We start from the raw sequence: 72,089 nt of genomic DNA on the forward strand, positions 1-72,089 counted from the left end.
TATGTTCGTTTGTAGTGTTTATGGTCTCTGAGGAGGATTTGGGAATAAGAGAATGCTCCGCTTTTTTCCCTCTGATCACAACTTCACTCTTTAGAGTAACTGCAGAAACAGTACGTGTGTCATACCATGTCCTTTTGCAGATCGGATGTTTTCAGACTATACAATGGCGCAAGTGAAATACGTTTTCGTTTGATGAATGCAGATAGGTCATTCGCCGTCCCCGCGCCCAATGATGCTAATTATTTGACCAATGGGAGGTCGCGTACTGAAAAATCGGAAGTAACGCGGCCAGACGACACTTCAAAGTGTATGGGTTTTGTAAAGTACCCGACTAGGACTAGACGGTGACTAATAGACCACACTTATACATGTATGTGGTTATTCGGACAATTGTAATAATACATCGCGAAATCATTATTACGCCGAGTTGTTTATAGAGGTACAGTAGCTGTTGATGGTGAAGGATGTGCCCAGACGTGTAGTGTGGTATCAGTACACGTCTAGGGGCACACCTACACCATATGGGTTTCTCCACGTGATGGAGGGACTCTGGTGTATGGAGTGAAAATCGTCCGATTCCGCAGGTGTCTATGGGAAGGAGTACGTCACATCATAGACCCGAGGTTCCAAGAAAATATAAGCTTATGTTTTGGGGTTATAAAACGCCTATCTATCTATCCATTTACTAACAAATGTATGTAGCCTAATATGCAAACCAGTTATGTATAAAGGCCCCAGTGGTGCTTTGACTTTGAGTGATAATAAAACGCTCTCTGGAAGACATACGTTTTTTGCTCACGTGTTGAGTTTTTTGCTCACGTGTTGACACACGTGAGCATATGTTGCAGCTCTGTCTGTCTGTCTGTCTGTCTGTCTGTCTGTCTGTGTACTCGATATCTCAAAAACGGCTCATCAGATCAGAATCAAATCTGGTACATAGATTCAGTTTGCAAATGGCAAGAATTGATTAGTTTTTGGTGGGTGTGGCTTGCTTACTTTTTGCTCATTTGCATAATGATTTTAGAAAAAACTGATATATATTGACAACGACTGCACACAATTTGATGAGATTCGCTACAAATGTTGATCACACCAAGATATATCAGCTTTGAAAGATATTAAGGGATGAAAGATAATTACTAATTTGCATGTTTAATGAAATTTCCTAATTAGGAGTATATATCTGGATTTACTCGATCAAAATTGACGAAACTTGGTATGCATATTGAAGATACTATGATTTAACGTTATTGAAAGTCATTAAGCATTTTACTTCATCCAAATCCTAATTTGCATATTTAATGACCTTTTGAAATTAAGGCTTTGACATGACCAAAATTGATGATGTTGCTTTGTACATTAAAGATACTATGATAGAATATTATTAAATGTCATTAAGCATTTTTACATCAGCCAATTCCTAATTTGCATATTTTATGAACTTTCCTAATTAGGGGTATTTATCTGAATCGACGAGACCAAAGTTGATGAAACTGGCTATGTACATTAAAGATACTGTAATAGAACATTATTGAAAGTCATTAAGCATTTGAAGTTTAGCCAATTCCTTATTTGCATATTTAATGAACTTTCATAATCAGGGATATTTATCTGTATTGACAAGACCAAAGTTGACGAAACTTGCTATGTACATTAAAGATACTATGATACGACATTATTGAAAGTCATTAAGCATTTTACTTCATCCAGCTCCTAATTTGCATATTTAATGAATTTTTGAAATTAGGGATATATATTTGAATTTACATGACCAAAATTGATGAAACTTACTATGTACATTAAAGATACTATTATGTAGGCTAACTTTATTGAAAGGCATTAAGCATTTTTGCTTCAGCCAATTCCTAATTTGTGTATTTAATGAACTTTCCTAATTAGGGATATATACTTGGATTTATTTGATCAAAATTGGCATAACATGCTATGTACATTGATGATTATACCAGGTTATATCAATATTGGAAGTCATTTCGCATTTAAGTTTTCATGTCAGCTAATTTATAGTTTGCATATCTAATGAGCTTTCAAAGTTTGGAATATATAGTTTGAAGGACTTGACCAAAGGCAATTACACTTGCTATATAGGTGGTGATACAATGACAGCAGGCAAAGAAATTAATATTTTTTCAGCTAATTACATATTTGAATACTTAACGACCTATAGAGTTAATCTGTGGTGAATTATTATGTTCATTATGTTGATCATAATACTTTCAATGAAGCTGCAAACATGTGGCAAATATAATGAAACACGTGAGCATTTACAGTTCATATCTTTTTAATGTGTAACATTTGGAGAGGAGTTTACGGACAGGAGCTGCCGAGGAGAATTGGCGCCGACTTTAGGAATTTCATCTGAGTGTGTGCGAAAGACAATTATCTGATGATTACGATGAAGAAAGTGGTGTAATGAAGTTCCTAAATCCTGAGATATTTTAGAGAGAGAGTCCATTGAGGACGCCTTGTAAGTGATGAGAAGTTTGAACATAGTGCGATGACGTTACTGAAGCAAGACGTTCGATCATCATCATTCTCGTGATTCGTGGATGATATATCAGGTGCAGCCAACGGAGCTATTCATCGGAAAAGCTATTCCAGGAGCAATTTTTGAGGGCAGGGGAAATTTTAATTTTGCTCGGGCAGGGGACATGTTTTTAGGTGGCAGGGGAGCAAATTTTAGTTTTTTTGTAGGGCAGGGCGGATATCGGTTGATTGTCCTGGGGACAGGGCTTGGCGAAAAACTTTTGAGGGGAATTGTTTCGAGGGCAGGGGAAATTGGCAAGTTTTTTTGCCACAGGGCACGAGAGCTTCAAAAATTCACAGTGGGGAGGGGAAACAGGCAAAAATAAGTGGGGAGTGGGTAAAAATGAAGTTTGAGTTCGGGAGGGTAAGTCGAAAAATTTTCTGTGGGAGGGCAAATTATGAACAGCTAATTAATTACCCTCTGGACTTAAAATTAATCAGTTCACATTACTTGTCATCACAATATATCTCATCATATATAGTAAGGACCCATTTAAAAGTGCATTGTTCGTTGGCTGCACCTAATATATTGGCGATTTTACTTCCCATGAAGTTCATGACGACGTTTCACGGTACACAAGGGTATCAAAAATCCCTCATTTTAAAGCACTTCGTTTCAACTCTCCAAAATGTACCAAGGTCCGAAGTTGATCATGTTACCGGAAACAGTAATGTTGAGCTCCTTGCTGTTATTCTTACGTAGTGAATGGTTATTATTGGTACTTTTGGCTCAAGTTATACAAATATTTTCATTCTACGGTGTTTTGTCTTTCAATACATGCCCTGTCGATCGACCACGCCGCATAAAAATTGGTTCTAACAACACTGAGTATTACTTTATTATGGCAACCATATCTTAAGAGAGACCATTCTTCTACTTTCGCTGAAGACGTATTTCCTCAATCACATTTTAAATTATCTCAACGTAGGAGAGCTGATATCGTCGAGGCATTTCCGCAATGAAGTTTATTATCGGACAACTGCACTTCATCCGTGGACACTATTCGGGTCTGACCAATTATTAGTAAACGTGCACGCGCTATCAGTGACTTCAATCTTACTGTATCCTGGTGACATTAATTAAGCACACTGTGCTTCCAGAACTTAGTGCCCTGGTCTGTACTGTGGGCAAAGGATAAATAAATGATTAACGCCGTCAAGAAAACCATGGCGGCGAAATATCCCAAATAAATTTTCCGTGTCTTTGTTGAAAGGCGATATCTTTTCAGAGGTTACACGCACCCGCGGTAATATCTTCAGTTAGACGCATGTATTATTTTTTGCAAAAATGGAATGGTTCCAGTCGTGCCATCGATACTGAAATAACAAACCCGATAAAACTAGTTTGTTAGATGAGCTGGTAGGTTATGGGGTTTCACCATATTACCTTGCCGGGAGAGAGTGGTCAAAGGGGGAAACGTCCGCGGAGCAAATATTGGTAAAATTTTTGCAGCCATGCTACATTCGGCAGAAATACTGACATTCTTGTTGGCAAAAACAAGCTTAAATTCTGCAAAATGTAGCATTGTGTAAAAATTGGCAATTGCGGTTAAAATATTGTAAAGCTTTGAACAAGCAGATATAGTTTTAGATACAATTGTCGAAATAAAGTCTTCCTGTCCCTCGCAAGATCTTATGGACGATCCTAAAGTTAACATATTATTAAAAAAACACAATTGGAACTAATTTGGGATAATTGGATGGCGAATTAAGGTCGTTTTAACCTGTAAATGTAAGCTCATCTGCTTTTCTTTTTAAGTTACACACTTGTTTCATGATTAATTTGTGATATAGCAACATTCAGCTGTATTGCACCTAACACTTTTGAGAAATTTGAAAAATATGAAGATCCAGTTATCCAAAATTAGTTCCAATCGTGTTAAAAGCATGGTGCCAACGTGTGTATTAATAACGCATCGACCTATATCCAGTTTAACTTTTCCACATATATGTAATGTTTTACATCACTTTTAACGCCGTCTATAAAACCATGGCGGCGAAATATCCTAAATAAAATTTTCTATGTCAGATCAGAAGTACTATGATAGTCTAAAGTACACACCATTCATCTATTTTTGCCACCTTGGTGTGAACGAACGTGAGCGGGGAGAAGGGCGCCCTCTACCGGTCGAGACTTCGATAACCCGGCTTCCCGTGTAACACATACAGTACCTTACTACTAAAAGTTGGTCGCGGGATGCTGCAGCTCGTCATAATGCGTGACAGAGGTCGAATTCCAAAGGAAGCCAGCTGAGTTTTTTTTTTATAAAATCGGAGTTTGAATAAGAGATCAAGAGCTGAACTAAATGTCGGTGTATAAACCATGAAATTTAAAATAGCAACGTCATAATTACTAGACGTATGTTCTTTGCTTTCCCAGCCATTGAAATCTGTGAAGTCATCATGATTCATGGCGACCAGTATATATATCCAACACACTGTTTCATTCGATGGAATGTGTTTAAAACGCCAGCCCGAGATCCGAAAGGGTATCATGGGTTCTTTGTTTCTCAAGTGTCTTCGTGTGACCGTTACTCACTGGGTCACTCAATTCTCAAGTATTTTAATTTTACTTTATCGTGAAACAAGCATGACCTGCAAGAATATTACAGCTAAGCTAATCATTTTGTACACATGATATACTATTTACTTTTACATGTTCTGACTCGATTTCGTGTTTTTTGTTGGGGTTTTTTTGGTCTTTTTTTATCTTTTTTTTTTTGCTTTTTTTGGTTTGTTTGTTTGTTTTTTTGTTTTTTTTTGATCTGTGCATTTCTGTCGACGTTGTGGCTTACAAGTGCGGTTTTCTGCCACTACGTATTGTTGCCTCTACATATTCGAACAGAAGCAGTACGCTTCTCAAAATCAGGCTATGCACTCCTTTATGAAAGCATTCAATTTGATATTTTTTCCTTTACAAGGAAAGTCACCAGAAGCAACTCGAACTGTGTTAGTCTACAAAAATCATAAAAAGTACTTCAGCTCACACAGAATTCCATGAAATAAACTTGTACCAGATGCCTCGTCTTTCGTGGCTCAAAAGATTTTAGAGAGATAGTCAAGACTACGTGCGTAATTTCTATCGAGTTACAGGATTTTACTCTCTTTTTTGGAGTTGGCTGAACATGCACTTTTTTTCCCGAAAATCATACAGTCTTCGATTTCCTGTCATGTAAATAGTTTTGAAGTAGCTGCAAGGCTGCGATTTTTTTATCATTCATATTTTTGTAGCCTATGTCTGATCATCAGCCCACTCTAAAGATCTAATTGTTCATCGGGTCGAGGAGATCTCCGGGAGTGGTCCAAATTGGGGATCAAAGTTCACTTTGGCCGTAAACTCCTACCAATATATTTTCCAACCTAACCCCTCCCCTTCCAAGATGGGGTATTTCCAATCAAAGAGAACCCGTCACGCCGACTAGGAGACTTGGAGATTTCGCACTACAGCGCTTAAAAATCATGTGTACAATCTGACCATCCATGCTATTAAGGTTTACAAAATATGATCATCCCCAAGGGCAGGTTTGTAACTCAAGACCCCCCATACTGCCTCATGATGAATGGTAGCTCCCCAACAGAAATTTCTTGTATACCGTCTTCCGTGAATTCAATACTGTATACCGTTAAGTCTGGATATTATCCACAGAGTTGTAATTTCATGAGAATCTGCATTTTCTGCGCATGTCTACATGTGACTACAATTGCCTAGGCTCTGGTAATTCCAAAGTTTAATCTTTGAGCTGAGCGGTATACCATCAATGACTTTGATACAGTGGAGGTCAACAATTGACTCAGAAAGAAAATCATGTCTGAAATCCAGGTGATCAGATGATGTTGGGATAAAGTGACGACGAAGGAATTGATGAAGGACCCTGAAGAGATTATTGAAACTATGAAAGACATTGATACCAAATCTTTCACTAAGAGTAAAAAAGTCATAACCGGAAAAGAGTAAGAAAACCTGTTCTATACAGAATCAATCATTGACACAATTGACCTACATAAACGTATCACAGAACTACATGAAAAGATTACCTATTGATTAGAGAGGCAAGAATGATGTGTATGTTTTATTTCCTTAAGGACAAAAGCAAAAGAAGGAATTGCATAATGAGAACATCCATAGAGGTGTACAGAATATTATACCCTTTCTGTAAAACTACACCAGTAGATGTTAATAGCATGGATAGTGAAAGCAATAGACATCAAATCAGGTCCAATAATCGTTATCATTCAAGGTAAACTATGAAATTTACCAGGTCCAAGGAACATATAGATGATGACAAAGGCAATGGGGTCATCTTGAACCACAAAATAGTGGTGGTACCAGGTGTCCGGAATGGGTAAGCGTACCCTGCCAGCTAGCCGCACCCGTCAAGATTGACCCAAAGCGACAAATTCATTGTGATTTGCAAATAATGCAAATAATGGCCAAAGAAGATATATAATACCTATAAAGACATTCTCAAGGCGCGCCTTGTAAGAAGGAACGAGGAAATAAAGATGCTTGATCAGTTCACTTTTACCGATGAATGTGATACATGATGATGATGATGATGATGATGATGATGATGATAAAGCCAATGATGAAAGTGAAGGTGAAAAGAACATGAATAATGACGATGATAACTAAATTAAAACAATATAATTACAAAAACAACAATCAAGATGACGGTAGTGATTAAAGAGACAATCCTAGTTGCGATGGTGGTGGGAGGTCATAAAACTAAGAGATGTACCGAAAGTTGGCGATGCAGTCACCAGCCACTTCAAGTCAGTAGGTTTTTTTTGATATGGTGTTCATATTTGTTCCCTGTAAACAAGGCTCGTTGAGCCTGACCTCCCTCCCTTCGGAAGACAGTCCTTCATTTGCTAAGTCCGGGAGACTGCACAACCCCTGCGGTATCAATATTATTTTAATAGTTAAGCACAATGTACAAATCCCGTCAGGGCAAGCTTTTGATAAAGTAAGATGGTCAGAGGTATTTCTGTCAACAAGGCTTTTGATTATAAAAATTCAATGACTTCCACGGAAAAGGAACACACCATTCTATTTGTTTTCGAAAGACTGCCACCAGCGGACAGGAGCATTGCCACTGTCACCTTTTGCGTGTGACCCGAGAGTTTGACCCAATTAAAAACTAGACAGACGTTCTTGATACCAGACAAACGGTGACCTTATTTCAAGGCGCGTGTTTACCTGTCATTGCATTATATTCAAATTACTGCCAAGTGCCAAACGACGTCAAGAATTTCATTTATCGAGAAAGCAATCGAAGACAGCTCCCATCTACACATCGGCCAAATCAGATTTTCACTGCAAGACTATAATTTAACTGCTTCTACTAGAATATAAAGAATACAATGGCAGGTAAGGAAATGACCTTTGCAATTCACATTTATCTTTTACTCACTTGCCTTTATGTGGTCTCAAAGGTGCGACAGGAATCGAATGAACAAAAGTGGGCGTCTCTTCTCAAGTACGTAGGACGGATTTCTTGCTCCAAAACAGCAAAGTTTCTACAAAATGCACAGAATGGGAAGCACACTGGATGACAAGATCCAGATCAATATGTTTGGTATTCATAGCTAGATGTCGACCCAAAATAGCACAGTATAACTATTTTTGACGTCGGCAATATACTGCCTACATGGAAATGATAATATTGTACAACATACAATTATTATGAATTTTTAAAATTGCTATGCAAGGGCATGGGCACCGCACAGCGCAGTTCCTTCCAATGTGGAGGGCCATACACCACATAGGGGGACTGGGCCATTACTATTCGTTTATGACAAAAGCAGCTGATAATGGTAGCATTACGAAACCCGCCATTGACAACCTTTAATACACTTTTGACCTCGCGACCATCAAGGCGACACTGCACCAACAAAAACATGTTACGGCCACAACATGTGGTGGCAATATAGCAGAAGTACTAACCGTTGTCATGTCGCATGGTCACCAACCCAATCAATTACATGCCTTTAAAGGTATACAGTCACCTGTAATCTAAATATGCCCATATATGGTCAAAGGGGCGTTCCTCGGTATTCAAAAGGCCCGTGTGGGGGCGCTGTTTTTTAAAAGCGACCACCCGCTTAAACTCTGTGATTGGTTAGATTTTTCTCTTTCCATGGTAACTGTGGCAAATTGGAACAGGTGACAGTATACCTTTAATATTGAATTCTTGCGCTTCGTTTTCTGTAGGGAAGGGTGTCCTAAGAGTTCGTCAACACCAAAATATTGAAAACTGTGTTTGTTGTGATTGTGAGACCTCATCTGGAATGTACGTCTCTCTCGTATAATTACATAGATTGAACGGAAATTTAATTGCTGTGAGCTTGACAATATCACTATTCTTGAATCATGAATACATTTTGAAAGTTACTCATTAATTAAGTATTTGTTTATTTTATTCAATAATTCATTATTTTGTCATCAAGATGGAGATCTGAAAGAGGAAGTTATAAGGGCAACAAAAGAAATGCTTGGTGCAATTGATCGCCGGGATTTCGATGCCTATTGGTAAGGTCCATGAAACATTTCCTATCTGTTGTGCAAATTGAAATTTACACAAAACTATTACTGGAGGGTATGATTTTTGTGGATCAGAAGGAGGCCAACTGAGAATTCTTGAAGAGATATAGCGAGCTCTGAAACTTTTTCCACATAAATGTTTGAATGCAGTAGCCCTAAAATATGACAAGGAAAGGTTCAAAATTTTCTATTAAAGGGTTACTATGCTACAAATCTCACACGCTGTCCTTTGTCTGTTTACATAGCAAGATGACAGTGCCACACCTATCGGCTTTCGAACCGGAGACCAGGGGTCATCTTGTTGAAGGATTGGACTTCCATAAGTATTACTCTGACCACTGTAAGTGAAAATGCTGCTTTGCGAATGTCACTGCTTAAAAACCATCCATTGGGCCAATCTTTCCGCTTGCTGGAATAATAACAGTGTTTTCAGTAAGATTTATTTCGAAAAGATGGACGAATATAACATATGCAGTTATGTGTTTTTGTGACTGTAGCATGTCCATCCATTAACTTTTCCTAAGTCCAATCAATATTGCCAAGTATAGTTTTGAAATTCACAGGTGAGAGCTCAAAACAAGGAATGCAACGTTGGAAACAGGTGATCAGGGCATTGTAGTTCAGGGATATTTGCTTTTTCCTTGAAGGCGTAACACCTTTAAAGGTATACTGTCACCTGTTCCAATTTTGCCACAGTTACCATGGAAAGAGAAAATCTAACCAATCACAGATTTTAAGCGGGTGGCCACTTTTTAAAACAGCGCCCTCACATGGGCATTTTGAATAACAAGGAACGCCCCTTTGACCATATAAGGGCATATTTAGATTACAGGTGACTGTATACCTTTAAATTTTGAAGACATTTTTTCATTTATGATGTTCTATATAATGTACATATTTTCTCATTCTTCTCCTTACGTTGGTTTATGAAATATAAAGTATTATCAATACAACACGATGCATTTTGTGCAATATGCAGTGCTATAATTTCGACAACGGATTATTGTACTAACAGCAATTTTCTCGCCAGAAAGTTTATTTGAGAGTGGTTTTCACAACTAAAAGTGTCGAAAATGGCTATTCCAAAGTTTTGGTTCGCGGTGATGGAAATAATTTAAAAAGGATGATATGGGTAAAAAAACAAGAATAGACATGTTGATGAGCTAGATGTGATGATAGCAAATGGAGAAATATATTACATTGCTTTTTTAAAGATTTCTATTACAACTTTGCCTAGCAATATTAGAACAATTTTAAGCTAAAGGTGATATAAGTTTTATTATTTTATGTTACATAATAAGTTACCACATAGGTATAATTTGTGGAAATGGAAAATAGCAGATTATTTTTGAGAGAGTGAAGCATATCATAAAAAAGGCGATTGGGAACATTTTCTGTTTAAGTGTATCACTACATTGCGTTTCTGGCAAAAAGTGAATGAGATTATAAATATGGTTTGAAAACAAACTTTCTAATGCTTTGGAAACACATGGTTATATGTTAGATTTTGATATTAGGTTTAATGAGTATAATATAGTTATAATTATAACACGCCACATGCTCATTCCGTGTCGCGATTGGCCAGAATACGTCACGTGACGAGAAAATAGATACGTCTAGTCCCCACCGGATCGACAAAAGTGACGTCAGAGGTATTTTTTGAAAAGCTTTTTCCCTAGGGAAATAGTTTTGACCCATTTTGGAAAAGTGCCCGGTCACGTGACCGTAGTGTCGTCTTCAGCTTTGCAACAATGGTGGGTGACTAGAACGTGATGTGCGTCCGGGATAGGTTACGACACATTCTCCAAAACAGATTTTCCAACATTTTCCAACATTCTAACTGCGTAGGAACTTGAACAGCTCATCGACGGAAAAGATTGAAGTGCAACTAAGGATGTCTCTAGGTATGCTTAGAATATTTTTTGAAAGAAAGTGGTACCACGTACAACTGAAACCGCTGTGGAAACATCGCCAAGTAAACTTGTCACAATGGATTGATGCGGTACAAATTATCAAAACACATTAAAAACTATATAACAATACAACATGAGCATGTGGTGTGTTATAAAACACCTATAGCCTGGTCTTTATTCGGGCTATAGCGCCCGTCTATTACCCCGAGGGGCCATGCGTTACGAGAAACACATCGCTATACCCCTCGGCCTACGGCCTTGGGGAATAGCGATGTGTTTCTGGTAACACACGGCCCCTCGGGGTAATAGACGGGCGCTATAGCCCTCATAACCAGGCAATAGGTGTTTAATATTGCTACCTTTGTAGTATATAAGACAATGTTGAATGAAAAATGTATAGAACGTTTTCTAAAGGAAGTGTTTAAGAATTATTACAAAAAGAGTGAATACGAGAATAAAGTATTTATAGTGGAATGCTTTTGTGAATGTGGTATTCTTGTGGTATTTTTGGGTTCGTTGTTTTTTTCTTTTCCAAATAGACTTGACTTGTGAAAGTTATGTAGCCTTTAAAAATCAGAAAATAATAGAAATGAATTCTAAAGTGCTAAACTTAGGAATACTGAGAGACGAATATTAAAAGTGTTTGTTTTTTTTAGGAAAAATCAGTTGCCAACTGCAACAAGTGGTCACCATTGAAAAGAAATTTTATCCATAAACCGAACACAAGACATTTGTACGTGATTTTGGGTGTAATACAAGAAGATGTATTTTGCAAAAGGTGAAAACATGTATACTTGAAAACATCAAAACTTAAAGCTTATTGGGCTTTCTTTTCTAATTGGTGTTACCGGCTCTTTCCCTCGATAGATGCTGTTTTTGACGGCCCAACTACTATTGTAAACCCATGTGTTCATCTGTTTGGCAAAGATGTAGCCTGCATTGCGTACGTCAGACTGAGGCAGAGAATGGTGGGGTAAGTCATACTTCAAAGACGGACATCAGGAAACTCCGTAAGAAGTCCATGAGATCAAGGGATTTCATTTTTCATATGTACAGCGGTACCACGTTTCACATGTTAGTTGCATGGAATCGTTTGTTATTGTTAGACCGACATTAACTAATGTCGCACATGGATGGCTGTTAACCTGAGAAGGATAGAATGGGACGCGTTCTTCCTGTTTCATCTATCTGGTGAATATGTGATATACAAAAATCTCCCTTGTACATTCTATGCTTGCTCAAGAAGCACATAAACATTGTAATTGTTAAACTGTTTATGAACTTCAATTTGCTTTTGTACAGTCGGTGACAATTACTATTTTTAACTTCAATTTTCACTCATCGAAATGTGATAACATCTGTTCATCTGAGACAGTGACCCGGCCAAGTACAAGATAATGTAACCAAAGATGTTTATGTACATAAATACACTATCAAACGATACCTTGAACAAATTGAGCATTACTTGATAAAGTGAAATGTGTTCGAAAGCACGCCTGTCCTTTATATTTACGATCAGAAATGTCCTGTCCTGCTTCACAGTTGATCTCTTCCTGCCCACACCAGAAGACTCTCTGCTATCCAATCATACAGACAGAGCTCCCCGCAATATGTTTGTCTTTCACTCCTCAGACCCTCGCAAACAGGCGAATCCTTCTCCACCCGTTTATAGGCCCTTTTTTCAAAGTTGTCCGCACAACAGAATTTGGTATTGATGAGAAAAAATCGACCAAATCGTCATTTACTGCCCACCAGCCAAGATACCTCTTCATGCCTTATCAAAAAAACTAATAGTACCGTGCACGAACATATTTCTTTGCTATCCATGGTTTGTTAACATGGCGATTGTTTTTCTCTGTTGTCTACAGGACTGAAGCTGAAACGGTTCGGTCAGAGGAAACCCGTGTATTGCAAAAAATTGATGGCCATTGGAAACTTATTCATCTTCATCGTTCAAAGTCTTCCTAGAGCAATGGTTGCAAAAACAAACCTGAGTCAATTAAGGATAAATAATTCAAATTACAGCTACAATACGATGGGAACTAATTTTGGAGTGTAGGATATTGTAGTCATGGAGTGTAGGATATTGTAGTCATATTGTTTTTTCAGCAAATGTAAGATCATCTACCTTTTTTGCAATTAACTTGATTTTATGGATAATTTGTAATATTGCAAGTTTCAACTATAGGGCAATTTCCACTTTCGATAAATTTTGAACAATTAAAAGACCATATTCTCCCAAATGAGTTCCAATCGTGTTCTATGTAAATTGTCATGTTCTACTCTGAGAAGTAGTGTACTAGTTCTTAATTTGAATGCAATATGGAGTTAAACATTTTACAAAAATATGGTTTGCTCCTTAAGTTTATAGCCATGTCTCAGGAAAAAATGGTGAACGGGTTGAAGATATTTTCCTCATTTCTATTATAGAAAAAGATTATATCTTATTCTTCTTCTCAAGAAAAGACTGTTTGAATAATAAACATTGGTTTGCAAACACTGCACTCTGTGTATGATATGCATGTTTATTCTTGGTGAATTAATCATATTTTGTTTTACTTTTAATAGTTTGCAGATAGTTGATATTTTTTGTTAATCGATGGGGGGGGGAGTGCTCCCAAAGAGAAATTAACATATAAACGTGGATAGACTTTCTAATGTAAATTTTTGGGTCGTTTGAAAAGCTTATTTTTGTAGTTGGATTGTTCGTTTAAAGGGGTAATTTTCAACAGGCGTGGTGTGGTCAGGTCAGCGTCGGTTGAATTTTAAACCCTCATGTCTAATAAAAAATTGAATGAATACGAGCTGTTTTAGTAGAGTGCAAGGGCATGGTCATGGCGAGGAAATACCGCTCGTGTTGTTTGACGTGGTCTGGTCAGGTCAGCGTCGGTTGAAAGTGGCTGTTTACATTGACTTGTTTATGTGATTGTAGTCCTTTGTTCTCCTTTGAAAGTTGTGCACAGTTTGTCAATTTGCTCAGAGATAAGGCTGATACAGAACCTTCCCCTTTAAGTACTTCTCTCTGCTTTGCTGCACTTTTGTGTGTTTGTGTCGTTTTTATTTTTGCACATAAGACCGATTGAGTCTGACAACCCTCTGCTGAAAACTCCGGTAATTATTCGAAAAATATTCAAGATTATATCACTATCACTGTATCAAGGTACTTTGCGATAGTCGAGCATATTTTTAAAGTTATCTTTTTGGCACAGATTAAGTTAAGTTTTTCCTTGAAAAAAATTACTAACTTATGAGAGAGACTGCAAGCAACGCCCGTGGCCGTCTGACGGACGAGTTGGTCTGGTCCCCAGTCCCATTTCTACGGCTGGCTGCGCTGCTCAGCGCCAGCAGCGTTAGAAAGGGGACAGGGAACCAGGCTCGTAACATATGCGTATGGGAGGTTCACGACATGACCCAATTTTTTATTAGACATGAGGGTTTAAAATTCAACCGACGCTGACCTGACCACACCACGCCTGTTTACCTGTCATACTGTTCTATTCAATTTTTGCCTAACGCACAGTGGGGTCAAATGTTAATCTTTAGCTACCGAATACAGCAAGGTTTATTAACTTCACACTGCTACAACTGGGTATAGCGACTACAATGGCAGGTAAGCAAGTGACCTTTCCGATACACATTTATCGGCGTCTCCCATCTGTTAATTTGTGGCTTTAAAAAGCGTATATGTAGGCCCCGCATGCGTCATGTTCTATGAGCAAATGTCAGGCGTCTTTTCTAACGGCGTGAGAGTTTATTCTCGCTGCCAAATATGCGAAATGACCATAATTATGGTGTACTGGCTGAGCGAAAACCAAACAACACGAGCGGTATTTCCTCCCCATGACCATGCCCTTGAACTCTACTAAAACAGCTCGTATTCATTGTAATTGACACAAGCCATTTGCCAAAGTGAAAACTACGTGCCTGATTTGCATTTTGTAGGTAAGGTATTGTGTCATTTCTAATATTTCATCTACTGTTTGCAGAGTAAGTCTGCTTTGCCTGCTTCTTTAATAGACCTTGAGACACGTGTCTCGCGCGTGTCTTTGGAACTTCAGTCAATACACTTGTCCTTGGTTAAAGGGACCCGAAATGAAGGCACCCGGAAAAGGTCTCAATATATCACAATAAAGCATGAAAGAACGGACAAGGTTGTGTAGACAAAAGGGTTTCTAAAGTTTGCCATGCGAGGGCGCTGTATATATTGCATATATTTAAACCCCGTAATAGCCCCGTAACAGATAAAACAGCCCCCTGCAAATTTGATGCAACTGAGTTAATGGTGTGCTTGTTGGTAAAGGATGCCCCTTCAACCGTGACTCATTTTGACGGTTAAACTACACTGTTGACATTATGTTATTGTCACTTTGTTGTTCAAAATATTCTTTGTACTTTTCTCGTTTGTTTTGCTTATTTACAGTTACGTAGACAAAATGATTTATTTTTACGACAGACATATCTACTATCAAAGTCACAATTTGTGAATAAATGTTACTTTCCTTTCAAAAAACAAGCTCTCATAGCAAGTCGTGCTGACATGTTCGTTTTCTCGTTTGCTTTACTTATTCAGTTATGTAGACATGGTACTTCATGTTGGTGATAGTCACATCTTTACCAGGCGCCAAATGTAAAATAATTATTTTACACATTAGAAGAACATATTCATACGAAAAGGGTGTATTTGCATGCATTTATCAATAAAAAACTACTATAGCATAAGTATAAATAAATCAATACAGACATAAGTAAATACATATATGAGTGAAAAAACATACATATATGTGAACCAATTCACACAAGACCTATGAAGACAGACATATACATACATACGTGCATACGTACGTGCATACATACATACATACATACATACATACATACATACATACATACATACATACATACATACATACATACATACATACATACATACATACATACATACATTCATACATACATACATACATGCACTCACGCACGCACGCACATACATACATACATACATACATACATACATACATACATACATACATACATACATACATACACAAGCCCATATGCACTCATGCACGCACGCACGCACATACATACATACATACATACATACATAGCCCATATGCACTCATGCACGCACGCACGCACATACACACAAACCCACACACTCATATACATACATACATACATACATACATACATAAATACATACATACATACATACATACATACATACATACATACATACATACATACATACATACATAAATACATACATACATACATACATACATACATATACATACATACATACATATATACATACGCTTGCGTATATCCACTCGCACACACACACACTGCTACTCGGAAAAGTTTACATGAGGGGGAACGAAATACGCATGCGTATATCTACTCGCACACACACACACACACTGCTCTGAAAAGTTTACATGAGGGGGAACGAAATACGCATGCGTATATCTACTCGCACACACACACACACTGATCCACGCCGCCCTGGAAGATATCCTATAATGCATTGCTGTAAGCCCAACGCCTAAACCGGAAATAGGCTCATTTGGCGTCAAGACACCAAGGCGAGCGGACCGGCCTCGCTCATCCAATCTTGCCGCATATGGCAAGCAATTGCGATAATGACGAATGCTTTATTTCCAAAAATCAGTAAATGACATGCTTTATCCATCCGTACTTCAGTGAGACACGTTCCCCAGTCAGTAAATGACAATGGGGCCGGGGTACCCCAGGCTCCCACAAGTATCAGAGTGTTCACAGCCCCGTGGATAGCTGTGATATCGCAGCGGTACTCGTGGCGAACGCGATCGAGTCACTGGGGTCATCGCCACAGGACTGTGGCGATGACCCCAAACCATTGACCCGAGCGCGTTCGACACGCCACAAGTACCGCTGCGATATCACAGCTACCCCGTGGATTGTTGTAGCGAAGCCAGCAGTTTTTCTCACAGAAACAAGTTGCATAATGTACTCAGTAAAACGTTGTCAGGTACATGTAACATGAAAACTGACTGAGGTCGAAGTGACTAAGGCACCGGGATTGATTTGACCACAAACAACGACAAGAGGGTGTGAATTACTTGGGTCGAAACGGACAGGGGTCGAGGTGACCTGCTGCCCCGGTCCTCAACTGCAGGCCTGACGGCCTGGCTATGTTTACATAAGGCGTCCACATTTTAGAAAATCACTAAAAGTAGGCAGAAAGAAAGCCCCCATTACGTGAAAACGCTAGGGGTCGATAGGGGTCGGATGACAGTTTGACACATTTCGTACCATTAGGGGAGAACCATTTTATTTCGGGGGGGGGGTATGGAGGAAGAGGGTATGGGAGCAAATTTTTTTTTCCTGTCAGAGTGACAGCAATTTTTTTTTTCTACTGTCAGACCTGCATCAATTTTTTTTTTTTTGAATTGAGTAGCAGTGCAAATTTTTTTTTTCAAGTTTGTAATGCGTTGTATATAAGGGAGCCGTCATTGGGCATTATTTACAGCCTGAAACTCCGAAATTTCAATTGACCCCCCCCCTTCGCCAACCATGATGAATTTGAGTAACCTCCATCTCTAACTCTGAAATTTTGACAGATCCTCCCACTTAGAAAAGTTAAATACCAATACATGTAATTGTAAAATTTACAAAATACAGCAACAGTAAAGACCTTTGAAATCCTGATGTACCCTGCTAGACTATCATCAGTTATCTCATGATGGTTAAAAAAAGGTGAACACATCAAAATGAAATTCAAAGTCACAATAAAATAAAGATATAAAAGATCACGCAGTATCTAATCATATAGTATATTGTTTAATTTGGATGGATATTATGACAGGGTTTTCACTAGGATATCTGACCAGGCAGAATTTGAAAGTACAGGTGGAGAACATGAGAGAGGCTTAGGGGGAAAGTGTCACAGGGGCTTTCCCCTATCTTGCATGGACATTTTTAAGATATTGATGTGTGCAATGGTGCAGTCTGAGAGGAGTTTTTAATTTTTTTACTAAGTGAAACTGTTAGAATACCCCAAGGGGGAGAGCACGAGAGGGGGATTCCCCCTCTCGTATTGGAAATTTTGAGAAATTGATGTGTTTAATGGTGCAATCTGAGAGGAGTTTCAGTTTATTTTGCACTCGGTAAAACTGTTTGAAAATGACATTGAACACTGATATTTTTTACATTTTTTGCATGATCAGTTTTTGAGTCACAATATTCAACAACCAAACAATGACAATACAATTTGTGAAAAACAGTTCTGTTTGCCAGAGACTGAAGACAAATGAATATACAGGAACGGAAAATCTGTGACCTTCTTGTGTCATTTCTCCAGCTGCCAGCTTCTAATGAAAAGCCTGGATATGGTATGTTTGCGATCCGGTGTTTGTGGTCAGAAAAACAAGGCTCACACATTGTATTTCATTATATTTGTTGTTCCTCAATTTTTCATTGTGAAGGTACATCTTTCTAACAAATTTATATTGAAAAAATATATTGGTTTTTACACTACTTTATTAAATCCTGTCTTGTGTTTTAAATTTTCACAATTTACAGAAGTCAAATAGTCCCCTTTAGATAGTGCCTATGCCATTGAGATATTGCAACAGAAATCCTGAAAAATGATTTCTTGGGTCAGAAAAGGGAAGGAAAACATTGAGTGTACTGAGGTGTAAAGTAGACCTATGTAGTGCATGCTTATATCATAAGTGCTGGGAAAAGAAACATAAGAATTGCTTGTGGTAAAACATTTGCGCCGCCTATGGCGGCGCGCCGGCAAAGAATACATGAGAATAAGGTTTCCAAATTTTGCTTATTTCTGGTGCATTGTGACAATTTTTTTTTTCTCTTCTGTCTGTTCTGACAATTTTTTTTTTCTCAGGCCATGACAGGATCAATTTTTTTTTTCTTCTCTCTCACCTGGTGACAAATTTTTTTTTCTCAAAATCCTCCATATCCCCCCCAGAAATCAAATGGTTCTCCCCTTAAGAGTCGAATGATACTACATTGACCGGGTTGACCATATGACTTTCATCAAAAAACGTCCGGGGAAAAGTGAATACATTTGATGTTTGACCAAACTTTACAAAGCATCAATTTTTCGATCAAAAAATTCACGCGTAGAACTAATGAAAATTCGTAAAAAAATACCACTGCCTTGTACATCAGGCACTAAAATGTCGTAGGCGTGAAAATGAGTTTATTAGAAAATACACAGTGGCTCTTAATATTAGTTTGAAAATTCCAGTTCTCAGTCCGGGTCAGCTCCAAAATTGGAGACTCATTATGATAATGTATTCCGGCATTCAGCCAATCATCGACCAGATTACATCATTAATAAAGTACAGGTCACGCTTGGTCACAAATTACCCACCAAGTGTGATCGGCAGTTTTGGGCCGCTTATTAAGCCCCTGTCTTGTGAATTTCGACGAATTTCGACAGTCAACATAATCCACGTGTTCTGCAGAAGGTCATGTCCAACAAGGAGTCCGATTAGTGAACAAATATTCGAAATATTGACGATTCATTTCTACCCCCAGTTTATCGATTTCGCTCAAGTACCGAGAATCATTTTGTCGATGTTCGTCATCTCTATTAGAAATACTGTTATAAAGGTTATTTGTGTAGGTACGCGTATAAAATTTTGCAAGAAAGAAGAGCAATGTCAGAGCTTTAAAACGATACCTGTTTTGTAGTTGTCAAACGCAGACTAAAAATGGTACGCGATTTTGAAAATGTGTCGACAGAGTGGCCACACAACTGTTCCCCATACGGTAGAATTTGTATCGCTGCCATCTCCGATACAAATGGGGTATTCTGAACGATCTGTGTAGGTACACGATTTATATTTCGCAGGACTTCAAGCCAGAGTCTAGGAATCACAGCGATATATGGGGTTTGGTTGTCTTAGCCAGAATAAAACTGGTACGCGATTTTGAAATTGTGTTTTGACAGAGTGGCCACACAACTGTTCGACATTGTGACAGAATACGGCGCGGGAGTTCGACACAGTATGGCGTACGTAACGAAGGACGCATGTGGAGGTTGCCAGGAAATATAATTTTTACTGATGGCGCGCTGGTCGCTGATTGGCTAATGAGAGGGGGAAAATATTATGGTATAGCGTCTCCAATTTTGGAGCTGACCCGGACTGGTTCTCCGTACTCCGTTGCTGTCTAGTTCCAGTGGGCATACTTGGCATTCCAGACATTCATTCCCTGCTGAGTGGAACTACGTACGATCCTGAGTAAAGTAAGCAGAGAGTTTAGAGAGCAGAGAGTTTAGCAGTAAAGCTGTTGCTTAAGTTCCAGTAAGCTGTTGCTGTTGTTCCTGTTGAATGCTGTATTTAACCATTAAAGAATATAAGCCGAATGGCAGAGAGCTGTAATACACGACTCCCAGTGTTTTATTGGCCTGGGTTGGGCCGTTAACCCCAGCAGAACTTCGCCGGCATGGCAGGTACCATTAAGTCAGAAACCCTTACGGGGCCTCTAAGCAGTGTAGTATTACTCAGGCCGACTACCACTTTACCACTGTGTAAAGCCCTGTACGAACCCGACTCACGACACAAAGGCAAGAAAGAGAAAAAGTGTCGCACATCTTTGTCATCGTCACTAGCCTTCGACGCCGCGAGGTACGTAGAGTCCGAGTTAGGAGTGAGCTCCCCGGTGTGGCACTTCCGGGCCTGCAGATCGTCGCGTCAGTGTGTGTATCTCAGAGAGAGTAGCAATGTGTGTTTTGTGTTTGTTGTGTGTGTGTGTGTGTGTGTGTAAGTGTGTGTGTGCGAGTGGATATACGCATGCGTACTTCGTTCCCCCTCATGTAAACTTTTCAGAAGCAGTGTGTGTGTGTGCGAGTAGATATACGCATGCGTATTTCGTTCCCCCTCATGTAAACTTTTCCGAGTAGCGGTGTGTGTGTGTGTGTGTGAGTGTGTGTGTGTGCGACTGGATATACGCATGCGTACTTCGTTCCCCTCATGTAAACTTTTCGATCCTGTATGTGTGTATATGTATGTATGTATGTATGTATGTATGTATGTATGTATGTATGTATGTATGTATGTGCGTGCGTGCGTGCGTGAGTGCATGCATGCATGTATGTATGTATGTATGTATGTATGTATGTATGTATGTATGTATGTATGTATGTATGTATGTATGTATGTATGTATGTATGCACGTACGTATGCACGTATGTATGTGCGTGCGTGAGTGCATGTATGTATGTATGTATGTATGTATGTATGAATGTATGTATGTATGTATGTATGTATGTATGTATGTATGTATGTATGTATGTATGTATGTATGTATGTATGTATGTATGTATGCACGTACGTATGTATGTATGTATGCACGTACGTATGCACGTATGTATGTATGTATGTGTCTGTCTTCATGTCTTGTGTGAATTGGTTCACATATATGTATGTTTTTTCACTCATATATGTATTTACTTATGTCTGTATTGATTTATTTATACTTATGCTATAGTAGTTTATTTTTATTGATAAATACATGCAAATACACCCTTTTCGTATGAATATGTTCTTCTAATGTGTAAAATAATTATTTTACATTTGGCGCCTGGTACATCTTCAATCAAAGTAATTATTTGTGAATAAATCTTATTTTCCTTTCAAATAAAAAACCGTAATAGCTTTTCCTGTTGTGCTTTGCGTTGTTTTTTATTCCCATTATTAAGCCATATTGTTTTTGAAAATACCACCGTTTCAATGGCGATGTATTCGGTCGATCGTTCATTGTTTCATTTCGCAGCGGCCATATATGACTTACGAGTAAAAAATTAATTGTGAAAATCTAACTTTTACGTTTGTTGCCAATGTTTGAGAAACAAAATGTGTGGTCACACTTTAAATAAGGTGCTTTTGATTTGAAACCAAGTCATCGAAAGCAATACAAAATGATACAGGCAATGGGGCTTTATGGCAGGTCACAGTAAATTGAAAATATGACAAGCATACTGCTTGCCCAGGCGTGCAGCTTGGCGTACAGATAGACAATCGAAAGGCATAAATATACACATTCACACTCACAGGGGGCGTTCTTCTGAATTAAAGAATAAGGATCACTATTTTTAGGCCAAATAAAAAAAAAAATTTGCATTTTTGATAGCCCGCCTACCCTTGGAGTAGGAAAATCCTTCGGCCCTGGACATTTTGTCGTATTTTCAAAAATTTCGAGTATATTCTCTAAATCCCACGGTATTCTATGGTTCACGATCAACAAAAATAAAAATAAAAAAACTTTTCCTCCGACCTACTTACCCTGCTTTACAGAGGCATGTTAACGGAGTTAAATTTACCCATACTGAATTACAGTTTCAGTGAATATCCAAACCTTGGTAAACATCATACATCTAATCCCTTGGGATATGTCTTTTTAAATATCATGGCATTATCAGCAGCATATTACTTTTCTCTATCACAAACATAAAACATTAAAAATATTGTTTTTATTTACATGAAGATCTTCAAGAGGAAATAATCAAACTGACTAAAGAATTCCTAGGCGCGATAGACCGGAAAGACTATAATGCCTACAGGTAGGTAGGTTCATGGTATTTCTAACATTAGAACCCTTTGAGCGCCAAAGTCAATTTTTGTCATCTTCATAAAATATACCCCAGTCAATTTTTTTCAGATTCCTGCCAAAATTTTGATAAAAACCTTCAGCCAAAGAGATGTGATATCCATTTAATCCAAAATTATCCAAACGATTGCAGAAAAATTTATAAAAATCGGTAAAATGTTGCACTGAATTTTGGAGGGAAAAAATTACAGCACTCAAAGGGTTAAGTTACCCAGTACTTCAATAACGGAGCATCCTGGTCGTAACTAAGCAGTGATTTATTGCCGCAAGAAGATCAAAGTAAAGATGGCAATAAAAGACTGAAACTTACTGTAATGTTTGCGAGTTGGTGTGCATAATGGTGAAACATGAATAAGGAAAAATGTAAAAAATATGTAATGACAGTAATAAAAGTATCAATGCTTCATTTCCTCTTAAATGTTTAAACGTTTCCGCAAAATTTTGAACGTCGCCTGATCTTAGTCTTTGTTGTGTCCATGGCCATTAAAATTGGGTCTACGTGTCTTTCTCTACAGTTAGGGAGTCTTCAGTAATTACAGGGGGTGGGCCGGGGGAATTTCGCACACACCTGTACCGTAAAATGTGACCCTCCCCCCTATCCTCCTGTCTAAAATGTGACCCTCCCCCTTGTCCCACATTCTAAAACGTGACCCCCCCAACCACTGCGTTATTCTCCCCAAGAATAACTAAAACAGTATCAGCTAATTTACATAACAATTGATTCAATCGTTATGTTAGGGACAAAATACAGAGGGGAGGGCTGGTGTTTTTGGAGGGCCAGTCACAATTTATCACGCAAGGATTTTTAAAGAGATATTTTATTTCATACATTTGAGGGAGGGTCACCATCTTTTGTGCAACTATAAGAAGGCAAGATGTGGCTGATTTAGTGCTTCATCCAAATATTTCAAATCATAATACATGGAGTCTATCAGGCAAATTATTGACAATTTACCCCCACTAAATATGTTATATCTGTATATTATACATGTTTGATAATGTATTTAAATGTACTTTGCTTAAATAGGGAAGTAAAATGTGCATTTGTGTACAAGAAACTGATTTCTGAATTCCATCTAAAAAGTTGGTTCACTATCCATGGTGTCTATGATGAAATTATGAATAGTTTTTTCCAATACAAAAATAGGTATATCTTTGCATTTGTGTACTCTTGATTATTGATATTAATGTTCTTGATTAGACTAGAGTGGTTACAAGTCTATGGTTGGGTAAGAAATTTGATTTTGGAATTTCGCTGAAATGTTGATTCACTATGCATGGGGTCTATGATGAAACTATGAATAATTTTTTTTCAGTACAAAATTAGATAAATCTGTGCATTTATGTATGCTTGATTATTCACATTATTGTTCTTCATTAGACTAGAGTGGTTACAAGTCCATGGTTGTGTAAGAAACTTGATTTTGGAATTTCACCAAAATGTCGATTCACTATGCATGGGGTCTATGATGAAACTATGAATAATTTTTTTTCAGTACAAAATTAGGTAAATCTGTGCATTTCTGTATGCTAGACTATTTAGATTATTGTTCTTGATTAGACTAGAGTGGTTACAAGTCTATGGTTGTGTAAGAAACTTGATTTTGAAATTTCACCAAAATGTCAATTCACTATGCATGGCGGTCTATAAGTGTGTACCTATTTTGTTGGTGATTTCCTATTCAGGAAACATCACACGGACAATCAAAGTTTTGGCCATAAAATCAGCTTCTGTCAAAAGTGACCCTCCCCCCAAGATAGGTTTATAAAAAGTGACCCTCCCCCTTGAACTGTTTTCTAAAAAGTGACCCTCCCCCAGTTCCCCCGGCCCACCCCCCTTGTAATTACTGAAGGCTCCCTATTATATGCCTTATTTGTGCAATTTTATCAAATTCCTTGGTCTTTCAAAATTTCCTATTCAACAGTGACAAGTTGGCGTCAAACGTTTCTTGTTTTGAACCCTGCACAGAGGGTCATCTCGCCGAAGGATTGGACTTTCAAAAGTTTTACTTTGGCAAGAGTAAGTGAAACGTTTACTTCTATCAAAATAATATATTACCAAACTTTACCAGTCTGTTGCACTCTATAGTAGATTAATCTCATAAAGGAAATTATTGATATTTGTCAAAAGATTCAAGGGTGACCAAGCTGGAGTGACCTACATGCTTGTCAAGTGGGGTAAAAGGTCAATATCTACGTTCGTAATTCTAATCACACACATCATGCATTGTCTGAGAAGATAGGATTCTGTAATACAGCTTCTCCCAAAGGGTGGATTTTTGATAGTTAATCTTCACGCTGAGAACTTTGTTTAGCCATAAATTAAATTTACATTTACAAAAACTGGTGTATTTATCAAAGGTTACACAGAATACAACCAAATATGTGAGTGGTCCTCACATAAGGGGCCAAGAACAATTATCACTATGTACAAGAAGCCTTTGCATAGATAGGGTTGTTGTGGCATTAATTTCGGGTCGGTGAAACACTTAAGGTAGAACGCGCCTCGGGGACAGATATTCGGACTCTCAAACTTTTACAATTCTTTTCTGATCTACCACTTGTTGGGGTTCATTTTAAAGCTCTTGGTGGAAGAAAACTTTTCTCTTGCTTAGTCTTCCAAAATTCAAAAAAATATATTGTTCTTTATAGAGTTAACACAGGGATGGCAGCCATTTTGAATTTTAAATAGCGGTAAATTTTGGGTTATTTGTTTCTCTAGTACCAAATTTTGCATGGTGACCCCCGATTTTTATTATTGATTTTGAAATAGAGTGGTTAAAAGATTATTTAAGGAAAGTTTGAGCAAAAGTTTAAGTCTTTCACTTTCAAGGTGCGTGCTACCTTAATAATTAGTATAGGAAGAGAGAAGCATAAAGCCAAAATTAGCATCAGGGTTTTATTATAATTATGATATTGCATATCTGAAATGTCAGTGACACAGAAATCTTTGAGTATGGCACCAGTGAAATTAAAACTCATATATTGATCTTACTTTATCAACACTTGTGTAATTCGGTCAGATTTGTTGCGCATTGAGGTAATTCTACAAAATACAACCATTAGCAGATGCTTGCTGACCACAACAGAGGGGTGCCTGCCTTGTCGTGGACCAACTATGAGGACGTGACCTCTGAGATTTGACTACAATGCAATCACCCAAGAAAGTTTTTATTTACCTAGATATTAATTTTGTCGCACTTTGAATTTGAAATCAATGTTGCCATATTTGTCTTTCTCCAGCCCCTACAGAAAATTGTGCTGTAACCATAGTAAACCCCCGTGTGCACGTGATTGGTCCAGATGCAGCTTGTATTGCTTACGTCAGACTGAGGCAGAGAATGACTGAGTAAGTTTCCCTAAGACATTCAAAAGACAGTCTTCATGAGATAGACATCAAAATACTTCGTTGTCAAAATTCTTTTGGTAATGAATCACATTTTTATTGTTTTCAAAGTGTTATGGTGTTCATCTTGTTGTACTTGGGCCTCAGCCCAAGTACATTTGTTTTCATTCCGTGGGAAAAACTGTAAGGTATAACCATTTCTGGCTGAGACCAGGGAGGGCAAAATGTATTGGCTTCATCTTTCTTGGCATAATAAATGGCGTAATGATGTTAACTGAATGGAAGTGCTGCTCTCAGCCAGTCTTGAATAAGTGAGATGTGAATATAAATGCTTCTCTATCTGAGTTTTTGCCACAAAATCTTCTGAATATAATCAAAATGTGCATCGAAATGCAACAATTAATGCACCCTCCGTTTACTAGGCGATGGCACGACCCTTGCTACACCCACTGGACGAGCCAAAGTGGGAGGGGTAATTCGGTTTGGTCGAACAGGAGGGCTCGAGACCAGAATTTAACATTTAAACTTGAAACATGTTTAATCACTGACAAGATGTGGATTAGTGTTAATCAAAGAGAAAGTTTGAAAAGGAAAGGTTTTATATCCCGGACACAATGAAAAACATTACGACTGGAAACTGCACCCCCGGTTGAGAATAGTAATGCCCACAGCAATGGAGAACACTTATCCTTGAGCTGAGAAAACCAGACCATCATTTCGAAATAGAGCTGCAGATTCGAGAAGCTCGTTAAAAATAGCTAGGTACACCCCATAAGGGGTGGTTTCGAGTCTTGAGGGCAAATTTCGCCTCCTTCATTTAGAAATCGTACGTTTGTTTTTCCAGGGGAACACATCATTTGACACAAAATTTGCATGAAAAGGGGTCGCCAGTAAGCACGTGGTCAAATCTGGCATAAGAAACAATATGAAAGTTGGGTAAAGCCAGTCCAAATAAACTGATTTGAACTTTTGTGTTTTGTAATTTATACCACTGCAGTAACATGACTTTTTTTTGACAACATCACACAATGTAATACGTTTGAAACTGAATACGCCGACGTATTCTGTGTCCCCTTTGCTAAAAAATACGGTATGCCGATTACCATGTAAGGAGATGATGACGTCAAGACAGATTTGTAGTGCGTTTGGTCTTGGATGGTGCACGAAGTTTTGTCGAGGTAGCTTGTGTATTTATTTCCTAAATGGGAGATATTAGGGTCGATCTAAAAGAAGGCCGAAAAATGTTATGATACTCTAAGCGAGCTGAACTCCAATGCGAATGGTTGGATAATTTGGAGGATGTCTAGACTGATCTCGTCTCATTAAGATTATTTGGCGGTCAGTATTGAATTTCAACTGCGTCACAAGTTTGCGTCGAACGGTCAACGAACGATATTTTAGAAATCTGGAGACATGGCACATCGCAGTTATATTTTAGTATTTTATATTTTACAAAAGATGTAAGAAGCAATGATTTTGTTGAAAATTCTGAAAAAAATATAGGAAGATTGATCGCGAACACATTTTCACTTGGGGGTCAACTAGCCCTGCGTACGATGCTGTGTGTTCCGCTACAGCTAACCGCCCGCTCACCACAGCCCTGCAAAGACCCGTACGTTGGGTCGGTGACTTCAAATCCATTTGGGACTTGACGTAAAAAGCCAAATTACTGCCGAAATTCAGCGTTCTTGGGCCCAAGTCGTATCCCAGCCTACCTCAGCTACTCGATCGCTTCCAAAAATGACAGTCTTTATTCACTTCTCGTAAATAACCGTCGATGTCGGCAACTCTCTCGCTGGCCCTGCGTACGATGCTGTGTGTTAGCTGTAGCACATAGCATCGTACGCAGGGCTAGGGGTCAACATGGGGTCGCAGCCATGTTGCCTCAAAACATATTTCTGTCTGCACTCAAAACTCAAAAATGTCGCATATGAACCTGAAAAATCGATGTAATTTTGTCAAACTTCGGCGAAATTTCAGCCTATAGACAAAATTTATCTAGGTAAGGTAAATTTACTGAAATTTGATCGACAAATAATCCTGAGCTTGAACGTGACAGCTCGCCTTCTCCGGGAAGTCATGCATCCGGCCACAGGCGTACGGAATGTTTCCTAGATCGTCGTCGGATGGGAAGTGACGGACACTGCATGCACCGTGAGGCCGAAGGCCGAACCTCGGTACTGTATAACAATACCAGGTATGACGCGGAAAAATCGACCGGTGGCCCGAAACAAAACGAAATAAAGCATCTACCTCAAAAAAATTACATCGACCGGTCGGAAATACCTTCAAACTTTCAAATCTTTACTCTGGTTACAGCATTTCTTTCAAATCTGCCAGTTATGGGCGATAATTAACTGTCCGGCGAGTACTCGCACTTGCATTGCCACTTCGCCATTTGAATAGCTTTTTTACTCCGTAAGCCTTTGCGAGTGGAAGAGTGACCCCGTGACCCCACACCCGCTAAATTCAACCGTTAACCGTTAGGTAAATTTTATACTGTCAGTGAATACAACTTCAGCTATCTGGCAACAAGGCAATCAACGTAAACGATGGGAAAGTTATGCTTGTGAATCCCGCCATCTGACATTTGTAAACAAACTCTTCACAGGGTCACTCGTCCACTTGCAAAGGCTTTCGGGAGTAAAAAAGCTATTCAAAATGGCGAAGTGGCAATGCAAGTGCGAGTACTCGCCGGACAGTTAATTATCGCCCATAACTGGCAGATTTGAAAGAAATGCTGTAACCAGAGTAAAGATTTGAAAGTTTGAAGGTATTTCCGACCGGTCGATGTAATTTTTTTGAGGTAGATGCTTTATTTCGTTTGTTTCGGGCCACCGGTCGATTTTTCCGCGTCATACCTTGGTATTGTTATACAGTACCGAGGTTCGGCCTTCGGCCTCACGGTGCATGCAGTGTCCGTCACTTCCCATCCGACGACGATCTAGGAAACATTCCGTACGCCTGTGGATCCGGCCAGCTGCCCATATGGCCGGGTGCATGAGATTGTTTTCAAGCGACGGCGGCAGACCGTACGGGGCTCTGGATATGAAGCTACCGCCGGTGTAGCTGTAATAACTGTTGCGTTGTTTTAAATCACCACGGACGAAGTCCGAGGGGACTTATAGGTTTGGTCATGTCCGTGCGTCCGTCCGTCCGTTCACGCCTAGTACCCAACCCCATACAGATGCACGTCGATTTGTTTCACAATGCTATCAAATTTGGCCGTGTTAGAGGACTTTTAGTTTACACCTCCATAGACTCCCATGTATAAGGCAGTTCTCCATAGACTCGCATGTATGATGCCAAGAAAAATAAAAATTTAGTTTCTCATCGTATTCATATTGCCTAAAGGATGCAGTGACACAGTTTTTTTGTCCCCACGGATAAAGTCCAGGGGCTTATAGATTGGCTCATATCCGTCCGTGAGTCCATCAGTGAGTCCCATCGGTTCACGCAGATATCTCAGACATTTTGACAAAATATCATGTGACCTTGGTGACCTTTGACCTCAAATATACATTATTGTCCATAACTCAGTAACCACAAGTGCTAAACCTTTCATATTTGGTATGATGGGACACCTTATGATGCCACATATTGTACTCCATTAATTATGTGCATATCTAATTATGAGCGAGCCAATAGAGCAAGAGGTCTGATTTCTGGTATATAGGGATAAGTTAACAAAATAATTTGTTTGACAAAACGTCACGTGACCTCAATGACCTTTGACCTCAAATATACATATTTGTCCACAACTCAGTAACCACAAGTGCTACACCCTTCATATTTGGTATGAAAGGACACCTTATGACACCATATATTGTACTCATTAATTATGTGCATATCTTATTTTGAGCGAGCAAATAGAGCTAGAGGTCTGATTTTTGGTATATAGGAATAACTTAGCAATACAATTATTATGACAAAATGTGACGTGACCTGAATGACCTTTGACCTCAAATATATATATTTGTCCACAACTCAGTAACCACAAGTGCTACATCCTTCATATTTGGTATGATAAGACACCTTATGACACCACATATTGTACCTCATTAATTATGCGCATATATAATTTTGAGCGCGCCAATAGAGCTAGAGGTCTGATTTTTGGTATATAGGAATTACTTAGCAATACAATTATTTTGACAAAATGTCACGTGACCTCGATGACCTTTGACCTCAAATATATATATTTGTCCACAACTCAGTAACCACAAGTGCTACACCCTTCATAAATGGTATGATGGGACACCTTATGACACCACATATTGTATCTCATTAATTATGCGCATATCTAATTCTGAGCAAGCCAATAGAGCTGGATGTCCGATTTTTGGTATATAGGGATAACTATAGGGTAGAAATCTAAATATGCCCATCTAAATATTAGACATCTACCATCGAGAACAAAAGAAATTTGCTGTAATTTGAATATTTAAGGAGTTTAAGCAATTCCCGCTATAAATAAAGAACCCCTGCCTCAAACTCCACAAAAGTTGCTAGACATATTTTGCCGTTGTCATGCCATTGCTTCGTTTAATAACCAGTAAATCAAACGCCTCATTGACAGGAGGAAATTCAAGACCATATTTGAATAGTAGTATATATTGTCCTCAAAATTACTCTATCACGGCCCAAGTACTCATTGCCTTCAGCAATACTGCCTTGTTTTCGTTGAAGTCATTTTAATCATTTTAATCTTATCACGGCGTAGTCGTACTATAATGGCTTCATGGCTTGCCTAGGCGGTACAGTATAAGGTTAAAGGTCACCTGTCAATACGATTTTCAGAAAATTCATCATCCATTTGTCTAGTCGAGCTTGGATTGGTCACTGTATGGGTGAAGCATCAGAGAAAATACATGTAAAAGTTTGGCTTTAAAGGTATACAGTCACCTGTAATCTAATATGCCCATATATGGTCAAAGGGGCGTTCCTTGGTATTCAAAATGCCTATGTGAGGGCGCTGTTTCATCCGTTTAAAATCTGTGATTGGTTAGATTTTCTCTTTCCATGGTAACTGTGGCAAAATTGGAACAGGTGACGGTATACCTTTAAGAATATATTAGTACTCCATGTTATTTACATACCATAATGGACATTTCTTGCATATTAATGTTGTTCACAAATCTGCATATTCATGAGCTATCTACATATTCAGTTAATCTTCGTAGACTCTGCAGTGAATAATACCTTAATACATACATAAAATCTATTAATCGAGTAATATTTTGATATACAGTCCATGTGTTATTGAATTTTCCATCTAGCCGTGTTTTTGTATATACTTTATTAAAGTATTCATCCAATCTTCAAGAACGATGTCAAGTTCTGACGAAATGACTTGCACTCGCTAAAGAAAAACGTATTTGTACTGTAATTGAAATTGATCTCAAAGCCATTGCTCAGACACGGTGGCGATGAACACCATTCTGTTTGTGGTCAATTGATAAAACATGAAACGACTGCTTTAATTCCCTTCCTAGGTATTTATTATTTCCTTTTTGGTTGTCAACAGATCTGGCAGCGCAGTCACTCATCGGACACAGGAAACTCGTGTATGGCAAAAGATTGATGGAAAGTGGAAAATAGTTCACTTTCACAATTCAATCATGTGAACGAGAGAGACAATACGCTGATAAAAGGGTTTGTCTTGTCAGAATGTGAACGGTGAAATCATCATTGATACGAGAATTGTCTTTGGCATAAAATAATCTCAACTGCCGGTTGATATCGTAAGAATTATCTTCTTTGCAATCACAAACTGCTCATAAATAGGAGTGTTTCTTTCTCGTCTTTCTCTGATGGATTTTTCTGTGTGTTTTGTCTTGTGTATGTTTATTTCGTTCGTGTATTGTCTTCTGAGTGTGTTGCTTGATCTTTAATTTACTTCGACTCTAAGTTTTACTTTAATTTGTCATGTACTTTTAATTATTTTTTGTTGTGATTGCCAAATCCAATTTCCTGTTCTATCCCCCATGTCATATCAAAAATGCCATTTTTTCAATTGTCAAGACAACTTGTATGCATATATTATCCCTAATGTTGTTCACAACTGAAGGATAGTCCTGAATAGAGTTCAGTCATCAACAATAAAATTGTATTTTGTACAAACTGTGTCTTTGCACAGCTCGTACTCTGTACTAAAGGACACCTCGGGGAACAACAAGAATAATTCTTTTCTCCAGAACAAAGGCAATGGAAATATTATCAAAAGTTTTTGGGACGATAGCTGAGATTTTTTAATAAGTTTTCTTTCATTGAGGTAGGTCGCGAGCGAACTTTCACAGTTATTAAGAATAGCAATTTCATACAATTTGATGGTTGCAGTAAAAATCGTAGAGGTGATGTATGTGTGAACAGATTAATAAAGTCAGTAATTTTACCACTGTTTCATCAGAAGAGTAACTCGGTGACAATGATTTGGTCAGGTAAAAATGCCATGAATGAGCCAAGATGGCGACAGTACAGGCGACAATGACCCGACAAAGGCACACTTTAAGCCAAGGAGCCCTGCCCTCGGCAAATGGCATAATTCCAGCAGATAAAACAACACTACCTTTACAAATGATATTAGAAACGCCATCTTGAACTTTGCATTCATGACAATAACTGTAACATTCATTCAAAGGACCATAAAATGCAGAATGATGAAGCTACTTGGAACAACCAATGGATTCAAAGTACATCTGTCAACTGAAGAGGACAGGGGAAATAAATATATGCTTTACTACCATTTTCAAATTTTGAAAAACAAAAACAAATAAGTCATATTTTTAAAACAAAGATTGAATCAAGTTTCACACCATGTACTGATTCCGTATTTCCTGGAGAATGGTATCCCGGCCAATAGAACGAAAGTACCTGACATTTTGATAGCCGTGTTTGATCCTGTAGCACAACAAATTGAACTGAATATGAAGGTGGCAGCGCAAATATCTTAATGCCACACTGTACGATTGTGTCGTACGATACGAGTCATAACGGTCATTTTGCGAAAATATTTCGTGACTAGTGAACTTGAAACTATACTTATGCTGTGGATACATGTTTTTCTCTATACAATCATTATAAGGAAACAAAAACAGTAAGCAGGTACTTGAACAGAACGATAAATATATGTTCGACTTTGCTCACTACGAATTACGGAGCAGCATGCGGTTCGAGCGATTCTGTCAGAAGGATGTTTAACGAGAGACCCTTCCTTGTAATCTCATTATAAACACCCAGTTTGTCACCAGTCTATGAAAAATGATCGAAAACACTCCGTCACTTATTTGAATACTTGATTTTAGACAAATTGCCTTTCTTTGTACACATTATAGGACTGGTAAATTACAAAGCAAGGAGCTGGGTCAAAGGCGACAAATTTTTCCGTGCGAACTTATTCAGAGTTTAAATACCTAAATTCTTTATTGCTGTCACTGCGTTTTTTGTGATTTTTCTCTGCTGACATTGTTGTTGGATTGTTTTCTTAATTACTACGCCCTGATCTACTGTAGTTTTGTTTGTTGTCCAAATGAGTAAACTTCAGTCCGTCAACGAGACTGGTAGAACCTGATTGCTTCGTGCAGGAAACATCTTCAGAACTACTTGAACAATCTAGGAGTCTACATTGCCAATGCGGTTTCAAGGTGGGTGTTGTTTTCGATAGTCAATAATTCCTTCGAAGACAAGCTTCTCCTAAGCTCGTCCCTTTTCTGTTGACTCGCACTTTGATGAAAAACAATTTCCTACAAGATTGGAGCAAGAATTCTATATAACATTCCGGGAGACTGCCACCAGAGGGCACTGACGTCGTGAACGATCACGTACTGACATTTCACTAGCTGACATTTTTGACCCCATGTGAACTCTTGTCGACATTAAATGCAGTACAATAGACCGATGCTGCGCTCAACCAAGTAGGCCGCGGTAACTCTCACAGAAAGCATTACATTCAAATTCTTGCCGACGGCTAAACATGGCCAAGAGTTTCCGTCGAGAAAGCGGTCAAAGACTGCACCAATCCCCACTCCGAGCAACTTACACTTTTTCTGCAGGGTTGATAATTACGCTGTTACTACTGGGTGTAACGACTACAATGGCAGGTAAGCCAATGACCTTTGCGATACACGTTTATCGGCGTCAACTGTCTAGTTCTTTGGTCCCAATGGCAAAAATCTATGATATGGGCTCAATAAACAAAAAGTGGGCGTCTCTCCTGACTTGGAGAGTGTATGATTTCGTCTTGATTTCGTACTCCACAACGGGGAAATGGCAATAAATACAGTGTACAGGGTAAAATCATACGGCACAAACGGTATGTCTAAATTATTAACATGTTTGCCATTCTATGTGACACCCCAAATGACATATCATCTCGGGACGCAAGCAGTGTACCGCTAACCCTGAAAAGAAAGTGAACCGTCTTGTGATGAAATCATAGAATCGTCATATAGAGTCCATTTATTAAGGCCTTGCCAATTGCAAGGCAGAGTGGTGGGCGGTTATGGCAATAACAATTGAAAAGGTGACATACGGGAACCAGCTATCGACATCTGTGTGATATCCTTCAGGACACGTGACCATTTAAGTGGAGGTACAGCAATAAGGGTGTCGTATAGCCGTCCTGGGTGGTTATAACAACTCTCTGTACAGTCGGTGCTACTGGCAGCCATAATGGCGATGCCAACTTGACTGATACCAATCTGAACGGTATACTGGAATCTTGCTTTGTTGCAACACCTATATGATAATAGTTGCATGGCTACTACCATCACCCTGACTACAATCACTGTTGGGCGTGCTCCCATCTGCCATACACGAAAAAATCAAAACAGTAACTGACTAGAAAGATGATAACTTACTTGCCAGCTGAGGTTTTGCAGATTCATCATGAATTAATATCATCGTAGGTTCATCACTTATGGTCATCATCAGTTTCTTCCTGTACTTTCAAATAAATAGTTTTCAAATTTTATGTTGATATTTGAACTTAATATTGGTAAAGACTGCAGGGAGAGGCAATCATAGCATAATGACCACTGATACCTTCAAGTTGTATGCATCGACCATGGAGCTTCTCCTATGTTCCCAGTTCCTACAAACTTGTGAACGGCCCAAAACTTAGATATACAAGTCTGTCTTGCTAGAATTCAGAACAGTAAACATTTTGTGTAATTCCTTTCTGGTCACGCAGAAGGCCACACGACATGATGTTCTTTGAAGATGAACAGATTGTCCTGTATTCAAAAGAAATGACATGATTACAGGTGACCGATTCAGACGAATTACAAACTTGTTCTTCATATTTACACCATTTTGTTTAATCTGTCGCTTTCAAATTTAATGGGAAAACTCAGACGACAACTACAAGTACAACAGTAAGAATCATGACAATGCTTGCTGGCCAACAGAGTTGTCCCTTGCGTAATACACAAACCTTGATGGTAGTTAGTTAGTTTGTTTGTTTATATATCTACTTATTTTATATTCAGACCCTAAAGAGGAAATCATCAAGGTTACAAAAGATCTGCTTTATGCGATTGACCACAGAAAGTTTGACGCCTACCGGTAGGTTGGTGATTTTTTTAACATTCCCTACCCAATGCCTTTAATGACGACTTTCCTAATTGTGATTACAATTGTGATTCACCGTGTATTACCAAAGACTCATAACTTACAGCGGCATAATGCAGAAATATACCTATTTTAAAAGGTTACATTTCTGTCTGAAACTTTTTGATATACGAATGTTTGAGGACAGTAACCTTGTAACCGAAAAAATGAAAATAGGAAATAAAGTAAACTACATTAAAATGATCAATTTAAGGTTTGATCTTGTCAGCAGAAACACAATAGTAACGCTACATGCATGTTTTCCCGCCATTTTTTCTCGTGAACAGCAACATGACAGTGCCATACATAACTTGCTTCGAGCCAGGAACCATGGGAAATCTTGTCGAAGGGTTGGCCTTCCATAAGTATTACTTTGATAACTGTAAGTCCAAACTTTGTCCATGTATTCTACTTCAGACAATCGATCAAGAAAACCGACTGAATGGTGACCATTTTCAGAAGATACCTTTGTTGATCAGATAAATTAATTTTAAAATATGCAATTGTCTTTTCTTTCGTATCGAAATTCATATGATTATGAAGTATAGCTTTGTTGAAGGTAAAATTTAATTTTTGGTTGGTCCAATAGCTTTAATGTTGATATGTTGGTTCCTTTCTCTATCGGCAGTCCCCGCGAATGATGGCCCGACTATTATTGTTAACCCCCATGTGCATCTATTTGGCACAGATGTCGCCTGTATTGGGTATGTCAGACTGATACAGACAATGGTGGGGTATGTCTTCACATTCCTAGAGATTAACGCGTTTTTTCTGGTACATTCTACAGCACTACGTTGCACGAGTCCGTCATTTGAAATATGTTGTTTTTTATATTGCGCAGATATACTCACGCATGTCTGATATGGTATATCAGCCATATGCTATATTACTTACCAAAGATAGTATAAGACACTTTCTTTTTTTCCCAAATACATATTGCCATATGGTAAATATGTGATGGGTAAAGTCTGCTCGTTGTTAAATATACAACGTGTATATTCACAAAGGTATAACCCAGCTTAGAAGTATGTTAACATTAAGGCCTTTCTAATTGTCAGCAGCTTGTGAAGAGTTAGTCAGAAAAGTTAGAACAATAAACCCTTTTCAAAAATAATCTTTTTATCGAAGAAAATTAGATAAAAGTTGTTATACCAGAAGCAGACAAAAAACGATTTGAAGTTGTCCGCTAAGCAACAGAATAAAGTTTCCCTTCCATTGATGACAACGCTTTTCCCACCAAACGTTATTTATCTGTTGAAGCCAGCAGTCCGCCAAGAAATCAAACGAATATTTTTGTGGGCAGACCTTCAGGTTTGTTGTCCCTTATACATGTTGCATTTTTCTTATTGTCTACAGGACTGGTACAGAAACTTTGCGATCACAGGAAACTCGTGTATGGCAAAAAATTGATGGACAATGGAAAAATATTCACTTTCATCGTTCAGATGATTAGACCATTGGCTAAATGTACATAGGCCGAGTTTGAGGACTTTAATCTAAAATGGAACAACTTTAGCTTCAACTCTGAGAAGGGTACAAGAGTTTGAATTAAACATGGTATATTTAACCTTTTTATGCCGGCTATAAGTGCAAACTAAGGGTCGAAGATGAAAAAAATGTAAGGGGCAATAGCGGCGAGCGGTAATATTGAAGAAAATGAATTTAATTTAGATCTAAATAACTGTTTTGATTTTACTGTGTTGTACTTGTGTTACTTTAAATTGCATTATACTTTATTGTCCTTTAAAGCAAACGTTCATTGCTTTCTTTAAGGCTGAACATTTATGACATCCGCGATGAGGTGATCCTCTTTTAGCCCCAGTTCAGCATATTTACAGCCTTCATGAAAACGCATAGGTCTTTGTACCTGCCTCTATAATTGTACATTATGATTCAATCCATCATGGTGGTCATTTTGTTACAATTTTTGCCAGCGAATAAAAGTGCCTAGTAAACATTATAGAAATTAAAAAATCACTAAACGGCATGAAAAGTTATGTTCGACTTTGTCGGCTACTAATTCTCACTACCTTATATAGCGTTTATCCGGTGCTAAGGGGTCAAACTGCATCACATTGAAATGCATTGTTGGTAAAAAAAGTCGACTTTTTAATGCAAGGTACATAATAGCCTGGGTTTAGCACATTAATAACATTTTCTCTTGGTCATGTAGGTGGGGAAACATTCAAATCTACGAGTACTTATATATGATGGCTATAAATTCACGTATCTAAAGAAGGGTCATTTTATCAAACCAAGAACACTGCTGGCCCACTTAACCTGTACATGTGTATAGTCGTCTGCGTATAGCAATTGTTGTGCATCAACGTCGGTAACGAAAAAGACACAGAAAATGTAGATTGCAATTGCTGTTAAGAGAAAAAAAGTGATTATCGTTAATTACAAATTGTATGGTATTGACAAGAGAGTCGGTCCAACTACAACTATTGAAATGGATCCATGGTATTGACAATTTATATTTCTTTATTCAATTTTGCAATCAAATTCATCTCACCCTGAAAGTTACCATAGAGTAGAGTTCAGTAAGCTTACCATTTTTAGACACACTTATGACTATTCACAATAACAAAATCGAAACCTCCATTTATAGTAAACCTACAGATCATCATACCTATCTTTGGTACAATTCATGCCACCCAAAACACATTTATAGCTCAATCACGTGGAGCCAGACCTTACGCCACCGCCGTATATGTTCATCTTATCGTTCATATGATACCACCACACAAAAAATGAAACAGCATTTCATAGACAGGGGATATGACGTACGTGTCATTCACAACCACATTAACAAAGCCAGAACGATTGATAGAGACCAACTCATCAATGTTAGTGTCTCCAACACCAAAACTAGTGAACAACGGATACCCCTTGTAGTTACGTTCAACCCGACCCTCCCTAAAATTTCAGATATTCTCTCAAAACATCGGGGCCTTTTTGCCAATGATAAGGAAATTAACAAAGCAATTAAATAATTACCCATCACTGCGTACAAACAATGCCTGCTAATCACACCCCTGGTAACACCTCGCGCTGCGGAAAATGTAACCAATGTCAATACATTGAAGAAACAGACGCCATTACTAGTACACATACCGGAAAAACCTACAAAGTCATTGGCAATATCAGATGTACCACCCGCAATTTAATCTATGTCATCAATTGCCAAAACTGCTTTTTCCAATATATCGGTGAAACCAAAAGAGAGCTAAAACGACGTCTGTATGAACACACGTATACAATCAAGAATAAAAAATTAACACCCGTTGCTGAACATTTCACCCAACCAGGTCACAACCTCAGTCATTTCCTCGCCATTGGCCTCTAACATGTCTTCTGCAAATACTCAGCAACGACGAAAAAAGGAGCTTTTCTATATTAATGCATTTGGCACTCTTTCACCTAATGGCATTAACCGCAAAGAGGGCTAATTTCTTTCCGTTTTGTATTGTTTGCTATAGAACAACAGTATTACAATTCTTCATTAACTTAGAGGGTCAATAGCCCTGCAGATCTATTATAGTCTAAGGAGTCAGGTCCCGTTCAGTTACTATAGAACACTGGTGAACGTTGACACACAACAACGTCAACAAGGTTAGTTTTCTTTTAAAATTTCTGATATACTCTTACTTTTTGTTGGCATGTAATCCTTTTTAAAACTTGGAGAGTACTTTCTTCTCAATTTCATCTCGGATTTTAATGTATGATTTTTCCAGTTCTGGTTTACATCATGGATATTTTATCTGCTTTCTTTCGACACCTATTTTTATCCAATATTCCTTATCTAGGTTGTATTTTCATATGTTTTTTCCATTAGTGTAACCCTGAAGAAAGTAGTCTGTGTACTGCCGAAACGTTGGTTTGAATAAAGTAATCTTCCTTGAAGACTGAAACACTGATCGAACACACTTGTTTTCTTCTACCGAGTTAATTACAATCCACGTTAACCAGACACTTCGTCATTGCACCTTGCCTCAACGATTCTATTTGCTGTAGCGCCACCAACTGTCACACTTTCTACTTTTCTTAACTTTCATCAATTGCCAACCTACCCTGGATACAGTGTTTACATTGGTCCTATGTCCCATACGAACTTCGAGCGCAGTTCCGACGATTCCCTGACTTTAAGGATTTTGAAAGCCAGGTTGACATCAGAAGTTGGCTTGACACTATCTGAAGAGTAAATCGACACTTTTAACTAATGTAAAATCTGACTGGCATATATATTTTTGCCTTCAGGAAACATTGTCTGTGTTCAATTAGTTCTATAATCCGCGTTATGTTTCCTCGATATGATAAGAATAAATACTTCCAAAAGGCAAAATATGTTAGAATAAACGCCGTATTCAAAACAACAACTTCCTTCGACAGCGTTTCTAGAAAGTCTTAAATTTCCAAGTCGTTGAGATTCACCGGAAAAACGATGTTAAAGGTGAATTGCTGTGAACATTTCGAGAAAGTCCTCATCGCTCCGGTTAATTAACGTAAGTCTCGCTCTCTAGTTGGTTTAAAATTTATTAACTGTAAAATCGTTCGCTTTATGTTATGGTCAAACAGAACTCGAAAATAATGAAAAGTGACGTAGTGCACGCCACCACACTCATGCCCGGAGCATCAGGTGTCGTAGAAAGAGTTACTTGTCTGGTGGGGTATGGGGTTAATTCCGATGTGCTTAAGATCCAATCAAGTACTGTGGAGGTTAGCAAGTACGGGTGATTGTTTCGTAGTCTTGAGATTCAGATCACTGGAGAATGTTTTTTTTTCCAAAATGTCGTGATGAAATATATTTAATAGATTAAAATTGTAAGATAAAGCTGCGAAATGGTACAACTTGAAACATCCTGATAAAGAAGCAAGCCACCAAAATTTCTAAGCTATCATGATTTTGAAATCTAAGATTTCCTAGAATGGTAAAATACTGCAGGGTTTAAGCTATTACACACAAACTCGAACTGACTCATATATCATGCTTATCAGTCTCAAAATACCATGGTTGAAAATAGAAAAGATTGCTGGGCATCAAATTTAAGACATGTTTTATTTTCTTATGGCTTTGCTGAAAGTTGGTACTATCAAGGAGTAGGGAATGAGCCATTGTTATTATCCTTATTCGGACAACAATGTTCAGATATTGATACCCAGAACTGGCACGACACAATCAATAACTATAATAGACTTGCCACATATTCATTGTATAAAACTTCTCTTTGTATTGAGAAGTATCTTTTTATTTCAATGAAACCTGTTTTTAGACTCTGTCTGACTTCATTTCGTATATTCGGTCATAACTGAGTTATAGAACAAGGGAGACACGAAAAATTACCAAGAGTGCAAAGGGTGTGTTTATGCTGGGACTGGGTATACTAGTCCAAGGTTTATGTGACCAACGAACTGTTGAGGACGAATTTCATGTTTTGTTGGTTTGTCCCTTATATCATAATGTAAGAGTGAAATACATACCCATCATTTATCAGAATCCTCCAAGTTTATCTAAATTCACACGCTTATTACAAATTGAGATCACAGAGATTATTCGCAATGTTAGCAAATTTCTTTTTTTTGCTTTCAAAGCACAAAGTGGATTACAAATGCATACTGTACAAACTAAAATTATATTTTCACTTGTTTCTTTGACTCAAATGCATATCTGTAATTTCTTTAGTACATAGGGACGGCGGCCTATAGTGCAAGTAAACTTCATTATTATTAAAAAAATGAATCAAGCCACAAAAAAATTCTAAACTATCATGGTTTTGAAATCTAATCATTGATTTCTTCTCGGAACATCAAAAAAATTACCCAATAAAAGCCAGAGAGACATTTTTAGTTCTCTTGTTCCGGCGAAGACATGGATATTATCTCATTACTTTTACTGAAGACTGCCTGAATATGGAAGGCAATGGCAATCGCAATCTCATATTTCCTAATGTTAGGGTCAATTTATATCATAAGTCACAAAACATTACAAAATGTTCAATAAACGAGATCTCCCATAGATGACGCACATAGAGCCGGTAAAAAATTAGAAACATAACCGATCCATCTAAAATGTCATTTTTTCTCAATTCTAAGACATGTATTTTAATTCGAAATGTTAATCTTAACAAATGATTCTATTAAAATTGTCCTCGGGAGGGAAGAAAAGAATAGAGTGAAGGACATGAAATACGACTGGTGTTAAGTACTCTGAATGCCCGGATGTATGATCATACGGTTTTAACTGTAGGCTCGATGGCTTAAATACTTCATTGGTAAGTTTACAAAGGATATCTTAAACATTGGTGAAGAATCCCAGATGTTTAACATCAACGGTTGGCCTTTCATCGACGCCACAGGTAATCACACGTCTTTCTCAAACCTATTTCAAAAACACGTTTTGTTTGTTTGTTTGTTAGTTTATGTACAGTTTTTGTCATTACTGTATTATGTTTGTCTAGAGTGTGTGTATTCCATGTATGCATTTATTGATTTCGTAGTTCATTTTACGTTTGTCGTTTTTGTTTTATGTCACGTTGGTCGAAACTTGACTATTTAGGATCATTATTTTTACGTAACAGGGCAACAGACACTGCGGAACGACAAAACATTTGGAGTCATAGTTGGCGCATATTTTGATAAATTCATCCTTACCGTACACCGCTCTCGATAATAGAGACAATAACAAACGCAGCTCAGCAGGAGCAACATATCTGTAAAAGCTGTAGCATCAATTATATTTTTCGGTACTTGTGCCAAGGAGCAGCTGCGTCAAAAAGACGTGTAACAGTACGCTTTTGCGAATGGGACAATTTTGGCTTGTATATATGCATAGACTCTTCTCGAGGGTCTATGATATATGAAATCAATGTTGATAGGCATTGTGATTATCAATTTCCAGCATGTTTACTTCTGCTGGATGAAGTACTGTTATGAAATTTTCCGACCAAAATATAAACGCGACCAATTGTCGAAGTGGAGATACTCAGAACAGATTACAAACTCTCGGCAGCGGCTTTTGAGAGACGTTCACAAAGGTTCTCTCACAACTTTTCACATGCAGACCAAACCGTTTCTCCCTTAGGTCGTTTACTGGCCAAAACATCTGTCCAATTCCAAGTAATAGTGAACTTGCTAATGACGAAAAGCTCTGAGGATGCGATCTTGTTTCTAGATTTCTCAAAGGACTTTGACACTCGCGAGCGAAAATTGATTTGTTAAAAGTTTCAGATATCCATATATAATATCCGAGAATGTTTTGACATCAATAATGGTTCGTCTACGGGCTACGTCTAGTTTTTATCGTGAAATTCACCAAGGTTACCAAAAGTCTTACTCGCGTACTTTTTATTGCTGTTGAAATCATACCATTACACAGAAGACAAAGCCGAGACATTCCCTGCATTAACGCTTATAACGATTCTACATATTCTTTTAGTTTGATGCTCCATGTTAAAAAATATCCCAAGTTGATAATGATACCACAGACGATGTTTCTATTTGTAACCAAATTCATATCGTCATAGCCTTTGGGTCCGTGTCTGGTCTGCAGCTTAATGTTAAAAAAATGAAATTTTATATCTTTGCCAGTGTAAAATTTAGACATTATGCACTTTCTGGTCTTAAATGGAAGGCAATGCACTGTATAGAGGCCATGGACTTTTCGGTTTTGATCGTTTGAAATGTTTTGATTGGAAGAAAAGAAAAGACCCTTAAAGGCGGAGACTCCCTTTAAAAGGACGCCAAGCTATGGCGGCGTTCATTGTGTAAGTGGACACCAAACAGGCAACACACGGGCACACGCTCCAGAAAAATGCCACTTTTTAGTTTTCCCCGGCCGCAAAAACACAGACAGACTGCCAAGCGGTCAGCGCAAAGTTGCTGCCGATCGAACTCTGTGGTTATATTCAAAGTCTAATGCGACTGGAAGACAATTTTTTAGGAAATTCAAGCGTTGTGGTGGGGAATCAATGACCGTTGGCGATTTGAACCGACCGTCAATCAAAAGCTTGCATAAACTCTGTTTGCAGGATTAGCATAATGTGACAAAAGGTTGAGATCAGTTTATCTAATTAATGTTAGAGAAATCAAACGTCGTACTGGCCAGGTGTTTGACTGGGAGGAGAACTACACTAATGCGAGAACCTGGGATTGAAAAGTGCGGCTTTAACGCCCCACATGCCCCTAGGCAAAGTAAACATTTTTAAACATCAATATGGTTAAGTAAATCAGGCACAATATATTTTGAAGAAGAAGAAGAACAAGCAGAAGAGAGATGTCGTGTTTATCGTAATTGTAATGATTTTATGTTAAAACTTAACATTTCATTGTCGAACCGTAAAAGGTATGTTAAGAAAGTTTGCCCGGACATTCAGAACTAATTACGAGCCCTTGTGCCCGGATCTTCTTTGAGAGCGTAGCCATACGCTGTTTCAGGATTAAATTGCGACAGCGCCACCAAGAGTCATCACTAAATGTGCAAAAAACGGACGCGGTCGAAAGTACCTTCAAATTTCAATGGTATTGTCTATCTGACGGATGAGAATGTTTCGCAAAGAGGACAACTTATCGTTTATTACGTTTATTTGGAATAATCATTAAGAAAATGTTAGTGTGGGTACGGTCAAAAACATAATTTTTTTTCTCTAATCATCCCCCGCGAGACCTGCTTAACACATTCTGTCTTTTAGCCTTCGCAAGTAAGTTTAACAGAATCCTCACTTTAGTATTTCCACACAAACAGCAAACACCACAGTCTAAACGTTACACGATATAATGTAATCAAGATTAATAAACTCTATATATGATGTGGCGCTGCTGTCCCTTCAAACTCCTAAAATGCTACATTACAGTACAATAAATGAAATATAAATTGAATTTTTTAAATATTATCTGCGTAAATTCCGAGATGATGTCTTATGAAAGACGACATAAACTCTGCGCGATGTTGTTCCTGTCCATTGCCCATTAGAAAGTGTTGCGGCAATGGTTACACAAAAGTGTTTACGGGGAAAAAAAAAACGAAAATTACAAAAAAAACGAAAATTACGTCATCGTATCACATTTGCCAATGGTCAAGGATTAGAAATGATTTTTCTGTAACTTGGTCTTCCAGACCTTTAAATTGCGATTCACGGGTGAAGTCTGTAAATGTTAAATAACATTCACCTCAGAAATGCATGACTGTAGTAATGTAATGTAAGGTGGGGATCACTTGAACAAATCATGTGTTATGAAAATCAACAGGAAGTCTCCGCGATTTCTCCAACATTTGCAATTTGAAAATTTCATGTTTATTCAACTGAAAAGGGCGAATGCCAATACCAAATCAGAACGTGTTATTCGCTTTTATTCTGACCTTCAAGACCAATAAACGTTTCGATAGAAATCGCTGGTTGACAAATAAACTTGTAATCATTTGGTTCCTATTAATGGACTCTTATTAAAAACTTATATATATATATATATATATATATATATATATATATATATATATATATATATATATATATATATATATATATATATATATATATATATAAGTTTATAATTAGAGTTTAAATAAAGGAAAGATATATTCAGTGACATGCAGTTTGCAGCGCACCGACACCGATGATATGGGTATGTAACAGCCTCTAAGCCATATTGTCACGCGAATGTCGCGGCAATTGTGAGAGCATTGGCTTATACAGTAATGCACCTCCACTGTGAAACCCTACTAAAATTTAGAAATTATTAAAAGTTACTCTACTTTCGAGATAGTCGACAGAAGGGTAGGAGAAGAGCGACTAAAAGGTGCTCATATTTCCAAAAACATTGTCCCTCTACGCTTCTGTTTGACGTAAACCAGGGCAGTTGTGTTGCGACAACAGTTTCTGAGATAAGAACGGGCACATCCGATCTCATTACCTTTAAATATTGAAGATGATCCCAAAATGCCGATACATAATGGAGACATCACGAAGGTTATCTATCGCCGGTAAAGTTACGGCATTGGGATTCGTGTCCTTGAAAAAAATGTATGATAAAAATGAAATATGTAAATGAAAGATTTATATCAGCGAAATAATTTCATGGTGTAATTATTCGCGCGAAGGGTCTACATCTATCAAAATAAGGTGTCTTAAACTATTTGAGAGCAGTTTGAACATTGCTTGTTTTTACCTTCTCGGTTGTGCAAAACTTTCGGAGAAATGTCGGCGCTCATCTTCACACACTAACCACCGAGAAACTCATAGCGTCTGAAAGACATTCCAAAATAAGGGGGAGATCACTGGAATGCAAAATTAAGCGACTGCTTGCGCTTATAATTGTTTTTGAACAGCTGACTGACACTTATACTTCATGTTAAACATGCCCAGCGGCGCTCTCTCGCAAGAATTAAAATATAATATTATTGATTTCGTATGTAGAAAGTACGGTCAGTGTTCGAATAATTCAGGTTTTTTGCCATCCTCTGAGTGATGTACTTTTGACTGGAGATGCATATGATTCAGCGTATCTTTTAATTAAAAAACTTACCAGCTCACTGGTTAGGTTCGAGCCCAATTTCGCTAAAACTCACGCAAATGAATTAAACCTCGATAAAATACAACAAGTCTGACTCACTTTATAACTTGAAATACATTTAAGAGGCTAAGATCGTCAACACTTCGTTTGCATGCACGTAGAGGGTGTTTGTGTGCTATCTTTGATCATAGACAGTAGAGAGTCTTCCCCCTCTACTGTCTATGCTCTGACATACTTGTGGTATCTGCGGTGCTATAGTCTAGCCTGCATGTCGTGTGTTATTTGTTAATAATAATAATAATAACAAGGCAGTATTGCTGAAGGCAATGAGTACTTGGGCCATGATAGAGTAATTTTGAGGACAATATATACTACTATTCAAATATGGTCTTGAATTTCCTCCTGTCAGTTAGGCATTTGATTAACTGGTTATTAAACGAAGCAATGGCATGACAACGGCAAAATATGTCAAGCAACTTTTGTGGAGTTTGAGGCAGGGGTTCTTTATTTATAGTGGAAATTGGTTAAACTCCTTAAATATTCAAATTACTGCAAATTTCTTTTGTTCTCGATGGTAGATGTCTAATATTTAGATGGGCATATTTAGATTTTTACCTGTAGTTATCCCTATATACCAAAAATCGGACATCCAGCTCTATTGGCTTGCTCAGAATTAGATATGCGCATAATTAATGAGGTACAATATGTGGTGTCATAAGGTGTCCCATCATACCAAATATGAAGGATGTAGCACTTGTGGTTACTGAGTTGTGGACAAATATATATATTTGAGGTCAAAGGTCATTCAGGTCACGTCACATTTTGTCATAATAATTGTATTGCTAAGTTATTCCTATATACCAAAAATCAGACCTCTGGCTCTATTTGCTCGCTCAAAATAAGATATGCGCATAATTAATGAGGTACAATATATGGTGTCATAAGGTGTCCTATCATACCAAATATGAAGGGTGTAGCACTTGTGGTTACTGAGTTGTGGACAAATATGTATATTTGAGGTCAAAGGTCATTGAGGTCACGTGACGTTTTGTCAAACAAATTATATTGTTAACTTATCTGTACATACCAAAAATCAGACCTCTAGCTCTATTTGCTCGCTCAAAATTAGATATGCGCATAATTAATGGCGTACAAAATGCGGCGTCATAAGGTGTCCCATCATACCAAATATGAAAGGTTTAGCACTTGTGGTTACTGAGTTATGGACAATAATGTATATTTGGGGTCAAAGGTCACCAAGGTCACATGATATTTTGTCAAAATGTCTGAGATATTGCGTGAACTGATGGACTCACTGATGGACTCACGGACGGATATGACCCAATCTATAAGTCCCCTGGACTTTATCCGTGGGGACTAAAAACTGTGTCACTGCATCCTTTAGGCAATATGAATACGATGAGAAACTAAATTTTTATTTTTCTTGGCCTTATACATGGGAGTCTATGGAGAACTGCCTTATACATGGGAGTCTATGGAGGTGTAAACTAAAAAGTCCTCTAACACGGCCAAATTCGATCGCATTGTGAAACAAATCGACGTGCATCTGTATGGGGTTGGGTACTATTCTTGTACTGCAAAGTTTGATAGAAATTGACCAGGGCATGTCTGAGATATCTGCGTGAACGGACGGACGGACTGACATGACCTAACCTATAACTCCCCCAGGACTTCGTCCGTGGGCACTAAAAACAACGCAACAGTTATTACAGCTACATCGGCGGTAGGTTCATATCCAGAGCCCCGTACGGTCTGCCGCCGTCGCTTGAAAACAATCTCATAAACCTGGCCATATGGGCAACTGTGTATGGGCAGCTGGATGCTTGACTTCCCGGAGAAGGCGAGCTGTCACGTTCAAGCTCAGGATTATTTGTCGATCAAATTTCAGTAAATTTACCTTACCTAGATGAAATTTTGCATAGGCTGAAATTTCGCCGAAGTTTGACAAAATTGCATCGATTTTTCAGGTTCATATCCGACATTTTTGAGTTTTGAGTGCAGACAGAAATAAGTTTTGAGGCAACATACATGGCTGTGACCCCATGTTGACCCCTAGCCCTGCGTACGATGCTATGTGCTACAGCTAACACACAGCATCGTACGCAGGGCTAGCGAGAGAGTTGCCGACATCGACGGTTATTTACGAGAAGTGAATAAAAGACTGTCATTTTTGGAAGCGATCGAGTAGCTGAGGTAGGCTGGGATACGACTTGGGCCCAAGAACGCTGAATTTCGGCAGTAATTTGGCTTTTTACGTCAAGTCCCAAAATGGATTTGAAGTCACCGACCCTACGTACGGGTCTTGCAGGGCTGTGGTGAGCGGGGCGATTAGCTGTAGCGGAACACACAGCATCGTACGCAGGGCTAGTTGACCCCAAGTGAAAATGTGTTCGTGATCAAATCTTCCTATATTTTTTTCAGAAATTTCGACAAAATCATTGCTTCGTAAATCTTTTGTAAAATATAAAATACTAAAATAAAAATGCGATGTGCCATGTCTCCAGATTTCTAAAATATCGTTCGTTGACCGTTCGACGGAATACTCATTTCGCAAACTTGTGACGCAGTTGAAATTCAATACTGACCGCCAAATAATCTTAATGAGACGAGATCATTCTAAACATCCTCCAAATTATCCAACCATTCGCGTTAGAGTTCAGCTCGCTTAGAGTATCATAACATTCTTCGGCCTTCGTTTAGATCGACCCTAATCTCTCCCATTTAGGAAATAAATACACAAGCTACCTTGACAAAACTTCGTGCACCATCAAGGACCAAACGCACTACAAATCTGTCTTGACGTCATCATCTCCTTACATGGTAATCGGCATACCGTATTTTTTAGCAAAGGAGACACAGAATACGTCGGAGTATTCAGTTTCAAAACGTATTACATTGTGTGATGTTGTCAAAAAAGTGATGTTACTGCAGTGGTATAAATTACAAAACACAAAAGTTCAAATCAGTTTATTTGGACTGGCTTTACCCAGCATTTCATATTGTTTTCTTATGCCAGATTTGACCACGTGCTTACTGGCGACCCCTTTACATGCAAATTTTGTGTCAAATGGTGTGTCTCCTGGAAAAACAAACGTACGATTTCTATATGAAGGAGGCGAAATTTGCCCTCAAAACTCGAAACCACCCCTTTATGGGGTGTACCTAGCTATTTTGAACGAGCTTCTCGAATCTGCAGCTCTATTTCGAAATGATGGTCTGGTTTTCTCAGCTCAAGGATAAGTGTTCTCCATCGCTGTGGGCATTACTATCTCAACTGGGGGTACAGTTTCAGTCGTAATGTTTTTCATTGTGTCCGGGATATAAAACCTTCCTTTTCACAATTTTACTTTGATTAACACTAGTCCACATCTTGTCAGCGATTAAACATGTTACAAGTTTAAATGTTAAATTCTGGTCTCGAGCCCTCTTGTTCGACCAAACTGAAATTACCCCTCCCACTTTGGCTCTTCCAGTGGGTGTAGCAAGGGTCGTGCCATCGCCTAGGAAACGGAGGGTGCATTAATTGTTGCATTTCGATGCACATTTTGATTATATTCAGAAGATTTTGTGGCATAAACTCAGATAGAGAAGCATTAATATTCACATCTCACTTATTCAAGACTGGCTGAGAGCAGCACTTCCATTCAGTTAACATCATTACGCCATTTATTATGCCAAGAAAGATGAAGCCAAAACATTTTGCCCTCCCTGGTCTCAGCCAGAAATGGTTATACCTTACAGAGTTTTTTCCCACGGAATGAAAACAAATGCATAACTGTGCTTACGTTATATTTCATTTTGCATTTTGTTCGGGCGTTGGCGGTAGCTACTGGCTCGCGATCACGCAGCCGTCAACACAACACAGTATACTGAAGTTTACACATCTAATTTATTCTGTTAACACATTAATAGCGGTGTTATCTTTGAAGACTTTGAGCCTCTACACTCTCTGTATCCCGACGACCTCTCGCTAGCTATTCCCCGAATATTGGAGACGGTGAACTGTAATACGCGGTGGAGAATCCGGGTATACAGAGCAAGCTCACAGTTGGAAAAGTTAATACTAATAGAAGTTCTCACGCTCGCACACACAGCCAATGTTCAGTGCGTGTCTGTGTGGCGGGATTGACGCCCTTTAACCTACAATTGAACAGTAGATGCGTTTATCCAGTTCATAAAGTGTGATTGTGTGAACAAGGTTGATGAATGAATGTATGAAACAGTTCTAGGAAGGAAATGAAGGGCAGAGAGAGGGATTCAGAGACGAGAAAGGACAGTGATGATATACTGATTCGAAGTACTCTAGATTCATTACACATATATTGGAAAAACAAAATCAATGTGTAATTGTTTGTTTTGTAACTCTAGCTATATATTATGTGTAGCTTGGATATTAAGCCTTTTGAAATATTCAATTATCGAAAACTGGAAACTTTGGCTTTACATCATGTGTTTGAACGAGGTGCGAGTAGACAAATGACCCACACGCCGCCATGGGTTGGTTGTTTACCATAGACCCTATGGAGGGTATTTGTGTGTACCTAGCGGTAAAACATTTTCAAAGTGTATTACCACAGTGTGATCTGAAAAAGGTAAGGTAAGGGTTTATTTATTTGGCCATACAGCTTGCGTTTAATGGTGGCATGAATGGATTGATTGGTGGAGGAGTGTTTTGACGAGTGGCGATGATACTCACACACTAACTTAGCCCTGACGACGAACTCGCCTCCAAACTTGCCTGACTGTCTGTGACTGACTGACTGACCGACAACTCATGCCTTCACTCACTCACTCATTTACTCACTCGTATACATTGACTCACTGACGCACTACCTCACTCATATTATCCAAACCCTGTCTCACTTGTAAATCGCCCCCTCACTCACTGACACACACGTATCCCCGTATTTTTCACTCATTTAGCGGGTGGCCAGAAGACCCACCAACGTCTCCTGCACATTTCACCGCTCTAGTCGAACTTCAAAATTCAGGATTTTTATAAAATACATAAATGCACCACGAGATCCATGACAATATTGTCAGTAAGAAATTGATAATGAAGGGGGATAATTAATGCCGAAAAAGAACTATTTCGTATCACATTTGAAATATAAGCACGCTCTGACGATGGGTCATTAACTGTAAATTTTACTTTGTATGACAGACGTTCTGACGATAACATCACATGATAAATGTTAATTTTTACTCTCTGTTCGAGGCATGTCATTTATATACTTGTGAAAAACAAATCTTCAATATTTTATGTGACAATTTAACGACGAGACAAATAATGACTATCATCTTAAAATTCGCTTTCCGTTATAAGGTTAATAATCTTTAATACAACTTATGAATATTTAATATTGTTGAGCGATGGAATTGATAGTGCGCCCCGGGCGACGCAGTAATGTTTTCTCGAAGAGTGCCAATTTCCCCCTGAAATAATGTCATTTCTGTGCTTTAATTTCTTAAAAAAATATGCCACTTCTGGAGGCTAATTAATGTGCTACAGTCAGTCAACTAATCCATTTATTTTGATTTGAAAGGAAAGCGAGGCAATGATTTCAACCGAACCACCCGCAAACGTTCAGGGCAGCGAGTGCCTGACTAACACAGAGGCAAGTAGCCTACCATTCTAGCCGTCTACAGTAACTGGACAGAAAACCTTCTCCGGTTACTATTGACGAAACGGCCATATAACAAATACTTGAAGTGTCATATAGAAAGGAATTTTACATTCTCCGAGGGAAAGTTACAGTTTAAATTTGCCCAAGCATTCTCTTTCATTGTAAGGACCAGATGAATTATTAAGTTATTTCATTTGCAAGCATCAACATATATTTGTACAATACTGTTTTGTACAACACCACTACACCATATTGCAGTTAACACTACAAATTATAATTATAACAGAGTTAATATTATCAGTAATAAAAGTGACTTTTCCCGAAGAGGGAGTCAGTGTAAAACATTTTTCCCTGACATTTGTTTGTTCTTGTTTACTTCTTTAGCCATTTTGAACATTAACATTTAAACAATTTAATCATTAGTAACAACTTGTTACTTTTTGTGAAATTCATTTGCGGCCATGAACAAACACTTTCTATCAGCAATATGCTGCTGAAGTTTTTTGAGGGCACAACTGAAGTAAGCTGGACCCATACTGAAATGGAGTACAATCAAGCATTATCTTCGGGCATGTTTACACTTATTCATCGGTGAAAGTATCCCCAGATAAGCATTGTTTCTACCATAAAGAGAATGTGACCCAGTTTTCTTCAGGTCTGCCTTCCGCTGCGTTCGCTCATGAAAAGGTGAAATTTTAAAAGAGATTGTTGACAACGTTGATAGCTGTACCTCTGCATACGAAAATTCATTCCTATCAAGGAATGGCTGGACCAGGAACGATTGGTTGAGGGTAATGTATTCTTACGTTATACCACAGACAAATAGTATAGACAGACTGGTAACGCGGCATGCCTTTTGTTCCATGGTCGTCTCGGTAGACTATTGGCTTTTCATATTAAAATGAGCTTCAAAGGTGTAAAACTTTTTGGAGGTTTTGTTTGTGGTTGATAATTGCACGAGATTATGCGAAAAATACGACGAGATGGCATCGTACTTCCAGTCGCGTAGCAACCATAGTTACTTTGTGAGCTCTCAGGCCAGAAACACTGCTTCACGCCAATCAAAACATAACACGCCAGCAGTTTAATAAACATGTCCTTCCTTGACGCACGTGTAAAAGACGGTATGACTGACCGTAAACCATTGAGTAAAACCAGACAGTATCGATAAAAGACTTTAAAATTTCGTTCAAACACACTCATTATATATTTATAAAAATATGAGAGGAATTTTTAAAACGGTAAAACTCACTTTCCTGAAGTTCAAAACACTCCCGTTTTCGCCAGCACGTCAATTCCGCTAAGCACCACACGACAACAACAACACAAACTTTGCCGAATATACTTTCGCTTAACAGTCGGCGAAAATCCGAAAATTACCGAAGGATGCATGGTCGGCACTCTTCGGAAAAGAGAGGCGAGAGCAACCTGAGGCGAGGCGAACATGGATGGGTTACGTAACCGCTTCATGCCTTAAACAATACCCGTTGCGAGTCTGTCCATGTTTCTCTGTGGTTATACAGAAAAGAAAACAGTCACTGGCTTCCCATTGGACGAACTGAGTGTTGAAAATGCAAGATTGGCGCAGGGCAACGCAGAACAACAGACTTCCTGTCAATCTAGTGAAATGCATTATGGAAGTCTATGTCTGGGGTCTCACATTCTGAGAACATGTTCAACACTCCAACGGCATACTGAGTGTCAAAAGCAGTTCAGAATCTACTGTGTGTTCTATCAAGTACCAACATTCAGACAATGATGTAATAACATAGTAATCACAATACTTATTTTTGGGCATTGGATATTATTTGTAACTGAATTTTGGCATAATATATAAGATTAATCGAATTGTTTTATTGATTGATTGATTGATTAGGCAATACTGCACCAAAGGTAAAGATTCTTAATTTGAGAACATATGACGTCTTCAAATGTTTTGCCAGATTTGAAAAACGGTAACGGATAAATGTCTCCGTCTCCCTCTGTCTCTGCATCTTTCTATCTCTGTCTCTCCCCCCCCTCTCTCTCTCTCTCTCTCACTCTCTCTCTCTCTCTCGCTCTCTCTCTCTCTCTCTCTCTCGTTTTCCTGCAAGAACATGGTATACGTTGAAAAATTCATAAATGAGACTAACTGTCGGTTTTAAAGTCTTTAGGAATGTGAACTGGAGAAAGTGGACGTTTCTACTTGTGTGTCTGTAAAAATGTAGTGATATAATTCTGAAAGGCTTGGGAAAACCATGCTAATCACCGTTTACGCAAGATATGCTTTCGTCTCACTACAAATCTATCGTTCATAGTCTGCGACGGAGATCGTTCGAAAGACATATTGGACGCTGGAGGCGCTATAAAGGTTAGGCTCTTCTGCCGTGGGTAGAACAGAAGACAGCATGTGTTTATATCGCAACCGATGGAAGAACATATGGCCATTGCCAGAGGGTTGGGCGTGTTGTATTATTATATCAGAGCGTTAGCATAGCCATGGGTCCACCTTAAAGGGACGAAGCCACTCTGTTTTAGTTTTTTATGAATTTTGTTTGATATGAAAGGTAGTTTGTGTTGTGTGACGTCTGAGAACACGCTGAGGTACTGGTCATTGCAAACTGTTCACAACCTCAGTCAACTCTGCTTGCAGCCAGATATGATTAAAATATTCAGTGAAACATTCTACGGTATTTTACGATCTGTACGTAACCAAAAAATCAAGTTCCGAGCATCAACTCTCACCATACATAAGCTTGTCTGAGTACACTGTTACTTCAAGTTTGAACCTCGTGCAAGCTTTTGTAATGAAATCATACTTTGCAGTGCCTTTCATGTAGATAAGGATGGCAGCCTTCCTTTTATATTGTGGCATTGTTTATTTGCCACATGCAAGCAAGTCGGAATAGATAAAATCCATTTTGTCTGGAGGTCAAAAACGAAATCATCTGTTTGCGTTCAGTAAAGGGATATTTTTAACACTTTTACTGTTATATACCGTCGTCATTTTGTACGCTGCGTGACTTTATGCAAATATTCCATGTTTTGTTGATCTCGCAAAAACAGGTCAAAAAAGTATCAAAAGGAGCGGCTTTGTCCCTTTAAAGATTGCTGCGTTATTATATGTCGCTTCACCGCACCCGTTGTCGTCCCAAGATTTTAAAGGGGTATGTGAAAACGAAATCAGCGAATTTTACAGTGTTTAAACGATGGCTAAAATTCGCATGATCGACTTCGAAACAATGTACCATCATGCACTGCGTTTTTCGCGCAAAGACAAAGTCCACCTTTAGGTGCTGACTTCAATACATCCAAAATGAATAAGGACCATGGGCGACCATATGTAGATGTCTCACTTATTTTTTTTTCCGTACGAAGTGTAACAATAGCTAAGGAATGACAGCTCACAATTGTATTCAGTCGGTATATGTCACATAATAAACATGCGTTTGTCACAGTTACAAACCGTTATCTCCTTTTTTGCCGTAAACAAGCTTATCATTCGACACCCATATCCTATACCGAAATCGAAACATGTCTGTCAGGAAAAAGGTGGGAATGCGAAAGTAAAGTATCAATTTTACAGCTTATCTCATCCTAAAATATCGACTTTGGGAACAATAAGCGTCGGTGAGATTGTTGACAGTGACTACCGGTGAGATGCGAACTTGTATGACCACCTATACATGATGACGTAAGTTTTGATTATCATGAAGTTGTCGTAATAAAACTAAACTTAGAGTCAGATCTTTGTGTAAAGAGGTGCACAGGTATTATATAGGTGTTATAGGTCACTGAGCCGTGACTGAATTTTTCGAGAAGAGTTCGATGCAGTATGATTATTTCATGAACTGTATGATCCACATTTATGCAGAAATACGTCATGTATAGCAAATTGTCGCAAGTTTAACTTTTAAAAGTTGAAGTTCAATGCTAAAGCAATCTTTCAAAGGTCACCTTAAGTATCCCAGCTCACTTTTCTGTTCTTACAATTTTTTGTCACAATAAAATTTCATATTGAAACATGTGTTTCCATTTGGGTTTCTCTCAAAGACTGATAATATGACGTATAGTCAGTTGTCATTTCAGAATGATGAACAACAAGTCTACTTATTTGCTTACCTCTTTTTCGTGGACATTGGTCTTACCATCGCCACGGTAAAAGTTAACAAACTTATTTGAATTTAACTTAATTTGAATTGCTATTCTTTATTTTAGTCGATACTTCTTCTTCAGTTTCATCTTTAATTTAGTTACAACCTCTGTATGACAAGTAGATAGTTGTGAACTTTATTATCTACGTTTTTCATAAGTGCACTTTAATTCATTGAAGACTTAAGATGTAACGAACAACAGTCGTTACATGCAATTGTCCACTACGGCTGTGTGACAGGGTTGTGAGAATTGAACACACACCCTGCACTGTAGCTGAACCGAGAGCAACACTGCAGCATACAAGCACGAGAAATACAACCACTGTGCTGCCAGTGTAGTGACATCGTAATGTGGAACGCACACTATCAAGATTGATATTGATCAGCACCTGTGGTCAGATATCGCTTCAGCCAGAACATGGCAGTGTAATGATACTGTGGTCAGATATCGCTTCAGCCAGAACGTGGTAGTGTAATGATAATATCTTGACCACAGAGTGCCGGCTGTAAGCTGTCATTTCATCGCAGCTGGAATTGTTGACTCTGTAAATGCAAACATAATTTCTGCTTGTATCGAATGAACTTCATCAACATTTGAATAACCACGGATGTGTATTACTGCAGTATTATCTTTACCATGGGTACAGGTGACCATGAAATGACGGGAATTGTTGTAATTGTCGCTGTTATGTTTATTGACTTTTGTGTCAAGAGAATTTCAAGTGTCGTAGACGAAATCTTCCTTCGGTTCAAATTTATTCCACGTTCGAGTGAAGACTTGTCAAATGGGTTACCTGTGATCGCCGCCATTTTACGACGTCTGTTGTCATTTTGTTCCGAATACTTTTCTGTGTTTTACTTAAAACCAGGAGAGGACGCCCTTTGCCTGTCATTAAAAAACAAATAATATCTTATTCTTACAGACGTCGGTGAAACAAATGCTTTACACATGGTACACTGACTGAACGTAGTAAGGACAACTTCTCCCCACTTTTACATCATTAAATGTAATATATAACTTTAAGCCTGTAAAATTCTGTATCAAATTGATGGCGCGTAGCAGCAAAAACCAAGAGAGACCCGACCCATTTACAACTTGCGGTTGTTGGTTCTCAAATTCATGCTTTGCATGTGGCGGACAATGTAGAAACATTGTAGTTGGTTATGGGTACCTCATCCTGTAATTGGGTTCGCCTGTTGGATGAGTAATAAAATATTAAAAAAAGAAACGTTCATATATGATAGCTGCTTCGTCGAGCTCTTCCTTACGTATGTCTTTCAATGCTACCATCCTGCAGTATGAACGCAGTTTCGAAGGAGTGCGAGAAGAGAATGTTTAATGACTTGGCTGCCGTTGCGTCCAGAATACAGATGATCAAGCCAATTTGCCAGGAATAGCTTCGAACTGCGTAAAATCCCATTTATTGTGCATAATTTAGTGCAGCGTAAACCATGTATATTTATGTGTGACGAGTTCACCCGGGGTTGATATAAAAGCAGCCGACAAAAAAAATGGCTACAGGAACATAATATTTCACTTCAACCACCTGATAGGTTAAATTCAAAAAACATTTAAAGGAGTTTGTTAAAAACGTTTCAACTTCAAGATTTTTTTTTTTCAAATTTGGTCCTGAAAAATATTTATTGACCGATGGCTGTATAAATGCAGATACAAGCAATACGTAGTTTTTGAAATCAGGGATGCGAAGAAGAGCGCTTTCGGCATACGCTACAGTTGTACAAGGTCTGAGAGTTTGTACATTCTTACGCTGCGAAGTGCACGTATCAGTGAATACAAGCGAAAACACGATTCGCTGACTGGTCGGCGAAAAGTAAAGTCGTAACCAAGAACATTAAAAATAACACGTATGTGTGTCACCATGGGTCACAGAATACCATTCTTCATTCTTCCGTGGGAATTGACATCACACCTTGTCGAATATTTTATCGCCAAAAAGGGATCAAATCTGTTGGTACATAGATACAAATGTACGGTTCGGTGATAGATGTTAGATACAGAAGACAGACAAGTGGAACAAGCAGATACTATAAGACATATAGATATATACACCGATAGAGAGATAAATTAGCGAACAGATAGATAGATAGATAGATAGATAGATAGATAGATAGATAGATAGATAGATAGATAGATAGATAGATAGATAGATAGATAGATAGAGAGAGAGAGAGAGATAGATAGATAGATAGATAGATAGATAGATAGATAGATAGATAGATAGATAGATAGATAGATAGATAGATAGATAGATAGATAGATAGATAGATAGATTGGGTGATTGATCCATCCATCCATCCATCCATCCATCCATACATCATTCATTCATACATACATACATACATACATACATACATACATACATACATACATACATACATACATACATACATACATACATACATACATACATACATACATACATACTAGTACATACATACATACATACATACATACATACATACATACATACATACATACATACATACATACATACACACACACACACACACAGACACACATACATACATACATACATACATACATACATACATACATACATACATACATACATACATACATACATACATACATACATACATACATACATACATACATACATACATACATACATACATACATACATAATGGCTTGTTCGGTCGATGGATATACATAACTGATGTATGGTGGATAGACAGGCCCATGGATGGCTGGATGAAGAGTGAAAGTGTACAGCAAAGACTGTTCAAGATTTTCTTGTATGGCGGTTAAATGGCAAGTCCATCTAAGGTATTTACGTCAAATTATTCTAGTTTGTGTACCTTACCTCAATAAGAACAACCGTTCTCGATTTTCAATATATCTATTAATGACTTATTTTAATCATCTTTTCACATATTCAAATATAAATACGTCCATATGTTCCTATTGGAGATTTTTACCCTGATGTTTCCAAAACTTCTATTTTGTCGAGTTAAAAGAAATGCAGTTTGACTTTTCCAACTAAATATGCTGTGCCTGGATCAAAGGTTTCGGAGATTTATGACGCTTCAAGGGAGTAATCACAGCATTACTCGCCAGTTTTCGTTTCCTAGCTACTCGAAAAACAAGCGGAATTTTAAGAACACCTCAGCCGCCCACGTGGGGCAAGCAAGTGGCCAATAAAAGGGGGCCGTGTGCAGAATAAACATGGCGTCAGATTTGCATAAAACGATCTAGACTTTCAGTCTGCAGATCTTTACGCTAATGTCAAAGGTGACTCAGTCAGGTGCGCCCAAGTACCTGGATAATATGGAAATTAATTGTTCCCGACTTCATTTTACGAAAGAAGTGTGAGAGATTGACAACACATGATCGATTTTCGCCCGCAAGGTGTCCCTTTGACTTGGCATGCCAGTAGTGTCTGGTTAGAGTGAGAGGAACTCACTCTCCATAAATACCTTGATGTATAACCATAATGGCGAGGTAAAATTAATAACCTAACGGTTCATAGGCTTTCACAAAATTGACAGATAAGCAAACTTGGAAATATTAATAGCTTCTCTTGACCCTGTCAGTTGGGGTCGACCAATCCGAGAATGTTATGTTCCTCCATAGTGATTTCCTTATTTTACACTATAAGTTTAAAATGAATAAGTCATTTTGTGAATGTGGAAATGGGCAGTATTTCTTACATATACACATTCTTTGGGGAGTTGTCTGGTGTACTATACCCTATATCTGTGTGCAATAATGCCATGGTACTTATTCTATTTTCCTGCAATGGAGAGAGGATCATCTTGAGTATTTCTAGGGAGTGTGGATATATGACACGTGATTTTTTTCAGATTACAAATGCATTTATTGACATGATGTATGTGCGTCTTGAGTCGCCAATTTGAAACGACACTGAAGTTTCCTGGGAATCGTAAAATGGATAACGTACGTGTTGAATCCACTGAACTGAATAAGATGGTTCCAGAAAAAAAATCTTCAATGAGTGGGTTTGCGAGCCACGGCGCATGCGTAGAGCAATTCCAATTTTACAGTGCTCACTTCATTATTTCTCATCAATATTGCAAATGAATAGCGGGGAGAAAGTTGGGTCGGAAGCAGGGGAACAGTCACATGGGCTTTCTTCAGAATCTGATCTTTGATTCAAGGGAAGTTCCATTGACGGCCAGGGAGCTCGTTGTCAGGATCCCCGATTCACTGCTGTGTCTTGAAGAAGGTCCGATTCGGAGGGTGAGCCGAGGAGCGACATCAGCCTCCAGCAAGTCGTAGAGGCAGATAAACTAGGTGATTGGTTTCCCGGCATCAAGGTAAACGCTTCTCTTAAATTTTTTTGTGTAAAAAAAACGGATACCATATGCACCATGTGAAATGTGATTGGAATTTTGCCGGCAGCTGATGAAGATTTCGGCTGTAATTTGCCCCTATTCTGAACGGATACAGATTTTGGCGTTCAAATTTAGATGTACAGCTGTGTGAACAGAGGAAAATAACTGCACTAAGCAAAAGACTCCTGCTTTCAAAACAAGAGATTGCACCAAATGGATCGATTGTTTCCTATGCACAATTGTTTAAACAAGCCCACTTACTTAATTTTCATTTTACTATGTACATGCGATTATTGTTGATCGGATCTTTCATTCACTCTTAAGATGGTCAATGCCCTCCGACCATTCAAAATTATTCTGCTTAATGTATCAGTGACTCTCAGAGAGAGAGAGAGAGAGAGAGAGAGAGAGAGAGAGAGAGAGAGAGAGAGAGAGAGGTGATAATTTGGGGATGTTACACCTTATATGGCATATGCAAATGACTTGTTCACTCTAAAGGGGCGTAACTGCTCGTTTATGGGGTCCTCAATATGCGCATATTGTGGGATACACACCCTTAAACGCAAGTGAAGTTGTGTATCTATTGATTACTGACGCAACCGTGCGTTCCAGGACTCAGACAATCTTAAATGTACACTACAACAGAAGCGAACCATTTTGTTGTGATTTTTAACATACATTTTTGGAAGGGATCCCGAAAAAATATTAATGATCCCCACACTTTTCCTTACGACTGAGGAGTTAGCCTCGAAGACATCCTTGATATTTCAAGGTTTCTAATTACCTGCGACGTTAAAGCAATGAATGATGGATCCGTCAGTGTTAATTCAAACTTTAAGTGATTCAGAAAATTTACGATTCTTTTCAGTGATCTATGACATTTAAATAATTTTTCTTCAATTTAAAAAGCAGTAAATCATCCGCACTACCGATCCATCGCAATTCCTAAGCAAGCCGAGATCTTTTACCTGTTATGTTTAAATGTATGCTTACAGGTAATGTTATATATTCCAGAAATAAAATTCAATTACAATCATGGTTTCTAATCAAACTATCTAATTACAGAAAACGTTCTTAATTCGTAGTTTATTTAACAACACACCGTCTAGCATTTGCATGATGCATTTAAGTATTAGTTAAAGTATCACCTGATACGATTGTAGTTTATTCTCTTTAACCTTACTTAATTCATTCTTTTTGTAAATTATTACACAACAACGCAATACTGTAATTTACCAATCCCAATGGGAGCTGTGTGGCGCACTGAACTACCCACTGTACTTTCAATATGTATTGCAGTCAGGGTAACGGACTAGTTTTGAACCGAGTTACGCGATACCAAGCGTTAAAGGTCAACATGACTATTGTGCTGTAATGTAATCGATATACCATATACTGTAATACACTAATTAGTGGTAAACTAGACTAGAAAAAGTTTATTCACACAAAAATACTTTCAGTGAACTACAATACACTACTCTGCACTACACCACAAAGCACCGCACTGCACCGAACCGTACTACACTATACTACACTATACTATACTATACTATACTATACTATACTATACTATACTATACTATACTATACTATACTATACTATACTATACTATACTATACTATACTATACTATACTATACTGTGCTGCGCTATACTATACATATGCGAAAGTACACACCGCCGCACGACACCATGCCTTGCTAAGCTTCGATGTGTAGTAACTTTCGAGGACAAAATGTACGACAACATAGGACATTATACTGTTGCCCTTACTACTTTCTGTAAGGCAGAATTTCTGTTTCCATCAATAATACAGTATATTCTTAAATTCTTTGGGCGTTCCCTTTGATGTAACATCTGCCATTTCGCGCTAAAATCTGAGTTGTATCGAGAATAAGAGGAGGAACGCAATCGGTGAACTGTACAGTGTCTCCTCACAACGCCGACCGCGTGTAGCCCAAGACGTACATGAACCAAGAGTGTTCTCAAACCCTTCGAGTAGCCATTACAATGATAAATTTGCCATGACAACTGGAGATGCTGCACAGATCGATCAGATGTCCTCATTTGTCTTGTGCAAGAAAGGCAAGACGTGAAGATATGCATGGGCGATGCCACGCGCAAGTGAGAAGGGAAAACCCCAGGGGTTTTCGTAGCAATTTACCTGCTATTCAAAGCGATTCCAAGTCTTATAGATGAAAACGGATGGGAGGAAAGACTTTAATGGTCTATTTATTAGATGCAAATGAACACTGCAGCAGTCATTCCGTCATAATACTAAGTTACTTAAAGTGACAACATGTTCTGACTTAAGAATTCCGAGATGTTCAGTAAAAGTGTTTCACTAAAAATCAGAAGAGGAGGATGCGAATGTCTGTACAAAATCATTGTGATTTTACAAACAATCCAACCCTAATTATATACAAGCAGGGTGTTCTCATTTCTCAAACTTAAGATCGGTATACTCGAAACAAATTTATAGGTTCTTTGTTTTGTTTTGTATTGTACAACAGAATATGCATAGCATGTTTCCGTTGCAAAACAATAATTGTGTGTCAAATTTTGGTAAAATTTTAAGTTATTATTAGAGCGCTGTAATAAGTGGGTATTTTATTACTTTCATTGTATAAAGACCTCAAACAAGACGTCTTAAGGATTTTATACCTGATTGGCTATGATTTGCATTCTCTACCACTTGTGCAATAGTACTAAATGCACGTTAGGCATAAAATTACGCAAAGTCAGTGGTGAATTTACAATTATCCTTCTAGTTTCTGCTAGTTTGCTTGCGGAAATAACGGGCGTGGACAGGTCAGAGCGAAAGGCTGTGCTTTGCATCGGTCGTGCCGACGTAGCAGCCCCCTTAATTTAAAAGATTTAGTTGTTTTACTAACCTGCCCGGCTGTGTTCTACTGAGTGATGACCTGGCAAAACTTTGAAGATGCAGAAGCCCTCAAGGAGTGCTACCTCTTTATGTTTTCGCACATCGTAAAGTTCTGCCTCGTAGTCTTGAAACAAGGGAGAAATTAATCAAATTGGATAATAGGATCGTATCTATCACGCAGTGTCTTCAGTGAATTGCCCAATATCGCCAAGAAGTGACGGCTTCTTACGATGAGTGGTGATAACAAACTAGATAAAGATTGGATTCCCTGACCCGGGTGACCTTTTCATATTACCCGTGTTGTTCAATTACCACTGAAATGATATCGTTATAAATCATGCGATATGAACCATAGCTATTATAAATTCGTCAAAGCGGAACATCGATAAAATCCAAAGATTGCTTTTCCTTCTTTAGCGGTAATCGATGGTACGGCTTCTTGTGTTTTGCATACCGTGTAATTTATATCTTTCTAAGACGCTACAGTCAAATTTGTGCGCTCGGAATTCTAATGCAGGCACTATCGTATCTTAAATGAGCTCCGACACCCTTAGTCTGATTTTAATTTCTTCCGAATATCTACAGTGCCTGTGCCACTTTTCATTCTAATTTTTTTCCTGCCCACGTTTAACAGTTAGTTTCTCGTGAAATGGAATGTTGGGTGTTGATGCGAGCGCAATAAGTCATTATCCGATAAAGGCTTCAATGAATTAATCAGCATTTTACGGCAATGATCCAGAAGCTTTATCGACAAAATTAACGTATATAGGAGTAACACCATGATTTTTTAATGTTCCGGAATATTTTGTCAAATATTTATATGCATCAAACGACCAATCTCACATTTTGACAGTCTGGGCAGGATGAGGCACCACCTGGCGCAAAGTACCATTTTATCATTAACTCTACTTATTATATTATCTTATAGTTAAAGGGATGACTTTTAAGTTTGTGTAATATCTCAAAAGATGCAATACGTAATGTAATTATGCTAAATATCATTTAAAGAAGACACTGACATCACTACTCCACGTCTCCAAACAGCAACCATTACAAGGCATGATAACTATTCCCTCATGTTACCTTTCACTAAAATATTGAGAAGCCAAGATGTCGTAAAACCTCATTCAGGCACTAAAATAAGAGTTAGCCAGAATGGAAGTCATGCAAATCTAGAATTGATGGAGCAAATGGTACTTTGTGACTACCTGAGGTAAAAACGTCACGTTGAGGCATATCTTTAGGTTCCCGTGAGTTATAATAACAGATAATGGTCAAATTTGACCGATGTTTGACGCAGATGTAAAAAATGGTGAGTTCTTTGACTGATTTTGTTATTGTGAATACGGATCTTGATGTCAATTTTTTCTGTGTAAACTACGAACACGACAGCATGGCAGTGACTCAGATACAGCGTAACCACTATAGACAGGTTTAGAGTATTCATTCACGTAGTTGAAATGGCGGGAAAAGGGCAGCGTAATAGATTTGCATAGAAATGAGCGCGTCTTCCTACGTCAAAGGCGTGTGCCGTATCGAATGGAAGACGTCCAATAAACGTTATTTTACGGCGGTTATTATCAATTCTTTGTATCAGTTTTATATCCAAAGCAGAGTGTCGAAAATATCTTTGCTCCAGATATGCATGAGATCTTGAAAATAAGTCACCAGATCATTTTACGCAGGAAATGTAGCAAAATGATTCCAAAGGAACTCTTCACGGAGTCTCCATCTTCCGATATCAATTTTTTTATTATTCCAATTCCTCGGAAACCTTAATAATACACTTTATTATGATACAATATGTATTGTATTTTGAAACCTGTCCCTTTGAAATTGCAGCCCCTGCGTTATAAATTTAATGCGAAAATAGGTCTTATCAAATTAGTGTCTTCACATATGGTCTTACACAGGACGCTATTTACCTTTTACCCATCAAAGTGGGTAGTTTGAATCAAATACATTCGAGTCTCAGACATATCTCTTTGTCAACGTCAGAGACCTGGTTTTTTCTCGCGTTCTCCTGGAAACCGTTTCGGAAGATAGTGACATTATGCCTAGCGTGAACGACGATCGTCAGGTAAATTAAACTGGAACACGAGAACCTTTTACTAAGTAGTATCGGCCTTGTTAATTTGCATTAAGCCCATGCCTGTCCATAACAATAGAGTATGAGCCGAGGACGCTTGGTAGACCAACTAACGTCTGCTGAATGTAGATTATCTTTTCCAAGATTGTTAAACGCCCCTGGACAGAACAGAGAATTTCAGTCAGTGTTAATCAACGGACACAGCGTTTTCTTAGTTTATCTGTGAATTCATCTCGCTGCGCATACGCCATAGGGTAAATTATGATACCGGTTGTGTGTATGGCGGAAACGTCTCACTTATAACAATAATGTCTCCGATTTTCTGATGTTATGCGTATGTCGAAATCTTAATGTCAGATAACGGCATTCAATCTGTCCATCACAGTTGATTTTATAACGGTCAGGTACATTCGAGTTTCTTTATCGTATGATTAATCTTGCAGCTAATTTGACATCAATTCTAAATCTGGTTATGTTACTGAAAAAAAAACTATCCAAAGGTTATCGACTTGAGCGATGAAAGAAAGAGAGAAAAAGAACGAAGGGTGCATAAATTTGAAACACCTTCAAAATGTGCGAAATGCAATATGAGGTATCAGGAGACAGAAAACCCCCTGGTGGGGATCTTATTTTTCAAATTGATGATAAGTGACAAAAATTTGATCGAATGTGTTTGTGCGTTTGCATACTCGTTTGTAATAACAAACTAGCTCGCCCATCTGGCATCGTGATCAAAAGATCATATTTGATAACTCGCCAGAGTGATATCATTGATGTCGTGACAAGGACTCTATTACGGAGAACGACAAGCAACCTGGGAGCAATATGGAACTCTCAAGATACAAGGTTGCCACGCTCATAGAAGAAACCTATCAATCTTTCGTGATATATGTTCTACAAGATCAATCACGTGACGTTGAACCTTTGTAACCCCTATTGATAGGGAAATATAATCCATACTTGCAATTATTATACGTCTGTAATTAACTGAAAAAGTTTCCGTAGTTGGTCTTTTCAGTCCCAATTGTAAACATTAGCCCTTCAATACGTTTGTTATTGAAAGCACACAGAAAGACAGGTAGATATGTAATATTAGGTACCAGCCTTTGTATTTCAATCTCACAGACTTGATCGATTGTTGGGTAAATGACTGAAAAAAAACGAGAGCGCTAGAATTGCTTGACGTTCCCCGTTCAACGCGTTTAACGCGTATACATCTTTTGGTTTATATTTTGAAAGTTTAACATCACACTTCAAGTTTGCAATACATCCAAACTGCACTTGGTAAAAAAATAAAAAATTGAATTTACTGTATTGATTCGGGATACTGTATCGCAATTTGCTCTTATAAGCAAAGTTATTCCACCAGGGGGCTTAAATATTCTTCGATAATATAAAAATAAAATCTTAGAGATAGACTTGTACAAATGATAGAATAAATGACAGTGGTTACACCTAAATATTTTCACTCCTAGCGGAGAGTGTTAAAGAAAACTACTCGAAGTACACATATGATCCAATAGCACAATTTTTACGGGCAAGTAGGTCGGCTCACTCATTAATTGCATCTTATTCGCATGCTATGTCTTCTAACAGGACGTGCTGTGCTTACTGACAAACGCGAAATAACACAGAAAACTTATTTGAAATTGTTTGTTTAATGATACATGATGGTAATATTCATTTTTCAAGTGGTTTACACTGGTGTTCTAGAGAATATGAGTTGTATACTGAGTGAAGCTTCAAGATAGCAACGAGGGGCACCCAGGATTATTATTTTGAGTTGTCTTTTTGTGTTCGGTGCACTATAATTTAGCTCCAAGCCCGAAATAAACTGTTATTAGACAGTCTAACCGGTTAACGGGCTTCACTGTAAATTGCATAATTACGATGCAGCCTATCGCCCATAAAAACCTCGTGTTCTGTAGTAGTTTTCGGTCTTGTTCTGTAGTCGACAAGCGCGTGGCATATGGAGTCGTGAATGTATTCGCTGTACAAAGTAAATGAAGTGTATTGTTAGAGTGAAAATCCAAACTTCAATAGATAGCGAAATCTATGTTCTCTAATGGACCAACACTCCCATAGAATACCAGTAGCTGCAATCAATTATAGTTAAGACCAAATACAAGCGAATCAAATTTTAAAAGGAGGGCTTGAACGGGCTGGTATCCATGGAGACGGTTAAGTAATCATCACAATACCCTTTTCATCCCAAAAGTCTCCAAAAAGGGTATAATGCCTTCCCATGTTATCATCCATCTAGAAGAGGATAATCATAGAAAGGCGATGGAATTGGATTCGATTCCGAAGGTTTATAATCAGGAGATATCCGATAAGTATCTTCTGAATAGTTGGGCTGGTCCTGCTTAACGTATTCAAGAGAAATAGTAGTGACGTCATAACTTGTTAGGGATTATTCATGAGGAGCTGCTAAACGTGTCAAATACTAATCCCTAATTTCAAAGAGGGTGACAGAAGTGCTACCGTGATAGAAGTGTTCTCCTCGTGCAATTCCGGTTAATATTCTTGAAAACCCTTCGCTGTGTGCCTCAGAGTCCTGATCCCCGATTATGTTTAATAAGAATCTCAAATTTCCAACATTTTATTTCGCGCTCAATAGCATCAAATTCGAAAATGTGTCATCCTAGGTTATGCGCATTGTGTGCTCAGGGTAATCCAGGTAGAGTGATTTATGGAGTTTTCGTGTTTTGTGGAAGCTTTTTTATGGTCAAAGCCTTCACCTGACAACCCCTTCTTCTGAACTTTGGTCGGTGTTACGTCGTCTACGGCGCTGCGAGACTGTATAGGTACAGTTCATCATCGCCATTAGATGTGACGAACAAAACATAAATCTCTCGAGCTGTCAGAGCCGAGATCCCCTCGTTTTCTCCATTTTGGGCGAAGCAAAGAAAAGGATTTTATGTAATTTTGAGGCCATCCGTTCTCTGTGAATGAAATCTGCGTTTTCTGGTTTGACCATTGCGAGTCGTCAGATACACGTCGTTGAGAAAACATAGATATATAATATATGTAACTCTGACAACTGTAACGGAGAGTGAGCGGATCTGATTTTATGAGATTGGGAAACAGCGGGTTTCCCTTCTAACCACCTAAAACTATTAGCTGCCACTCAAGCTCCCAAGAAATATTCAAGCACATTTATTTTTATGATCATATCTCCTTCTGAGCGTCATTGATATGCCAGCAGAAGTCGCAGTTACGCAGGAATAGGTCAGGGAACATCGTTAAGAATTCCCCCCAAAAGTTACTATCGGGAACCATTAAAATGCCAGAAGATCATTTCTTGGATGCCTGTGATTTCCCAATTTGATGTTTAATATATCTGGTTATTGTTAACTGCTGCCGTATTCCTGCAAGAAAGGACCCCAAAATGTGATTTGACTCCTGCTAATGGTACCGCAGGGGCTGCCTATGAAACCCAGATTTGTGAAGCGTAAACTTCCCCCGCCCTTTTTCTGGCAGGTCACTATAAATATACAAGGCTAGGCGGCTGGGGTGTACCATTTATTTCTAGTGATCGATCAGGGGTCAATGCTGGGTGACAATAAGGGGCTGGCACATAGCCCTCGATTCTTTGAGTAGTTGGCAGGCGGCAGTTTGATGATACAAAATATCAATAGCTGATGCATTAAACTTCTATACAGTGAAACCTGTACTTACGGACACCTCTCCAATCAGGACACCTCTGTATTAAGGACAGATTTATCAAACCAAAAGTTAACTTCTGAATAGAATTTAACCTGTCTATTAAGGACACCTCTATATTAAGGACACTTTTTCCATTCCCGAAGGTGTCCTTATTGACAGGTTTCACTGTATTTCCCTAAATTTTCAGGAAATTATCAAGAAAGTGGTAGGTTGTTCTTCAGTTATCACATTTTACACCCTATCAATGCATATTGCAATATTCTCGAGCCATATTCTTTTCAAAAATTGCATTTGGTTGACTGTGTGTTTATTTGTTTCCCTTGCTTGCTTGCTTGCTTGCTTGCTTGCTTGCTTAATAATATAAACGATTTCAAACATTCAGAGATTCTCTCCTATCGGGCGATTATCATCAACGAGAATAATGAACGTTGCAATCTACAATCATCTACGATCATAAAGTTAATTCTCTCGAGATTTCCGCCGGAAGAATGCAACAGACTAGGTCTTGAGAAATTAATTTGATATATGCACGCATAAGAGAAGAAGTCAGCTGATCTTTCCTTGGCGTTACTTCCGTTATGCGCATCAAGGACAGTAATGCAAGTACGATGAATGCCTTTGATCATGGTCTAGAAACTAGGTTTAATGACCTCCTGAAGGTCAGGGTTAAGGATTAGGCCTCACCGGCGGAACGCCTCTTAGTTGCCATTCGGCCAACGCTAACAGCCGACCCCTTTTATCAGTCAACGAACGTGCTATCAGGGAGCCAAGTCTCGCGGGTGATTTTACACCGAGAATTACAACATGAAAGTGTACAAACTGTTTTCTCTTCATCCCTGTAGGCTTCACACATTTTTCACGTCTTAAAGTTATATATCTGTTATAGCCAGAGCCGCGCATCGTTCATTTTCATCACAGCTAAATCATGACCAGCCCCAAATTGAGACAAATTTCACGGCGAGGGGAAATTTAAGGGTCAGAACGATTGATATCAACCCTGAGGACAGTGTGACGTCAGAAATGGGTTACGGAATGCACGAGTTCCTTTTTATTTGTCAAAAGGCGCCATTTCAGCCTAGACAGTGATTGTACGCGCGCAAACGGTCTTATTATGTTTTCCCTTGTACTCTATCCTGCTATTTTGCCACTTTCCAATCAGAAATGGCCCTGAATTTATGTCGGATTATCGCATCCGCATGCTTCGGAAGAATGTTTTCGTCAATGGCTGACCTTTCGGGTTAGCAGTCAGCTATCTTATCGTTCAGTGCGACTCAACAAAATTGGAAAATGCTCGTAAGCAGTCATTTTCCGTAATGAACAAAGTAATTATACCGGGCTTGGCGCCACATCAACGGAGGGCATTGTGTTGTTATTTGTTGAATCGTGTTAATTGAAAGTTTCTGGAGTTATGTTCTTAATTGCCTTATAAACGTGAAATTATGCATCCTTTCGAATGACAAGTACAAATACAAATCATAATTTCTACCTCAGTCATAAATTGGCCCTGCAGAACGTGTACTGTGTATTAAATATGGTGGATACATTCAGTTTCCACCAATAATAGAAATATTTTGTGATTCGTCTCCAAACTGATTCACGATGCGCTGCGTTCTGAAATTAGTTTTCGTGTTCCGAAGTTTTTGCTTTTTGTGCTTCAAAGGTTTAATTTTAGTTTTATAGACCACAGTGCGCGATGTACTTCTTCTTGTCAAACCAGATCTGCGCCTCCTTGGAAGCTTGAAACCCTAGGCCTTCAGCAGATTTCAACTCTGCAGGACAAAACTTTCATATTCATACTTAACATGTGTATTGGGACGAATTATAACACCATCACTTGCTCTCGCTCTCTCTCTCTCTCTCTCTCTCTCTCTCTCTCTCTCTCTCTCTCTCTCTCTCTTAATTCTTAGGTTGCAGGCTAGGGAAGCCTTTACTTTCCTTTATTGACTATTTTAAAAGTAAACAGTCACTTTCATCTTTCCTGCCCCTTTTGTTAAATAAATTTACCATTTCTTTCGTTTCCAAATGTTACTAATACAGATCCTACAAGCCGTTGTATACGTATGTCAATGCCATACTTTCAAAGAAAATAATCATAGTATAATATCATCATTAAGGATGACACGCGTTCCGATAATTAAATTTCCTTAATGACAGATTTCGGCCATCCGATGATTACTGCGTTCTGGGTAGATTAGGACTGTATATTTTGGCGGATTATTGTAAACTAGAAATTCTCACAGTCGCTGGTCCATTATATACCCTCTGATCTTTACAATGATGTTAAATTCAATGGCCGGGCTACTAGTGCGCTGGTACAAATGTTGCCGCATCGCCAGTAGCTAGGCTGGTAGCGCCATGCAGCTTGCTAAACTGGTTCTGCCGAGCGCTTGGTGTAGAAGAGGGCCACACTTGCTAGCCGACTGTGAGAGAGTTTAAAGTTCAAACATGGCAACGTTACGTCGGACGGCGCCAGCCATGAGAAAGACTCAAGCAGAATAATGCTGAAATTTCTCCAGTGTTCGGGAGTTTTCTCATTTCTGATGGATTATAATGTCATTAAAATGGCCAACATTGATTGATTTGAGTGAAGAATTACGAGCCAAGCCGTTTGTGGTCAGTGTCTATTTTAATTAAAACTTAAACACACAACGAACGTGCACTGAAATTCTATAAACAGAGTTTATAAAGAAACAACCTTTTAAAATGCAAATTATCTTCTCTAATCATTTGAGTTAATGAGCCAGGCGTTTTGCCTACCATCGAAATAATTAAATGATGAATAATTGAGTTAATTTCTTCTTGATGTTATTATCGAATCAAATCATACATAGAGACAAAGAGCTTCTGTAAATGAGGCCATCGATTATATCAGACCTAATGTGATTAAGTTTATACATCTCGTTACGTCCAATAAACTGGACGCCACAAACAAATTTAGACAATTAAAGCTGACATCGTACACATAAATAGCTTCGTGTAGAGTGATATCAAGGTGAGTGAGTTACTCAGTAGATTATCTAAATGTGCCCGCATAATTTGCATATTCAAAATGGCGACCTGGCTACCAAGGTAGATGCAGTGACGTGTGGTCGAAATGCAAAGTCTTCAATATCAACAATATTAGTACCTTTGAATTAAATGATTTGCACTTAGTAACAAAGGATAGGTCTGGTTGTTGTTGTTCAATGTCGGCTAAATGTTCATTATTTCATAGTGTGCCGAATTCTGTTTTATGTAAAA

At 38.3% G+C, this 72,089-nt stretch overlaps 3 protein-coding genes across 4 annotated transcripts; all 3 read left to right on the forward strand.

Moving 5' to 3' along the window:
- Nucleotides 1-7,776: 7,776 nt before the first annotated feature.
- On the forward strand, nt 7,777-13,505 carry LOC139123027 (calcium/calmodulin-dependent protein kinase type II delta chain-like). The gene is made up of 5 exons (XM_070688973.1): nt 7,777-7,915; nt 8,995-9,076; nt 9,334-9,428; nt 11,869-11,974; nt 12,870-13,505. Exons 1-5 carry the CDS (start codon nt 7,909-7,911, stop codon nt 12,967-12,969), a joined length of 390 nt encoding a protein of 129 aa, XP_070545074.1. The 5' UTR covers nt 7,777-7,908; the 3' UTR covers nt 12,970-13,505.
- Nucleotides 13,506-14,374: 869 nt separating this feature from the next.
- On the forward strand, nt 14,375-32,366 carry LOC139123028 (calcium/calmodulin-dependent protein kinase type II alpha chain-like). Its single transcript, XM_070688974.1, has 5 exons — nt 14,375-14,611; nt 22,504-22,579; nt 24,552-24,646; nt 25,870-25,975; nt 31,500-32,366. The coding sequence occupies exons 1-5, from the start codon at nt 14,605-14,607 to the stop codon at nt 31,597-31,599; spliced, it is 384 nt and encodes a 127-aa protein (XP_070545075.1). The 5' UTR covers nt 14,375-14,604; the 3' UTR covers nt 31,600-32,366.
- Nucleotides 32,367-33,830: 1,464 nt separating this feature from the next.
- Nucleotides 33,831-39,495, forward strand: LOC139123023 (calcium/calmodulin-dependent protein kinase type II delta chain-like). 2 transcript variants are annotated; one of them, XR_011549564.1, is made up of 6 exons: nt 33,848-34,071; nt 35,461-35,536; nt 35,869-35,963; nt 36,210-36,315; nt 36,938-39,196; nt 39,420-39,495. XR_011549564.1 is itself a non-coding variant. In XM_070688963.1 (5 exons), exons 1-5 carry the CDS (start codon nt 33,945-33,947, stop codon nt 37,032-37,034), a joined length of 501 nt encoding a protein of 166 aa, XP_070545064.1. In that variant the 5' UTR covers nt 33,831-33,944; the 3' UTR covers nt 37,035-39,495. The 2 variants fall into 2 exon arrangements, 1 of the variants encoding a protein (XP_070545064.1); XM_070688963.1 differs by having other exon boundaries at nt 33,831-34,071; nt 36,938-39,495.
- Nucleotides 39,496-72,089: the final 32,594 nt, after the last annotated feature.

Source organism: Ptychodera flava, chromosome 22 (assembly GCF_041260155.1).
Source record: "Ptychodera flava strain L36383 chromosome 22, AS_Pfla_20210202, whole genome shotgun sequence".
NCBI lineage: Eukaryota > Metazoa > Hemichordata > Enteropneusta > Ptychoderidae > Ptychodera > Ptychodera flava.

Bases quoted from the DNA above. Each gene is read 5' to 3' on its own strand.
- LOC139123023 (XM_070688963.1), top strand. From the start codon at position 33,945: ATGGCCAAGAGTTTCCGTCGAGAAAGCGGTCAAAGACTGCACCAATCC. The intron at 34,072-35,460 runs GTAAGCCAATGA...TTTTATATTCAG, and splicing joins TGTAACGACTACAATGGCAG to ACCCTAAAGAGGAAATCATC. The intron at 35,964-36,209 runs GTAAGTCCAAAC...CTCTATCGGCAG, and splicing joins TAAGTATTACTTTGATAACT to TCCCCGCGAATGATGGCCCG.
- LOC139123028 (XM_070688974.1), top strand. The intron at 22,580-24,551 runs GTAGGTAGGTTC...CCTATTCAACAG, and splicing joins AAAGACTATAATGCCTACAG to TGACAAGTTGGCGTCAAACG. The intron at 24,647-25,869 runs GTAAGTGAAACG...GTCTTTCTCCAG, and splicing joins AAAGTTTTACTTTGGCAAGA to CCCCTACAGAAAATTGTGCT.
- LOC139123027 (XM_070688973.1), top strand. The intron at 9,077-9,333 runs GTAAGGTCCATG...CTGTTTACATAG, and splicing joins CGGGATTTCGATGCCTATTG to CAAGATGACAGTGCCACACC. The intron at 9,429-11,868 runs GTAAGTGAAAAT...TTCCCTCGATAG, and splicing joins TAAGTATTACTCTGACCACT to ATGCTGTTTTTGACGGCCCA.